Here is a 72,089-nt window from a genome sequence, read left to right as displayed (position 1 = left end):
TTTTAAACTTGAATGTCTAAGCATTCCTCACAGATGTGAGAAAACTTGAGCCTTAATCATTACAGCAAACTCATGCTGTCATTAGACAGAACACAGTCTTTAGCCAAAAATCTGGATGTTCAATGAATAAATTGGCTGGCATCTCCCAGTCAGTGCTGCAGCGAGCCCCAGTTAATACCTGGCAGTCTCACATCTGCACATAGTGTACGTCTCCCTGATGCATTGCTTGCTTATTACACTGGGAAACAGGAGTCACCATCCTCTCTTCCTGCTCCAGCTGTTGCTCCATGCTGGATCATTTCCTAACTTTCCACAATGAAAGTATCTATTGCGTCCAAATGAAAGCTCTTTGCACATATGCCTTTGCTTGAACAGTTGTTTGTGGATTAAAACAACAGACATGATAGGTCTTTGTGACCTGGCTTGTGCTGAAGCATAAGAGCAGAAGTGTGCTGGAGACAGAGGCATTGGGAGGAGGGTGCAAAATATGTGTGCCAGTTCTTCTTTGTTCATTCTCTCTGCCCAGGTGACACTTCTGGCTCCTATTCCTCCCTCTATTGTCCTCATTAACTTCTTATTCCCAGGGTAGAAACATTTGGCCCCTGTTTGACTTGTAATTGTTCGATTCCATATCACGTGCCTTTTGGAGGTTTGTTTGTTCACTCAATGCTTTAAAGAGGATTCCTCAAACAGAGGAAATTTATTTTTGCTTGAAATGTCTGGTCTAGCTTGTTGAAACATGAGTCTTAGCAAAAAGCAGGCTTTCTTGGCAGTGGGGGAAAGGACTGGCTTTATTCCTGATGGAGGTCATACCAGAATCTGTTGGAGGTTTCACTGTACATTCTTCCTGCCTGGTCTCTGCTATGCTGTACAAATGCTCACATCAAGCTGTTATGTAGGAAATATTTTGTTACATGGAACTGTTTAATTCCCTGGGTTGGTGTAAACAAGTATAACTTGTTGGTACTCAGTGAAGCTATGAATATTTATGCCTGCAGAATATTTTCTCCATTATTTTAGATCTCACTCCATTACTAATTCTAGTATTTGACTAGACTAATGTATGCATTTGACACTATATCAGAAGTCTAACCAATCCCTTTTCTCAGAGATACCTGCCAAAGTAAGGTGCTGTGTTGATACAATGACTCCCATGGCATGGCGTGTGAAGCTTTTGTTGTCACTCTGTCATTCTGGGGGTACAATCAGAATGATGTTTATCATGCACAGCACAGGCTTGCATTGCAGCAGCAAGCCATGGTGGATGATTAGGACTGGCCATAAAGAAATCAGCAAGCTGGTCTGTCTTGAATATCTTAGCCACTTACAAGATGATTGTGGAGGGGTTGAGAAGCAGTTCAGAGCTCCTGAGCACCCTTACACCTCTTGGGTGTTGTGGTTTATGAGATCCAAAAACTCTCACTGGGCTTAGTGTGAGGAAAGACTAATTCCCAAAAAAATCAACTCAGAAAGAATTCTTTGGGCCAGCATTCATTGGAAAATTCTCCTCACAAAGTCACAGCAAGTATTCCTTAGACAAAACATCTATTTGTATGCACAGATGCAGCTGTTGAGTGAGACTATCCGTCTTTAGGTCCATAAAAGTCAGATCCATTTTATATGAAAAAGGCTAATTTGAACAGATTGGGAAGAAGGAAGCTTCTTCCAAATGATCAATACTTCGTTATTTGTAATAACATTGACTAGGTTATCATTAGTCTTCAGATACTGCACACATGGGTGTATCAAAATAAGATTAATCACATCTGATTATATACAATTTAAGATCAGTTCCAATAAACTCAATTACAGTGTTTCACAGCTAATAACCTCTTTGAACTCAACGTACCCCTCTTAGGATGCATACTTGCCTGGTGCTGAGCACCTCTGGTGAAGTAGGGAACAGTCTCTGTTAAACCCTGATGTCTGAGAAAATCAGGCCTCCCATGAGTTAATTATGGGGGATTAACGACCTATATGAGAAATAACAGATGTGGCTAAACAATAAGTTTGCAAGCAGCAATATGACCAATCAATACAAAGCTGCGTTCAGCAGGCGATTATGCACCAAACATAGCAGGAAGCTTAAAACCAAAACCCCCAAACTCCTCATACTTAAATACATATTTGAAATTCTGGGTGTATGCAAAACATCCAGTCATGAAAACAACATGCTAGAACTGCTGAGATAACTTCTCCCTCTTCTTATTACACAAGGTGATTTTTAAAAGGTTTGCTGCTTTTCACAGTTTTGCTTCACACAAAGCAGGCTAAAATGCAGCACAGGTAGTAGAACTGCCCTGGCAAAGCATAAGTTTAGATCTATATGCTAGAGTGATTAATCTAAGCTAGAAAGGATGGGAAAAAATAAACACTATGATAAGTAGATATGATATCAGGAGCTGGCTGTGCTTGAAATTTCTTTTGATTATTGCTGCTAATGCTCGAGACAGACAGGAACTGCAAATAAATAAATACGTTCTGTTAATATTTGCTGAAATTTTTGAACACATTCCCTTTGGCTCCACTTGTATCCTACCTCTCTTTTGCTTTCTGAGAACGTATGTGTGTGATTGAGTTTGAGAACAAATGTTTGGAGAAAAAGTTCAAAGTTTCTAAAACTGGCACACATTAGTATTTGTGTCAGAGAGAAATGTGCACTTTAACCCCAACTCAGAAAAACCCTTCCCGCTCAGGATAGCAGGTAAAATCCCTGTCTCTGCCATAGCCAAGGGGTATCTGGATGGAGACAGGGCTTCTCCCAGGGCCCTGAAACTTTTGTGCATATTTGAAGTTTTAATCCTTCCCTAAAGTCTAGAAAAGTCAATGAAATCAGTCCTTTTGGGTTTTAATGGACTTTGGATGCAGCTCGCAGGCAGTAAACAGAAAGGGTTCGATGTGACTTTGTTTTGCTGCTGCAAACTCAAGGATTCTAAATTTGTCAAGTCAAACCCTGCAGAATTATGGCAAAATTATATATAAAATTATAAATTTAGGGTCCTTTTGTGTCTTTTTGTATCTTGAACCTATGTGGTTCATACTTTCAGGTGCCCTGCTGTGAGGGTTAAAGCCTTGCTTTATATTATGCAGGGAAACCGAAAATCTCAAGTGCTCACATGGCTCCTGGAGTGTGAGGCTTCCCAAAGTCACATCGGTTTTAACAAAATGTTGCTGATGTAGCAAGGTAACTGCTAACTGTACTTCCAATACCAAATCCTGCAGATCATGATCATTTGGCAAAAATCTCTCTTTTTTTTTGGTGTGTTTTCTAAAACACTTTAGTAAATCATGTTCAACACTCAAATCAAAACATTATACAAAAACTTGACTCCAGATGGATATTTTGCCAAGAAACAGAGTTTAGACATGAATTTGTGTCTATGCTTCAGGATATCCTCTACCCTGCAGCTGGGAGGTGTGATATGAAAGTGTCCATAGTGCTCCTACATGCAGACTGGTAAATCCTCTGAACTTTCTGCCACCTTAGCTTTGCTATTTACTTGGGCCAGCTAAAATATTTATTGACTCTGAGCTCAGCTCTTCTAGGTGCCAGCCCATAACGTTGTTGCAGGGTTGCTTTTGGAGTAGGATACTATAACACAGGACAAAACCTGGCTATTGGAGCAATATCACCCCTCTTTCTACAAGTTTAGCAGACATGCAGCCATAATTTGGGATTTCCTGTCTATTTTTACCCCCAAAACTCCTGAGCTGAAGGGTGTGACAGTACGTTGTCTAGAAACCTGACCTAGAGATCAAGGAAGTGTAGAGAACCCATTTCACCCACAGTCTGTATTGTTTCCTTGACGTGCTTTGAGCTTCAAGGATGTCCACATCACCTACAGACACTCAAGTTCAGGCTGTCTGCAGATTTAATCTGTTTCTGATAAGGCAATAACCATAGAAAAGATGGATGCCCTGTGTGATAAAAACTGGATTAGGTGCAGTGTATCCATGTGAGAAACTGGAGCATCTTCGGATCTGTGTTAAGTGCAGATCTGTGGGGACAGTGGAATCTTTGACTAGCTTGGAGTATATCCTTGGTGACTCAGGAGAACCAGCTAAAAAACCTTCCAGTCAAGTAGACACATCTTATGCTGCATTCAGAAGGTCGTGAAGTTCCTGATTAAGCTATCTGCTTGTTATGAACTAGACTCAGGCTTTAGGTATGTTGCAAGAGTCCAAAACTGCCATTATTGCTTGTGAGAATAAACTGTATTGCTTACAAGTATCTTTGGTTCTGTGACTATAAACCAAGGGATCAGCCATTAAGTTATTCACCTACTTGTTAAAAACATTAATGAAATGTTTTCCTCAGGAGCAAGAAAAACAAACAGCCAAAGCAAACAAACCAAAACCACCCCACAGTTTCAGTGAGTTTCAGAGCTCTCACGGCCTTTGATTTATGAGCTTTAACAGGTCCTGGAAAAATGTCAGAAGGAACATTGGGAGAAACTTGCTGAAGTTTTATTTCAGAGGATACAGTGGTTTTATGACACCAATGGGTTGCATTATTTGGAATCTGCAGCCTCAGAAATATGTAAAATATAGTGTACTTACATTGTGGAATTAAAATAATTTTCACAAACAAACCTAAGCAGATTGGAAATAACTCAAAAATCTGTTTATTTTACTAGAAGAATTTGAACTGAAACCGGGCACCATTTCAAAGTCAAAACACAATACAAAACTTATTTGGGTTTGCAGTGCTCCAAAGATGTAACCAGTTGTCATTTATTCACTGATCATTAAATCAGAGCAGATTGGTATTACTGGAGTGGCAAGATGAAATCAGCATTCCTCTCCTGTGGTCTATTTTCTGTTTATTGTTCTTATCTTCTGTACAAGTGGATAAGGGAAAAAAACAGAGGCAGAACATAAGCAATTACAAGGTCCAAATGCTCTTGCTTGCCAATGTTAAGATAGATCTATTCTGCATGGAAAGAGACACTGCTCGAGAGAAAACTACATTTTTTCTTCATATGAATCATCCTATCTAGTTCCAACAAAATTCTCATGGAAATTTCAGGGCTATCCAGCAGATCTTGCACTATTTGTTAAAGGGAAATGCTGTGGCTTCAGATTTGCCTTGGGTTTCTGTCTGTGCTGCTTAGCAGTACAACTCCATTGAATACAGTTAAATCCTGTGGCTCCCTCTTTCAGGCATGGAAACCAATCAAAACCATTGCATTTCTCCATGTAATGGCAGCCACTTCCCTCCTGGAAGACTACCAGGGACACTAGCTGCAGAAGCTAAAGAGCTGATAATAACAGTAATTTGCTCCACAAATCCTGCTCGCTTCAAACATGACTTCCCAGCTTCCAAGAATCTGCCTCTATCCTGAAGATCCTCCTAAGTATTTTTTTTTTTTTAATTAGCATATATATTGACTTTGATGGGATCAGGTCTGCCCCACGTGCAGCTTTGATACCAGCACAAGCATATCAGCTTATCAGTTTGATTTGCCTGTGCTGCTGTAAGCTCTACTGGGGAGCTGCGCTGGGGTGAAGGCACTCTGCACTGGTCACGCACTGTGCTGCTACTTCCTCCTGAGCCATCAGAAGCTGATCAAAAGCTGAAGCAAGGCTGAGTTGCTGCTATATGAGTTTTTTGCTGCTATGACTGCTGTTTTGCTAATATAGCTGCTGTAGTTACTGACTCATTGGTGATGTAACCGTGCTGATAGAGGACAGCAAGATGGATGCAGTTCCTTCTGGTCAACCAGGTCTTTGTCTGAATACGACTTGCCTCTTTTTTTTTCCCCCAGTAAGTTTTAGCAAGAAAAACAGAGTATTTCACTGGTAGCTTTTGCCCAAGCAGGGCTGGCTCTCCTGACACTGTTTTTCCAGGCAAGCGTTTTGATTCATTTTTATATAGTAGGCTAAAAAAAAAAGGGGGAAAAAAAGTTCCTGGAGATTTTCAGACTGATTTTAATTCCGTAATAGGATGGTATTAATAATGCTATTGAACTCTGATCTACATGGAGAGTAATACCAGTCACCAAGCAACTAACTTTAGAGAAAGGATGACAATTGGAAAACAAGGATATTAGTAAAGCCAAACAAAGCAAAAGCAGAAAAGATCAGGATGCCAGCAGTTCTGGTTATTCAAAGGGAAAAAAAATCACTTCAGACCAAATTCCAAAACAAACGACATTTCACTTAAAAAATTCAAAACAACGCATCAGCATTCTCCTAATTCCTGCCATTGAATGTCTGACTCTTAAAACAGCACATATTTAATGAGGAAATATTTGAGCTACATAAATGCAAGGCATCGAAGGATCTTTGTTTTCCTCTGAAATGCAAGGCCACTAACTTATCTCTTATTAACAAGTTCATCTTTTGTTTCCTCAAGGTGCTTTTGGTTTTGTTTTTTCGTCTGTGTGTGCTCTTGGCAAAATTGTTTGCAACAAAAAGAAAGCAGCTTCCCCTCCTGTTGTTTTGCTGCCTTTGCAAGCATTTGTTTTCATGGAGACAAAGCTGGGTTTCCTCTGTGGCAGTGTTGTGTTGCGTGAAATGTCCCAAAGTTCCTATGAATGGAGGCTTCTAAAGACAGGCTGTTCTGTTTTGAACTTGTTATGACAAAAATAGCAAAAAAAAAAAAAAAAAAGAGCCGGCTTGTCAAATTAGGAATTACATGAGGTCAGCAAATTTGGGAACAACCGCAACTGGAGGAGAGAGAGAGAGAGACCTAATTACAACTTGGAGGGAGGGAGAAAGGGTGGACCTTTCTGAAGCAAAACCCAGAGCTGCTTTTGATCTCTGAGCAGCGGGGCACTCAGGATGAGTCTCCCACTAATTTTGGTGGCAAATGATTGGGCTTTAATACGACTAAAAATAGCATTTGTGCTGGCCAACATTCCGGCTTGCCCTCTGCACACCATGCAACTGTTTCTGCCAAATGCATAAACTATTTGAATTGTGAGCTTTGTGCCCTCTTCTGACCTTCTCAGGCTTTTGTACAGTACCTGTGCTATGACAGCAAAAGCTAACTTCTGTGAAAGTCTGACTCTGAGAAATCTCTGGAAGGGGAATTCAGTCCATTTTGGAGAAGTCTGTCATCACAGCACAATAATTTAACCACCTGGACACTTGTCCAGCCTCGGATGTCATCAGGTTTATTTCAATTTGGTACAGGATAAGGACAAACTGTAAAATTCACATCCAGATCTAAGTCCAGAATTGGTTTGTATTTGTGCCAAAGTCTAGTATTATTTGCATCTATTACAACAGAAAGCCATAGAGAGTCTAGCATAGTCTAGGAGACTGTAGATAGAGCAGTAAGCCAAAACTCCTGTATTCTGATCTTAACACAGTGACTCAGTTTGCTTATCTTGGACAATGCAGATAATAATCATGCTGACCGGCAGCAGCACAGGCAGGCGTCAGCAGGCATCCAGCTCAGCCCTGGCAGAGGGAAGCTGCTGGGAGATGTTCTTCCTCCACCTGTCAACTTTGCAATGCTTGATGAATTGCTGGACTTTTTTTTTTTCCTCCCAAACTCCAAATTAGTTCCATGATTCAGTGCAAATTTTTACATCCCTAATCACAAAAGTTTACCTGCAGTTCTCATTTTGAAAGGAAGTTAAAATGGAGATTCTTATGCAGCCAAACAGCTTAAAAATAAATCAATAATTGTTGCGTTTTCTAAGAACCTTATGATTCCTAAGCCAGCTGGGGGTGTGAGGGCAAAGGATGTCCTGATTTCTGAACACTTGGGAATGGCGTTCCCATTGTTTAGACTAATAGAGATAGAGCACATTAAAACATAAGGCAGGAGGTTGTTTAGCCCTCTGCCCCAGCTCCCAGAGGCTACATCACAGAAGAGTGCTGTTCTGGCTTCTTTCCTTTGGTCATATACAGATGCAGAATCCAAATTACCATCTAGACATTAACCAACTATTTATTCAAACCAAATTCAACCAACTGATTGTTCTCAAGCTTTTCTCTTCACTATTCATTATTTGGAATGTACAATTGGTCCCTTAGGACCTGGTCACATGACGTGCCTCTTTTTCCTTTTTTTTTTGAGCCTGTTTGGATAATTAGAGTGTGAAAGTATGATAAATAGTAAATACCAAATTCACTTGGCAGCAGTCAGTTATAGACACAACCACCCTCTCTCCCCATCCCCTAATATCTCTGCTGATAAAAACTCATTCATGCCAGGGCTCACAACTGGCAAATTAAATGGGGCACAACACTGAATGTGAAAAGCAAATGTCCTTTGCAAATGTTTACAGATCCTACCTTGTCGAGTGCCTTAGTTCTGCTAGGCATGTGCAGTGCCCGAGAGTGTGAAGGTGACAGTTATCTCACTGCTGTTTGCAGTAGGACATAAGTCAACTATAATAAATGTGGCATCTTTGAAGTATTACATCTGGAAGTGGCTAGCATATTTTCACATACATTTCAACCTTGCAGTTAAAATATATTCCACCCGTTTGTTGTCTCTGACTAGCGAGTTAAAAGTCCAACATTTGGATTTGTTAATTTTTAACCTGACTGTGTTCTGATTTTTCATATGAAGATGTAAAATTAGCAAACCTTCCTCTCCCCCATTTCTACACTTGAACGAAAACACGCAGTTAAGCACCACTTCAACAATACAGTAATAATTAAACTAGATAACCTATCTGGATTTAATCCAGCCTGAACAAAGGCAGCAGCTCAAGTTGAAACTGAAAGCCAATATTTAATATATGAATGGGTAAAGACAGCATTTGGTGTAAGTTTAACAGAATCACAAAACTTTAACAACCGTGTGGGAATTGTTTGTAAATGTTAACCTTCTATTTATTGCAAACAAAAAGGGGGAAAATTCAAATAGCAGCTGAAGAAGCTTACAAGCTGAATTATGGGAATGTGCCTAATCTGGGAAGAAGGAAGTTCTGCCTCAGATACATATGTTTTATGCAACAGAGTTGTTTACTTTATTTGTAAACCCTTCAAAATGCTGTCCAAAGTTCATTCTTTGTTCAAGGTAAGAATGTAATTGCACTGCCTGAAATGCAATGTAAGTAATAAAGTTAGGATTCAGTAGAGAAAGGCAATTTGGAATTAAGAAAAAAACAGTTTAAACAGTCTAATGCCTCTTCTCCCACACCCCCCAACCCCCCTTTCTTAACGGCTCTCTCTCCTCCCCTTAAGAAATCTTTCAAGTAAGCCAAAAAGCAGGAGCGAGCCTGTTTAAAGGTCATGTGTATCTCTGCTCCGTTTCCCCTTGGTGCAATGTGCCTTTGATAATCCCAGGAGTATACGCTGTTGTTTTACATTTTCATCTCAGTTTCGTTCTTAGGGAAGACACAGCAATGCCCAAGCTTTATATACAACCTTTGATATTGTTAATTATGCTCTTGTTCAGACGTTCAAAAGCAAAGCTTATCAGTGGAAGTTCAGTGGAGATTTATTTGCAAGCACAGAGCATACTTCCAGAGAAATAAAATTAGGGAAATAAGAAGGAAGGCATATTGAATATAGGCACTCTTTCTGCAAAGATAAATGATTTAGTAATGAATAGATTCTTCGGGCCATAAAAAATCCATTTATTTTCTTTTGAATTTCAGCTAGAGGTCTTGCACTTTCCCACTCAGTTATAATCAGTTAAAATTAGAATACAGAGAATGAAACCAGTGTACAGGCAGAGGAGACAAGAAGCATAGTGTGTAAGAATAGAAGTTAAATTATCAGACCTTTCAAAAGAAGCAGCATTTCCACAGGAAGGTACTCATTTAGTACCATTCAGTGTGGAGTGAAGATGTGATCTAAAACACACACTGCTTTTACAAATTATCTGCCTTGTAACAACATGCTGCCAGATTTTAGTCAACTCATTAAAATGAAGAATCCACTTGACCTCTTCGGTAATTGTGAAAATGAACCAGAAATATGATTAGTCCAATAACTTCAAGGGTTGCTCCACATTAAGCTTGCCTTATCAAGGAATCTGATCTTGCAGCAGAGCGAACCTGCCGAGTGCTGGTTTCTGCTTCGCTCAGGTTTTCCTGTGGGAAACTTGCCTGGGAACAGACAGACTCCCCTCACTTTGTGCTGTGCTTCACCCCTCGTTTTCAGAAGCGATGGACACATCAGAGGAGTAGATGTGGGAGTTTGTCCAGCTTGTATCTGCGTGAGAGGGATTTTTGACCCCAGGACCAGTGGCTTGCTGACGACCACATAGCCATTTAAAGGCAGAATTCTGGAGGCAGATTTGCTGGGATAGTGTTGTGGCCCAAAAGTGAAATTCAGCTTGGGCAAGCAAAATGGCCTTGCTAGGGCTGACACAGTATCAACTCAGAGACTGGACTGAAAATATGTTAAGCAGTGATCAGCTATTGCTGTAGCACCATTTTCCTTTTCCCCTTTCAGTTCTGTGGCTCCCAGGGTCTGGTCAAACTTTTTATTTTCCCTTTTATTTTCTTTTTTCAATTGTGAACTGGAAGCAGCTCCAGTATTTCTGCCTTTGGACCCATGGAGACTTTTACTATTGATAAGGTCCCCCTGGCCAGAACTATCATTTGCATGACTAAAGGTATATTGAAACAGGGGAGAAAGATTGGAGAAATGTAAGGGGAACTGACTGTTTAATTTCTGTGTTACCTGTAACCTTCATATTTTGGCATTTATGTGGGTAAGTGTGTCAGGATTGGGCAAATGTGTTGAAATTAGTTGAACGGTTACAGAATAGTGAAATGAGAGCCTGTTCTGCAATGGCTCCATTCCCAACACTGCTGCTCTTTCTCCTTGAAAACAAAGAGATAAACCAGTTGCTCTCAGAACCAGTCAGACCTTCCTTGCTCCTATCTGCTCTAATTGCTGAACTTACCACATTATTTTAATTAGAAAATACGATTTTCCTTAAAACACCCTTCTGAGCACCAGAGTGACTGTGGTGTTTACAGCACTGAGATTTTCATGTAGCTGTGGCCAGGCACATGGCTGGGAGCACATGGGTGGATCTGCCGGTCCAGGCTTAGTCCTCCTTGTTCATCTTCACACTCAAAGTGAGTGTGAGCAAAGTCAAGTGAATGGATGCTCTGTGGTAAATACCAGATTCACAATTCCAGTGTTTTTTAACAAACATAATTCAGGCAACATAAACTGGGGTTTGATCTCTATTTTCTAACTTAATGCCTATGAAAGTTATGAACTGTTGTATGGTGCTTTGAAAACATACAGGGTTTAGCACTTTTGTCTGTGCAGATTAAAAGCTGGAGAGGTCTGTATCCCAACCAACTTCTCTGAAACACTGAAATGTCAGCATCTCATTTCTCTAATGATACTGATACAGTTTATACATTAGAATAGGAACAGGAATAGAAAGGAACAGAAATTAGCTTCAAAAGAGAGTGGACAAAAATGTTAGTCCCGATTTTATCTCGTTGTTTTCTCTTTCCTTATGCAGTTCATCAGAGCTGCATGCAAGCTTAATTCCCAAACAGACACTGCACTGGGCACACATCTGGAAGCCAAGTGCTGCAGGAGGCATCCTGCTTGTTTATTACAGCTGTGCTTGAAAAACACATTCAAACCAAGATCTCAGGGCTTGATTCATACTTATTATCTATAATTTGACTCATGGAATTTCTGTATATCTTGAAGCCCAGGAATTTTAATCTAACAGTTTACATGTTTAAAGGCAAGAGCTTTTGGTTACACACTGTAGCTAGCCAGTAGATGACTATAAATCCAAGCAAATTGCTAAAGACTGGAACTCCAGAAGGCAGGAGGAATGATGCAAACAGAAGGTCCTGTTCTGACTCAGTCATTTACCAACTTGTGTTACATTTTTATTGCAGGTCAAAAGTCGTCAGAGTATGCAAATGTAAAGAAAAAAAAGTTTCTTGTTTTGGAAAAATACACCATTTTAGTATTTACAATTACACACTAAGAGACTTCCACGCTCAGCCTCATTTATCTTGGATTTTTGCATAATTTGAACTAAAGTCATAATATATGTAGAGCTCATTTATTCAGATTATACAGGGTTAGTGTTTTCCCTCTCTTGAATGTGGTGTGCATGTTGGGATAAGTGCCAGATTCAAGGAGGGGGGAGGAGGAGCATAAAAAGAAGGGACTGGGAAAAGACTACAGATACTTGCTCCACTTTTTAAATGCCTTCTAAAACTTCATGAAAAATTAGATGTATAAGTTAAATCTTCTTCCCTCTCTAAGACAAGTATATTTTCTGCAGATCTCAATAAGTTCAACTGACATTTACTGTATTACTCATGCCATCTAAGGTGCACAGAAAATTGCTGTTCTCACCTTTGTAATTTAATAGATGGCAGCTTCTCTGCACCCTCGGACACCAAACCTTCCTTTTTCACTTGCCATTCTTCAAAATGACATATGTCAAAAGTATTAGCTTAAGATTTGACTTACCTTGGCTGTGGGCATGATGTTATATTTTACTGTAAGCATTACTCACTGGGCATCCTGTTGTAAATAATGTTGTGAAGAGATCTTATCATCCATCACAATCCAAGCAAAACATGTTTACAGTGTGGTTACCCAGTAAATGAAATGTTTTGTGTTCAGTTTTGCATTATACTAATGAACACTTAACGCGGTTGAAATTAAAGATATGAAACTCCTGCTAAACTAAATTCTCCAGTACTGCAGAACTGCTGTGCTAGACACAAGGATGTTGATTTCAAAGCAAGGCAGGCATGGGGCAGTCTTTAAGACTTAATTATCCCCTGATTGTAGCTTGTACTGAAGTTGTTCTGTCCCTCGTGCAAAATGTGATCTTCCCTCCCTTCCTGCAGGTTACTTGGAGGGGCTTTTGCACAAATATGCCCGTTGAGCAAACTGCAATTAAAGTCTGTGTTTGTAAAGAGTGGTCTGGCAGCTCACAGTAAGCTGGAAGCAGGTTCTTCACTCTCAAACGCAAACTGAGTGTCAAACATTTTTATGTCCTCAGAGACCTTAATGATCTATACTTAAAAGTGAATCTGCTGTATTCTCCACTGGTGTAAATCAACACTCATCCATTAAGTGCAGCATAATTTAATGCCAACATGATGATCTACTTTGAAACAGCACATCCCACCAGCACAAAAGAGAGGACTTGTGCTTCTCTGAGAACAACCTAAGTTGCATAAATTGAGTCATTTTCATGAGCCTAAATTTCCAAACTGTGCTTCTGTAAGCAGGGACAGATGCAGCCCAGATGTAAGTTGGACAACTGAATATAGTTCCTGCCTTCCTTGACCCATGTTGCCACAGCTGGATCAGGAGACACGTGCTCCTCACCAGCCTGACCTGAGCCACCTGTGTCTGTGGCTCCCAAAGGGGCTGCTCCACTCAGGGTGCACTGGATCCTGACTCAGTTGCAGCTCAGCCTGAAGAGAGCTTTGTCCCACCACACCACCACTGAACGGACCTTCAGGCTTCCCTGTAGGCCCCATGTCCCACCCCTTTCCTGGAGACCTGGCCCTATTCACAGCCTTGCTGCCATTCCCAGGTCTGTGCTGGTGACTGAATTCTCCTTGAAATACAAAGTGTAATTGTCACCATTGTGTTTTTATGCAGAAGGAGTTTCCAAGCTTTCAGCTTGCGATTCCTGTTCCGGGCTTGTGTGCTCATTTCCTTCTGCGCTTCCAGGTCATGAACCCAGCTGGGTCACAAGCTCATCTTTGGGAACTGCTGATTTAATGTGTCCACGTAACCCCATTGCCAAGCTCCAGCGAAGTGCTGTGATTAGGAGGATTTATTTTGGTTTTCTAATAATACATTTGTTATGGAGAGAAATGAAGTTGATCTACCATTCCTCAGGAAACAAAGATGCAGTGTTCCTTTTGTAATGAGATAGCCTGAAGGAATGAATAATAGGAGGGGGAAAAGAGGAAGAAAAAAAATAATAAATCAGACATCCACTTTTTAAGACATCAAACACTAAATTGTGCTGTACAGAAAATCTTTTAACAGCCCTTGCTAAGCCTGTTCCCTCTCCATGATGGACTGTGCTGCTGCCTCAAGGAAATCTGTAGCAAACTGCCACTAGAAAGTTGCTTTAGTGCTGCGGAAGGGCAAGTGCTGTATCTATGTGCTATGTTTTGAACCATTCTTCCTCATGGCTTGAAAAAGACCGTCACTGCTTCCACATGTAAAATATGAACTCCCAGTGATACTCTTCCCAAATGCTAATGCACAGCTGTGGAGTTTGGATATTCCAGAGCTGACTCATTCTGCAACACAGCAGATTCACAGAGATGAAGTGGAGGAGGGGCAGTGCAAAATAGCTCTTTCAGGAATTAAAAGAACTCCTAAACCCCAAAGTATTACTATTCCGTTACAGTATTTCTTTCATTGAAAAGTTTGGGTTTTAATGACCCCTAATTGATTTTTTTTTTTGGCTTTGCTTTGTTTCAACATAAAATCTGTGTCACTCCAGCACAGCCTGCCAGTCTTTTGTCTGATGTTACAAACAAATCCAGCCAAACATTAAGATTCATAAGGGGGATGGGGGGGAAGCACAGCTTCTTAAAGCCACATCAAGTATGTTAAAGACAAAACATTTAATTTAAATAGTAGAAACTAACACAAAACAGCTTTAAACCTAGTAAGCAGAGTTAGCTAAGCAGAAACACATGTTCTTTTGACATTTGTTTTCATGACAATTAGAAACAACTAGTTTTCAGCTAGCATTCTTGTTCATCCCTTTGAGGCTCTGGCTAATACATGAATTCAGAATTACTGCAGAACAGGTGCCGATTGGAACAGTAAAGGTAATTACATGCAACTTCATAGCATGTAAGGCAAATAAGCCAAGTCTGGCTCAGGCACGTCCATAACCAGATATTCAGTGAGTCAAGCAAATGAGGAACACAAGACGCTTTCATTTTTATGCTGCTTTGACCTCAGTGTATGTTTTGTTCTAGTGTGTTTTGCATGCTCTGATCATCCTGATCACATGCATGTGTCTCATTCGCCTGGGGAGCACACAGTTTCTCCCCCCCCCCCCCCCCCATTTGAAGACAAAGCTCTGTGATAGCTTGTAAAGACGAGAACAGGTTTTTAACTTGGTGTCCTTAGTTGTTTGGGTTTGGTTGTAGCAGTTTTAACGTCAGCCCAGAAACACTGAGAGGATTAACTTGTCAGTAGGCTCTTTCTACCTTTTTTTCATTTTCTCTTAGCCAAGAAGTGAATCCTCACATTATTGAAGTCAGTCAAAGGTCCACAACTGATTTCAACAGGGACAAGATTTCACATGTGGTAAGAGATACAGCTGAGGTTTCAGAAGGGCAGATGGGTCTGACATACTCTGCTGACTGCTGTTAGATGATGGGGAGAGGGGGGCAGTAAATAGATACATAATCTCAGGCTTCTTCAGTCTCAGGGATGACTGTGAAAGTCCAAAAGAACCAGTATTACCCCAAAGCTACTTAGCAACATGGTCTACCTTGAAATCTGCTGCTCCAGAAATAAAGAACCAAAATTTGGCCAGGGTTGGGCTTCTTTTCTTGCAAGTAAGGGTGGAGCTGGATTGAGGAGACCATGGGAGAGCAGCGAATGATTAGGCTTACTGTTTCTGGATGCCTAAAACAGGTTGGAATGACATGCAATAGAAATATCAACACATTCATGCTGCATTCCCTCCTGGGGTGGAGTGGCCTCATCACGCCTTCCTTTTTGGTCTGACACAGGTGCAATCCTACAGACTATCTTCCCTGTTTGCATCTCATTCCTTCCCATTGTCTTTGGCAACCATGTGCCTTATCAATGCTGGTACCAGTCCTAAACGGAGTGACAGAGACAAAAATTAGCAGGTTATGTCTCGGAGCATATGGAACAGGAGACATCACTTAGAACATTAGTAGGAATTCTATTAGCACCTCTGAATCCAATTTTCAGAAGAGCTATGAGAACTAGAAGCACACACAGCTGTTGCTATCAAGGGATTTGTCCTAGCAGGTGAGATTTTCAAGAAATCCAAGTGACCTATTACTGTTAGCCAAATAATAATGATTTTCTTTTTGCTCATTTAAACAAGTTTACCACACTACTGAAAGACAGGAGAGATCTTAAGAGTCTTGCTCATTAGTTAGGAAATGCAGAAACACCACACCCTGCACTTGATTTATTTCATACAATGGGTTTGTATGTGATGAAGAACACAGATGGTGTCATGTGACAAATCCTTTATGGATCCAGTCTGCATCAAATGGATATGTATGTTACCCTGGCTGTTAAGAAAGACCAAAAAAAGAGAAGCTTGGCTTATTACCCTGCAATCTTCAAAATACCATTCCAGCATCCATTTATCCTCTTGGCACAAAAGTATTCTGTATATGCAGAGCTGAGTTTTCTCCCACATAGAATAAAAATATTATAGGAGGATGCCACAGTCTTCCCAATGTTGCTGCCTATACAGCAGGGCTCCAGCTACTGCAGCAGGTGGCTGAGGACCACATCTCTCCTCCATTCTCACCAATGTCATTGCAAACCCAAGCAAACCAGGTTGGTTGTGCTGGTGCCAGCCGTGGCCATGCCTCCACTTTAGCAGTGTGCCTCTGCAGTGGTGTGCATAAATTTTAATGCTAGTACAGGTTTAATACAACTGTGTTAATGAATGTAATAACGTGGCTAAAACTTTACTAGAAGGACAGGACTGAACTACAGGGTGATGAACTCATTTAGCACAAGCATGGTTTTACATGCAGTGAAGGTTCTCCTGCTCAGTCTGTATCAGGACTTCAGTAATTGCTTATCCTCTGACCTGATCGACTCTCTTTGATTGTTAAAATGTTTCTGGTTTGTTTTATTTCTTTCCTTGCTCTCACTTTTTCACAATCACATGCATACATATGCATTACATATATGATATACTGAAACACAGCAGTTCCTTTTCTCTCTAGGAGGAAAAAGAACATGGTACTGCCCAGACAAGTTGTTCCTAGCTCAGGAAGGGTTTGCTGCCATACCTGGAGCTGTGCAGTGACAAGGCAGACAATTTCTCTGTACTACAGACTTGCTCTGAGGTGTGGCAGGAAGTGTAAGTAGTTCAGTGAGTATTTCCCTCCACAGCTACAGCAAGCCAGTATGCAGCATGCTCTGGGAACAACATGTTGTCATCACACTAAACACTCAGCTCATCCTGCTGCACTCTGCTCACTGGAGTACCAGCAAGTTTTTGCCACAGCAGGATGTTCACTTCATGACATAATCAACTTTACTTTAACGATATTTACCTCCAGCTGGATCTGGCCTGGTGTAATCTCACTAGGAAGGGCATTGGTTAGATGAGAAGAGAGGCTGATCCTTAAATCCAGTTCTCTGAACTTGCAAAACACCTGAGAATCAGCCGGAGTGAAGGCTGGTACACACAAACCTACTATTATCACGCTGCTAAGCTATGCCTTTTATCTCATGATCCCAAGTAGTTTATCAACAAGGAATGATGCTCTCACAGTACTGTAAATATAGTAAATAACTGAGATAGGGTAATGCAAAAGAATAGGAGGTTCATACCAACTCTGTGCTTTTTAGTGAATTCTATATTGTGTAATCACAGGGTGCAAAACCGCTACAGAAATGCCTCCTCTTTGCCAAAGCTTTATTTTGTGCATATGATTTTGAGTTATTTCTGAAGCCTATTAAACCAACTGTCTTAATCTCACTTATGTGGCAGAGTATTTGCTCTGTGTAGCCACAGTATTACTAACAATCCCTCTATAAACACATGTCAGCTGAAACAGGCACCACAAGAACTGAGAAGGGTGAGCCACATGTGCAGTATTATCCATATTCTTTTTCTTGGAGATAAACATTTTTCCTGGTCCTTCTCCGGAATGCCTTCTCCTGGATGCTCTCTCCTGTCCCACCCAGAGCCAGCAGCTGCAGCAGATCAGGCACTTTTCATCATATCCCCACCCCACGGGGAAGTGGAAATTTCTCTTCCCCTCCCCTTTTCTCTCTGTTCAGCCGGAGGTGATAATCCCCTCGGAATGCAGCATTTAGCACTTGTCAGGTATATGGTAATTGCTACATTCCCAGGGGATTAAATCCGTGGAATCTAATTACAGTGGACTGAAACCTCTCTATAAGAGAGGAGCCCTGCTGTATACCAAGAGTGAAAGTCTACGTCAGAATAACATGGTACTGACCAAAGGTGAGGCCTTGGCCTCGTTCCTAGCCAACATAAGCACTGTGATGCTTCTTCTGTCCATCCTTTTTGGAGACCAGTCTGTCAGAAAGGCATGGGGAAGCACTGAGCTCTAGCTGGAGGCCCCTAGTCAGAGTAGACTTGTATCACGGTCTGAAAGACCCTGTAGATCAAGTCTTCATCTTATGGCTATAGAAATGCCTGGCACATGAAGTAGAAGGTTCTTTTTGCCCAAGAGAGCTATATAGGGCCAAGCTGGTGCCAGGCAGGCAGGAGTGGGATGAGCTGATGAGGCAGAAACAGCCTTTCAACAGCAGGACAGAGTTCAAACAACTTAAACATCAGCAGAACCTCACCCGAAGCACAGTGTGCCAATGTCCTGCACCCTCAGGCACTAGGTTGTACCAAGTCACCACACAGCTTCCAGGTGGGAAGGCCTTCCAGGTGGCTCTAAGGGCTTCAAACTTCTTTGTTTCTCCTTTAGGTATACCTATCACAATCTTTTTTTATCTCCACTTGTTCTTATAACAACTCTGCATTGTGCTTGACTAGACCCATGCTTAATTATATGTCCTCCTATACGTGTTTACCTTTGCATTTGAAGTGGGCAGTAACTCTTAGGTTTGGCCTTCCTAGTGAGGTTTTTCATTCCTCAAACAATGTGGATGTGATCCAAACCCCACTAAAATCAACTGGAATTTTACAATTGACTCATAGGCCTTGATCAAACACGGCTGTTCTAAATCAGCTTGCAGTATGCATGCACAAACATACCCATACACACTCATCTAGGTATGTCTATACAAACTGGTATTCTAAAACAGCATCACTTACCACTAATATGTCTCCTAGAAGCATTTTAGTTCATTTCAATTTGAAGTCAGCAAAACATATTGTGGAGGAGGAGAAGAGAAGACATATATGCTGATCTATAGACGAGACCAGAAGAAAAAGGAGACAGGAAGAGGTTTGTTTATAAGAGGAAAGATCTCACTACATATACAAAAATGAAGTGTGTTATGTCAAGATACCAAAGAAGATTCTTGCTCTGTTTTATTTAGATCAAAAAAGAACAGATGCACTGCAAACTCATCTATAGAAGCTATTTTGTTGCAGTGGATAATTACATTCGGAGAGGGAAAAAAAATATATATAACATCTTGATACTTCAAATCAAAGGCCTCTGCAGTTGTGTGTCTGCTTGTTCTAAGGAAAGGGCCGCCTTTGATTACCAACCTAGTCTTCTGAAAACATGAGTTTCAAGGAGAAGAGTTTCTCCTCTGTTAAATCTACACCTGCCAACTCCATAACTGCCAAAATACAAGCGGAAAGATTTTAAAATGTCACTGCCTAGCTGCATTATTTGTACAACACTAACCAGTCTGTGCTGCCAAATAACACAATAAAATCACAGGATTTGCTCTCCAAAGCCTTAGGGTTTAAAAATACTGTCTCCATTTTATTTATTTGTGATTTTTCAGACTCTATATATGCTCTGTTCGTATTGTCAAGCTTTTGTTTTCATTCAGAAAGTTTAAAAGACATGAAGAAATAATTTTGTCCATGTACTTACAGTTCTCGTGGAAACCCAGGAGAACATTTCTGCATTCCAGAAAGGAATCTTTAAAACATCCCCAGTATTGTAAGGTTTAGTGACATTGCTAGAGTTGATACACGACTCAAAACATCCCAAATATTGTAAGGTTTAGTGACATTGCTAGAGTTGATACACTACTCAAAACATCACTTCTGTTGCCATTGAATTGTTATTGATACAATAAAGAGATGTTTCTGCAATGAAAATACAAAGTACAAAATCCTGTTAACATCTTATACAAGAAAGCACACACTGAGCTTGAGGAGACCTGCCTCCAGCACCAGCTCAGCCACTGGGCTTCTACATGACTCAATTTCAGCAGTTCTTTGCATTTCAGCTTCTCCAAATACAAAGTTGACCTGCGATGCTTATAAATGAAGCCTTCAAAATGTGCTCTGAAATACTTGGGTGGAGGTCATATACATGTGCAGACTGCTAATGTGTGTTATTAATGCTATGACTAAGAAGCATGTGTAATTAGAGTTTGGAGACATAACTGGATAGTATGTATATGACCTATTACAGACAACTCTCCAGCAGGGAAATTATTCCTAACTATACCTCTGATTTATTTTCTCATTTTGGGGTAAATTCTATCTGCTGCTTCACAGTTTGTTCAAAACTAAATAGGGAATACTAATTTCTCCTATCCTTTCTGGGAAAGCATTTAACTTGCAGTAATCATAATTAAACATTAGTAGCAATAAAATATTCATATGAGGAACAGATATTTATTTATTCACTTGTACATAAATCACACACACACAACAAATAAAGTTCTTGACTCTAGCATACCTAGCAGCTAAGCAGCACATATAATTTTACATCTATTTCCTCCACCTTTCTTTTTTGCAGTTTTGTTTCATCTTTCTTCTTTTGCCTATGTATATTTAGACTGACATTTTGATAGGCACTAATGTCCTTTAGTGGTTTCTTCTTTCATGTTTTCTGTTTCGTATTTTCCTGTGGTCACCCTCTATTATAGTGCACAATCAATTTTAGATAAGAGGATGCATGCAAACCAAAAACGCTCACACAAACACAGACAGAAAAGCAAGAGTGTGTTGCAACCTAACCTCCATTAGTCCACAACTGCCAAATTTCATTGCAGTCACCTAAAATCTTCTCTGCTATTGCACTAACATTTCTGTGTGTTATTTACAAGCTGTTGCATTTGACTCCAGTCAAGTGGCTGCACTTAGCTCAGTGAAAAATCCACTGCAGAGTTTTGAAATATGTTTAATTTAATCTCTGCTCAGAGTTTGACTGGGTGTAAAGAACAAGTAAGGGGTTGAAAAGCTGGCCTAGTACCTCCAAAGTGTAAAGTGGGGCTTTGAGGAGAAAACACAAACAGAGCAAGGACTCATTGTGGTGATGCCTGTCAGTTAATACAAAAATCCTGTGTCCTAGAGAGCTGACTGTAGGGTGAGTGTTAAAAGTGGCTGCCACAGGAGGAATGGGTGGCAGGTGAGAAATATGATCTGATGGGCTGAAGAACGACTCCCGAGCTGTGGCTGTTCTGTCCTGGAGCACTGAGCTTGCAGGAGGCATGTCACTGCTGCTCTAAACCTGTAGAAGAAGCAGAGAAGGCAAGAGATGGCCAGCACTGCCAGGAGGAAGCTGGGGGATGGTTGGTGATCTCAGTAGAGATTTTGAGGAAGGTAGCAACATGAAAATTCGAGTGTATTATCAGTATGTCCCTTCTTTGCTTACAGGCCATCTGCAACTCCAGCTTGGTCCTCCCCATGATGCCCAAGTTCATGCTGGCTGTGCTGCTCTCGGCCTGAGTGTGTTGGTTTCTGCCTTGCCAGCCACCTCTGCCCCTCGCAGCAGGGTCACGGTGCTTACTGCAACTCTTCTGGTTTATGTACCTGTTCTGATAGTTTGTGACATGTCTTGCTCTGCTTCCCAGGTAAGAGATCCACTGTTCTCAACTCCACATACACAAAGCCCTTTACTGTTGCCCTTCTGCTATGGTTGCTATACACTGACTTGGGAATATTCAAAATACAGTCATTCTGTTAACAATTCTCACTGAAACAGGCAGTAGAACCTGTTTGCAACACTGACACCATGTTTAACCTGTGTCTTTACTCCTGTAATCTCTGTAGGGGTCAAATCTGAGCACCCAGTAGGTTTTGGTATATTTCTGTCAATCTGCATATTTAATTCACCATGCAGAATTTATTGTCAGCAAAAGGAATACTTAGGAATTTTGTGAACAAACTTGCTTCCTTTTTTTGTCTTTTCTTCTTCTTCCAGTAGCTGCACAGCTGTATTTTGTTGGGTTTCTTTCAGTTGCAGGGAAAAAAAAGGGAAATTTGAGAAATGATCATATGACCTTTACAGAATTTTTTTTTTCCTAAGAATTCTATTTTCTTATTGGATTGTATGCTTCTTCATTCATTTACTCAATCTGAGTCATAACTTGTATGCAATAATAGCAGCAGAGCCTAAGAGTGAAAAACAACTGTATGTGGATCCAGCTCAGCTTGATTTTGATTGCCAGATGTCACTTACTGATGAAACTGGCCCATTAACTCAGTGGCTTCAGCTGAAGGAGTCTCTACATCTGAAAGCCATCAGTGGGGCTGACCAGTTAGGGCTGGTGAGGGGACCTGGGGAGATTCAATCCTTCTGCCTCCAGAGCTGTTGGTTTTGAGTTAAAGCTGAGCTTCTGCCTCTGAGTGGTCAGGGTATCTTAGGAGACATTTCCTCTTTGCTTTAATTTTAAAGGAAGAAGAACTTTATTTCCCAGAGTTGTCATGCTTTAATAAGTACTAGCTATTTATTTTTCCTTCCCAGAGGGACAGAGTTAACTCCAGCAGTAATCCAACATCTAATTACAAATAGCTGGAAAGTGTGCCCCAAAATCCTGGGCTTGATTGCTAGAGAAATGTACAGAAGTCCTACCTCAGATACACACATATCTTTCTTGATAAAACACTGTGAACAGGAAGTGTATTTCTGATTAATACTGGAATCATGTGCAGATGAAACTGCCCACTGTCTACACACAGAAAATGCATTTGCTAACTATGAAATTAGCAGATCCTTACTGCGCTCGGGGTTGCCATGAATTCAAAAGGCAAAATCCACAGCAAACCTTTGGTTTGCTCATTTACATTAAAGATATGCATATGCATGCTATAGGCAAGGTCTTCAGAAGCCAGGCAGTTGAGGGCAAATCTGCACTGCAGTGTGTAATTTATCTCAGGCAGGCTGCAGGAGAGCGGGCAGCCCCTGCTCAAACCTTGCAGCTGTGCACTGGCACACTCCTGCTTGCAGCTCTTACATTTTAATGTGACAGTGAGGAAGGCACATGGAAAAACGGGTGGAGAGGCCAGGAAGGCCTTGTGGTTCTGCCTGCGCAGCTGCACACGGGCAGATGAGCAGTTTGGGGGTGGCTGGGCTTTGTTTGTTTGTTTGGGGTTTTCTTTCTTGCAAGTAGAGGGCCATGGGGTGTGCAGACAGGACCAACTGAGAGGCAGGCTGAAAAACTCTCTCGGTGAAAGACTTCTTTAGAGACAGTAATGACAGCGACTGGATTTCTCTGTAGACAGAATTAGCAGGTGTTTAAAGGGAAAATCACATCTGAGGAGCAAAGAAACGTGCCTGTTATTACAGGTACTTAAAGAACTTTGCTCAGGGTGAGACTGCTGAATAACGGAGAGTTGTGCATAGTTATTTTTAGAAGCACCAAACTGATGTCACTGTGACACTGCTTTGCAGCTTTTCACGTTGCTTTCCTGAGATCACCACTTTCTTCATCTCATCAAGACATCAGAATCATGTAGAAAACGAGAACAAAGGATGAATTATATTCTGCTATTGCTAAATCATTCTACACTCTTGACATATTGCAGGACTTTTAAAAATGTTATTACTTGAAATATAAATATATATATATATTTAGTTTAAATTGAATGGGGGAGACTGGAGAAGAGGGGAAAGGGAAGAAATATTTTTGTCAAAACAACTGACTTTGTCCATGCCATGAAAAAGAGCATGGACACTGATTATAAAAAACCTTATTTTAGTAGATTAATTCACAGGCATATAACTACTGTCAGGCTAAGAAAAAAAATAATTAATAGAATTTGTCTTTTTTCCTAAAAAAAAATCCCCTAGACAGCTATTCTTCCATTATTTTCTAATCACTACATGTAAGTGCTTTGCTAGGAATACATTATCTCTGCTTCCAGACTGCAAACTTGTAGTTCTGATGATAAATCTGCTGAGACATTGGCTTAGTTACGAGCACAATGCATGGGTAGCTGGATGATATTTCACGTACTCTTTTATACCTAAATTCAGACAATATAAACCTTATGTTCCTAATATTGCCAGTCCTGAAAGTGTTCACAAATGTTAACATTATACTTGAAGTTCATGGAAGAAGAAAACCCTGAAGCTGCAAACAGGCCTATCCTAAATCAAAATAAAATGTGTATACTTCACTATGGGTATATATTGAGGTCTTGTTTTTGGAAACAATGCCTTGATGGAATTATAATTTAATCTCCTCTTATCATTAAGAGTATGTATTTTTAGCTTCTCCCTTCACTTCTGAATGCAGTGTACCTTTCCACCCACAATTATCAGTCTGGGCAGTGGGTATTCACAGCTGGAATTAGACTAGATGAGGCGTTCTCTGCGTTACAGCCTCTCAGAGCAGGTAGAACAGTTAATTAGTCCCCTAGTGTGAAGTTTGCAATCAGGTGTTGAAGCAGTTTCAGTTACAGTGTTGTGGTGAATCATTTCCTTCTGATGCTTGTGGTGATCAATCATGTGAGGCCCTCTTCTAGGTTCTTCACACTAGCTTTAAGACAAAAGACATTCACAAAGAAAAACAAAATATTATCCATCTGGGTACCCAGCATGTATCTCCCATCACTTTGATTATTCTCAACCTACAAGGTTACACAAACGTTTTACTTCTTAACATTTACATATTAGTCTGAAACAGACTAAGATCAGTGTCTAAGATACAAAAACTCTTTTGAAATACTGGGGTTTGATGGTGGTTTTGAATGTTTGGGTGTTTTTTCTTTGTAATTGCTGACCTTCTCTTTCAGCATTAAATGCCTAACCAATATAACACTCAGGAAAATATCCTACTTTTTTTTTCCCAGAATCAGCTTTAATGCACAGCACACAAGACTAAATACCTTTTTTTCTTTCTTTCTATTTTTTTTTTCCTGAAATAAATGGCAATACAGGCTGGTACTTGTATGACCAAGCATATTTCATTCTGCACACAGACAGCACACATGAAGAATTTTCACCTGAAGCTATTTTGATAGATTGATTTGGATTCAGGAATGCACCCCGATTGGAGCCTGTACTTAAGCATGTGGTTACCAACACACACAAGGTAATACTTAAAGTTGGTCACGCACTTAAATGTGGTCTTGAGGAGGGTAGCATCTGAGCATGTGCAAAAGTGATTTCTTGACTTGTGGCCTTTGTCATTGCAAGACAAAAATTAGCAGGGTGAACAGCAGCCACACACGGCCAATTCAACAGCCTCACCTCCTGTTCTTGGCTGTGTCTTAATAAATAAAACAATTGTGTGATGATGAAGACCTTTGGCTCTCAGAGGTTTCACTGGGAATTAAGGATCATTTGAGGTGGTGAAACTAACAATATTTGCATAAAAAATGCAGATGGGAAAAAGAAAGCATCAACTGGATAATAACATTCCAGCTCTGTTTTCAGTGTCTTCTGTATCTTTGTAACTGGCTGCTATGCTCAGGATGGGTTTTGTAACTGAACAGACATTTCCAAAGATACACTTCTCATTTTTACCTGATGGTCAAACTTACAGAAAATGAATTTTAACTTTTCCCCATTCTTTCCTCCATTTTCCATCTCTGTATCTTGGGGTCTGGGAATATTATTAGCTGTCAAGATTGCTTGCTTTCCATTGCTACTTATAATTATAAAACGGTTAAATGAATAAAGAATAAGGAACGTGACCTTGTCACCCTATCTCATGAGTGACTGTCAAGTGAGGTATCCCAATAGGTCAGATACTGAAGTCTTCACTTATGTTTTCACTTTAACATGCGCTAAAAGTGGAAATCCTGATCTCCCAAACACTTCTGTGCATTCACACTTTTAAGCATCAGAAAGAAAGGCTTATGCCTTGAATATATATGTTACAGGAGTGAGACCTAAGGAAACCAGAAGTCAACTCCACTGACTTCAATAGAGGTTTTGCCATGAAGGATTGCAGGATCAGATTCCTGGGTGATACAAAGGGATGTTTACAGACAGTGCTGGTGGGGGGCGGGGGGAAGCTGTTATTGAAGATATAATTAAGGTTGCAACAGTAGTTATTAATGATCACTTCCAATGAAAGCAGTAAACTATATGCCAAGTAAATCTGAAGGTCTTTGCTCTCTTCTCAGTCGAATTTCTAATAAGGATCCTTCCTGAAAGCAAGAGTAGGGCAGGTCTGGGGGATGGGTGCATCTGCATTTTTGTAAGAGATGGACGATATCACCAGGGGAGGGAGAGTACAGAATAGTGATTATGTGGAGACACTAGCACTTGAATGTTATTGCCCCCGCTACAGTATTTTGGATAGCTGGATCAATATAACATTGGCTGTCCTTGCAAAACACAACAGGTCAATAAATAAATTTGTCAGCATTTTTCTAGCTTGCCACGCTGGGAAATAATACAGGTTACTAAAGAATTGTCACCTTTGATTTATAATGCTAATTAAATGTTAGGTGGTTTGCTTTCTCTCAAATCATTTAGCAAATTAAAAGATACAGGGGAAGAAAATTCTATAAGTGAACCAGATAAACACAGCACATCTTCTGAATGCTGCCCAGCTTACGGAGACATCTGACCCCAGTTACCATGAGTGCTCTTAACACAGCCTGTTAGTGTCACTTACCCTTTGTCTGTGGACAAGGTATGATATTCAAAATAAATTTGCAATGAAGCAGTTTTAAATTGCATTGTAAAATTCTAGGAATTCATTCCATCTGAAGTCTTGGGGCAACAGATACCTTCCTTCGTGTTTTCCTGCTTTTGCAGCACTTAGTATTATTTATTGCTCTGCAAGACATTACATTAACAATACCTGAGTTTATTCCTTTCATTTGGATTCGTGTACAAACTGGCTTTGCTCATATTGGCAAGTGTTTCAGCTCAAGACACCACTCCTACAGCAGACTTTGGAAACATTGCATACTGTTTTGTCCTAGTGTGTTACAAATGAGTGGCTCCTGTAAATTAAAGGAGTGGTTTCAGTGCTATTTTTTCTTAGATCATGGACTTCTCCTAATCACCTTGGGCTCACAAATGATGAGAGAGTCTCAGATGAGAGTCTAATATTTCATCTAATTAGGATTCCTTTGTTTCCTTAAAAAAACCCAAACCCTTGGATTATGGTGATCTGCATCTCACTGCAATGGCCCAAGCTGTGCTCCCAGTGACACTCTGCAGCCTTTCCCAAGGAAAACAGAGCCTGGCTGGTACTTCCTGAATATTGCAGGATGAAAGGGGGTTTGGATAGATTCAATCCTAAGAAACCTATGCAATGAATGGGGGGAAACGAAGCTGACTCATTAATGGAAATTTCCCATATTTCCCCCTGGGATTTTACACTCGGGCTGACAAGTATTGTCTCCAAAGCCATGAGTCAATATATTCCTCACAGACAGCAAATCCCTAATCCACTCAGCCCTTCCTTGGCTATGAACAGCTAATCTGGGGCCTGATATATTTCTGTCTGGGATTTCCTGGACAGAAATACGTGCACATGTGCTGTGTAATGGCATGTAGAATAAACCTGCTGTATTCAGGATGGATCCAACTTACTGTACATGTGCAAATCAACCATACATTGTGTGCTCCATAAACCAAACACTGACAAGAAAAATGTTAAAACCCTACACACCCACCACACAGATCTCAGGAACTCAGGATGTGAGAAAATTCACCTGGCACTGAAGCTGTCCTTTTAACCAGAAATCCTAGATGAAGGGCAAATCCAACTCTTGATTTTTTCCTTTGACAAAGAAGAAAAGGATGGAGAAAAAAATCTCCACCTTGTTAGTGGGAGAAAAAAAACGATGTGTTTGCAAATAGCTAAGCACAGTGTAGCCCAAGCTCATCCCATTGTATTGCATCTTCCCATTCCACCCCTCCTTCAGCTAATTATTGACAGATCAACAGGTTTGCTTTGTTAGAAGATGTCTTATGGCTACTGTATGGTGTTCTTTAAAGGTTTTATTATTCCTCAAAGTTTTATACATTTGGTTCAGTGGCTATGTCTCATACTTGTAGCAGCTTGGAGAATGTGCTTCTACAAGCCTTGGTTTCTCCACCTATAAAATGGGCATGGTAATGTCTTCCACTATTTATAAATTACTTGCACCAGTACACATCAGTGGGTTTTTTTGTTCCTACAGTCATCTATGACTTTTAATTAAACTGTGGACAGTTTAAAATGAGACTTGTGCTACCTGTGCAGATTATACCTCTGTAACTCACTCCTACACAATGCATTTTTAAAAGCCCCACAATATTCACATTACTTTTGACCTATTCCTGTTTCTAAGACACAAGACATGAAAGCCTAGGACATTACCAGAGTGCACGACCCTCTCCGAGCTAGTGTCATAGATTTTTATATAGTCATAGTCTTCAGTAAGTCTTTTTCTTCACTTGAAAGATGATCAAGCAGGAAAAAAAGGCTATTCAGTATTTCTTACTGAGCCTAATTTAAAATACATTTATAACATTAAGCAGCAGGTGAGTATAGTGAGTCTGTTGATTTTATGTAACTGGCTGTTATTATTATATTAACTACAAGGCACACCGTTACTACAAATCCATTATCATTCACCATGTGGCTTCTTGTTCAAAGCAGTTAATGCAGTTACGAACCTCTAAAAAAGGATTAGTGACTTTCCTGCCCTAGAAAAGATTTCTCCTTCCCTTTATTTTACAAATTGTGATTTTATTTCCAAAGCTGAAACAAAGGAAAGGCTGTACTCTGGCAAGGAGATGCACTGCTTAAGGCTGACAGCTGGAGTACTGTATATAGGATGGCAGCTCTTGATTTGTCTGCATGTTGCTAGGGGTAGGGAAACTGAGAGTAGAGTAAAATGCCTATTGAGATATTCCTGTATCTCATGGTACATATGCACACTCGCTCTTCCCCTCTCCTATCTATATTCACTGCAACTCCTAAAAAAAAGTAAATTTAAAAAATCCTCTTGACAAACCCAGAAAGACACATCCTGCATTCCCTTTCTTCTCCCTGCCTTTGTGCACAGCTCTGAAAAGTACCAGAACCAGAGGCAGCACAGAAATTGAATCTACAAAAGTCAGAGCACAGCACTGGGCTGGAGGACCAGCACAGCAAAGCTGAGCTCCCGGGAGGCTGTGCGGAAGGAGAAAGGAGTAGACAGCAAGCTGGCACGGCCAGGGGTACTAGAAACTGTACAGCCTCATTAGTTCAGAGGCAGTTCTGTGTGGGGATCCATGCGGGATACAGATCTGCTTATGGTGGTGCAGGGAGAAAATGCAGAGGTTATGTATTCATAGTGAGCTCTGCTGATTTTTCTTCAGTGTCTGTGCAGGTAAAAGGAAATGTAAATTTGCCCAATTAGCTGTTTCCATGTACAATTATCTGGTTTACATACCTGAATTAAAATAATTACAAGCCTAAAGCAGCCATCCAGCTTCACATACATTCGCCATACTTCATCGAGTTCCTAATTTCTCTTGAACATCCACCTTTGATGATGCCGTCTAAAAGCGTTTTGGTCTCTAACCCAGCAGAATAGATCATGGAGCTTTTCTTACACTGTATAAAATTACTCCATTCACTATTACCTCTCAACATTTGCTAAAGGTATTTATTTAAACTTACATATGCAAAACCAGAGGACACAGAATTAGCAGTTTACACGGTTTTCTAAACATGTGCTGCATTAAAGGCATTCACCAGCAGCCTGATAAAGACACGAAACAAACTGGTCTGTGCTGTTCCTGCAGCTGAAGCAGGAAGTTTGCAGCAGGAAGCATTTTTTTACTCTCATGGTTTATAGTGTCACCAGAAGTCTTGATAAAACTATGGTTGCATCTGTTGGGTAAGGATTTTGTCAGCACCAAAAGCTGTTATTAGAAGACCTGGGAGAGAGGTCTGCTTCTTGAGAATGTTAATAGCTAGCTCCCATAGTATGCTTCTAACATGCCTCTTTTTTATTCCTGTGAGTATGCACGCATGTGCAACTTCCCATTATCCTACACAATCTGTACTGAATGTCCTGCTTTCCTAATCACAGAAACGAGCTGTTTTCTTCCAAACCCATAATAGAAACTTTGTTATTCTAAGATTATAACACTCTGTAACTTTGGAAGAAGACTCTCATATTTAAAAAGACCCCCGCAAAAATTGTCTCCTATTTAATCTGTGGTGACACCACTTCAAATGTATAACCTGCAAAGGGTTTACATTTAAATTCTGATGGTTTAGATCTTGCATTTGCTTCCACTGAACAAGTCACTTTCCTCTTTGTCTGAGGTCAGTAGTTTAGGCTTGCAACGTCCTCAGCTGCACGCGTTACTATGAGGCTGCACACTGTCATGTTTGAAAACAGGCTTTTTAACTGTGGAAAAATGCCCGGTTATGTTAAAGTCTTTTTTAAAGTCCTCTCAAAAAGTTCAGTATGAAGTAATGGCTGGTTTCTTTTGAGTGGAAAAAAAACCAAAACAACAACCCTCAAACAAACAAAAAAACCACCCCAAACAAAGCACCATACAGGAAATAATGTAAGAATGGCAAAAACGAAGCAAAATCTGCTGATTTCTTTTGAATAATGTCCTGACACAAGCAGGAAAGATATCACTCTGTCCCATGTACAATACTTCCATTGTAGCAAAATGTCAAATTTTCAATTTCCACACGTGAGTGGAAATCCTGCTTGCTGACAGGCAGAATGCAGGGGAGGCTGCTGCGTCCAGACAACAGCCTCCCCATCACTGCAGGATCAGGCCTCACGGAAGGGGAGCTTTTAAAATCAAAACTCCTCTTAAGCATGCTGAAATGCTGCGGTGCAGTCACAGCTGCTGGAGATGATTGTAGCTCCATTAAAGGCAATAGAGTGATATTGATATGCACCAGCTGAAGCCTTGCTCTGAGCAGCCCCTGCCCCAGCCCCCTCACTTAGCTGCACCCCAGCAGTGGACGCAGACTGCTAGGGAAGGCACACTAGGTAAGGAGGAGCTCAGCACTTTCTTATGTGTATGATAACTTGGCAGGTTTTTTTCTGGATCTCTAGAGCAGTCTATGCCTGAAATGGAATATTGGCAGTGTATTGCAAGACTTTTCTTGTGGGACTGTGGAAGTTTTGGTGTCAGTTAGCACAGTGTTGGGAGCTATGGAAGCCGTGCAAAAAGGCTGAACTTTGAGCTTAGTTTCAGAAGTTACTTGAAAGCTTCCTGGATCTGGGAAGTGGAGTTTCTCTGCTCCTCCTCCCCCTTTAAACCAGAATATAGATGGCAAGTGTTCCTCACCTGTCTATCAGGGCACCCACTGCCTTGGCCTCTGCAGTGCAAGAAGGTTATTTTTGCAAGAGGAGGGAAGCAGAAAAATTGTAAATCAAATAAACATAACAAATGTAAGGACAGGGATTAGGTTACTAGTCAGTTGTGAAACGGAGGAAAAAAGCTAATGTGTTTTGAAGTAAAACGATCTATTCTGATAGTGTTGGAACACTAAGTCCAAAAGGGGAAGCACTCTCACCCTGTCCGTAGGAACACGTGAGGCAACTCTCACTCAGATCAAGGCATACTTGTTCTCATTAACTAGCATTAGAAATCAGTGAGATCTGGCAACGTCCCATGCCTTTGTCAACTGTCATGCTAATACCTCATTTTAAACAAGCTCTTGTCTTTCCTTATAACCTTTCAAATGCACATTTTGGTCATACCAGCTCTATGGCATTCGCAGCGTTTTTCAGAGTTTTCCTCTTGCATTTCTGATAGAAGGAGGAAGTGTGGATGAAAGTACAATGGGAAGAAACGAATAATGATAACAAAGAACCGAGCTAAGGGAATTCTTTCTGTTGCCAGATTAGGAAAAAAGGAGGGAAAAAACCCCCAACCAAACAACAAAAACCCAACACTGTAACCCTCCAAGAACGGTAATACCACTTCAGGATTGATCAATATTAGCTTTCTATTTATAGAGCACCTTCCATTCCGAGGCTGTGCAGTGTTTATAAATTAATAAACATGTGTGCAAGAATCCCATCATCCATTATTAATGTATCAGTGCTTTCCATTTATGAGAGACAATTATTATATTTAACACCACAAAACTTTTGGAAAGAATCACAAAATTACTTGTGGTAGCCAATTCTCTCTGCCCTACAATTCAGGTCTTTAGCAGCTGTCATAGAAGCAATATAGCAGAGTATGAGGACACAGTCAAAGCAAGTACTGCAAAAGTATGTCTCGAAAAATGAACTGACCTTAATCCTAAGGTTTGCACCTGACAGTGTCTGGGGTAATTTAACATAAAAACCCTGACAAAATTAATACTTCCTTAACTTTGAATAAAGATACAAAGATGTTTTCAGTCTCCCTGCTATCTTAAGGCAGATAATTTTGTTTCCTTGCCCAGGGGTCACTTCTTGGGGATCTGCCTCCACATCACAATTACAAGGAGCAGTAACTGTCTCCCTTTCAGGCAGTTTTGGTCTCTGAATGCACTCAGAATATGCAAGATAAAATAATTACTCTAGAGATGCCTTCTTCAGTCTGGGAACATCTTATGAAAGTATGAGGCTACTTCCATTACCGTGGTGATATACTGTGTTGCACATATCACTGCTGTGCCTGAAATTTCAATTCAGCTTGCGTAAAATCAAAACAAAGAGGAGGCAAACTTCCTTAACGGAAGGCAAAATGGAGAATGGCCTCTTAAAGCAGAAGTGGAGAAAAAAGGTGACATTTGAATTACACCTATAGCACAGCACAAGTGGCAGAGTTGAAGTGCAGCTGTAAAACTCTTTGACAGACTTGTGAGCTCTCTAAGATCTTGGATTTTTGGTGTGGAACAACTTGGTTTATTTTGTAACAAGCATGAACAGAGCCCACTAAGGGAGTGAGAAAAGTTGTATTAACAAATACAGAATTCAAGCATGTCACCATATCAAAACAAGGTATTTAGGCTTCCATTTTAGAACCAGTTCAGCATACACCTACCTCTGCATAGCTGAGTTGTCAGCTCAGGCTTGGGCTTTTAATATTAGACTGGGTTTTTTATTTCCTTTAATTGAAGAATGGTGTCGTGTGCTAACTAGCATGAGTGAATAAGTTCTTGTTTTGCCATATCCAAGGAATGAAAAGAAGTAGTTTATGGACAGAGAGTGAGAAGACTGGAAGCTCAAACTAATCAAGGAAAGGAGAGGATTAACAGCCAGCTTCTAGATCCGACTGTTGATATTCAGAGTAAAGACCATGTGATACTGGGAAGAACAATTTGGAAAGTTACAACAAAAGTTTAGGGCCTCTGGTGCTGATAACTGAACCATTCTGGGCAGCGAGTATGACTTCATTATCTTTAGTTTGTTTATCTTCTCAAGCAGCCTTTTTTACATCATTTGTATTTCACTGATGTATTTGTCTTCGTTCACTGCACAGCACAAATACATGCGTGCTTGAAGTTTGTTTCTGTTTTCAGTCCTCAGGAAGTGTTTGCATGCCTGAAAGCTCCTCTGTCTCTTCCAACTCTATGTAATAAAAGATATTACTTCTCCATGCAAATCTTTATTCTCTTTCTATCACCACAGCGGCAACAATGCTGCTGCTATTGCTACATACCCTACCAAACAACTAATAGGTGTTTGAATAAGTAGCAGTAAGATCCCGGGGATCTTTCACCTCCTGAGTTACAAGAAAAGAGAACACACACATCATGGTGTGCCGTGCCGTCATTTCGAAAAGGATCCATTTGCAGAACAAAGTACAGGCACAAGACTGGAGGTTGAGCAAAATGAGCTTCAGGAAAGTGATATATTTTCTTTGAGAAAGCTACATGCTATTGAACAAGCTTCTGTTTACACGTCTTTTCCTATGCTACGTGTGTTGTGATAAGTAAAAAGAAAATACATGTCACGCTTCAAGTCTGTTAAAGTTCATACACAGCGAAAACAAAACAAAATCAAGGTCAAATAGAAAATCTTTAATAGCTGTACTGTCAACGTGCCACACAGGATTTGAAATCTATGAGTTTACACAGACAGGATGTATAAAACAGTGAAAGAAAAACCCTGGTGGTGTTTTTTTTCTTTCTCATTATAAAAATAAACTGTTCTACATTAAATGTGCTGCTTAGAAAGTAACTAAACCTTCGAATTTTAGCTGAGCATAAAAATACCTACGGCTGCATTTTTAAAGAATGCAGCACTTTGGTCTAGAATGCGGGGGGGGGGGTGGGGGGGTGAGGGGGAAAGAGAGCGGCTGTTGATGCGAGGGAGCCTGGTAACTGAATATGGGTTGAGGAGATAGTTACTAATGCAACAGCCAGGCACATTCTTGGGGGGGGAGGGCACGGGGAGCCTTCTGCATGGTAACTGCACAAAGTCGCTTCATGGATTATCTGATGTTGCAAGAACCTGATTGCTTGCAGCTTTCTCATCACTGTCTCATCTGCGTCTTCATTTAGTAAATCTAATCATGTGAGCATGTTAGTCAAATCTGAGACCGTGTCTAACTACCAGAGTGCCTCTGCAGCAGGCGTTTCCTGTAAACACACAACTGCCTGCGCTTCTGCAGAGGCAAAAAGAGGAGAATCATCTGACACGATGGGATTTTCTTGTACTCGTTGCTGAAATAATGCTGAAAGAAGTAATTTGTGCAAAGGGGAAATTCAGAAAACAAGCCACAGAACACTGATAAAGCCTACTTACAAGAGATTCTGTTTTCTAGCCTGGCTCGTCTGAACATTGCACAAACAATTTATGCACAATTCTACAAGCAAAGAAGCAAAATTCTCCTGGTTTCACAAACAGAAGTTGTTGTGCAGAAACGAACACTGCAGAATTTTATGTTCCAACTCGTGGTCCAGATGTTAAAAATAATCGTGAAAAAAAAGGACTTCTAAATTTTGTTCTCTAACTTTGAGCCATTCTGTTACACTCTGATCACAGTTTTAAGCTTATGTCTTTAAAAGCTAAAACACTGCATATTTACTTTATTTATCTGTTCATGCCAGCCAGTGGAGAGTTTCATGTAATGACTGCTAGAGCAGGGACTTTAAAAAAAAAAAAAAAAAAAAAAGAAAGAAAAATGCCAAATTTTGTGAGCCCTGTGAGAAGACTTGCCCAAGATCACACAGGAAGTCTGTGGCAGAGCTGGGACTGAGCCCAGCTCCTCTAAATCCCATTTGTGCCTTAACCACACAACGGGCCAGATTTAATAGCTGCCTAAATATGAATCTAAAATGAGAGAGTCCCTGTGCAAAAGAATGAAACTTGGCTGATCTCCTGCTGCCAGGTATAGGCTCGGTATTTTTCTGCTCAGGACAGTTGTCTGAGACAAACATCCACAGTAACCCTCGAAAGACTTTAAATTTAGGTAAAGGTTTCCTGTTGCCTGAGCAGCTCTGTTTTCATTCTCCCTGACAGCGAGGGTTTTCTTGAGTGCACCATGCAGAAGAGCAGGACTTGAGCCAGTTCACAAGACGTTTAGTATGAATTTTTATATAATGTAAATGTACATAATGCCATTTAAAAGAACTTATAAATATTATAACTACATGAATCTGGTGACTGAAACAAAACTTTCCAGCTTTCAGCAATCCCTCCCCCCCCCTCCCGCTTGTTGTTATGGAGGAGATTATCACAATTCTGGGCATGCTGCCTGGCTTCAAAATCTAGTTTGGGGCTAGGTTTTTAATATTGCAAGACTGTGCAGTAACATATAGTTTAAAACAGTAAACACAGGTCTGTCAGTCCTTCTTGCGAGTTTGTTGTAGAAGTTTTTACTTCATACATAATGGATAGGTTGCTGAGGCTTCTCCAGAAAGGCAGCAAATGTCCTCAATACAAGGCAAAACAGAGGGACAAGAAAATAAAAGATTTATTTTTACAAGTTGGCCCTTGCCTCATATCAAACATTTCCAGTGCCATAAGCATAAATCACAAAGGTCATTGTGGCTAATCTGTAAAAATAAATTGGATGTTTTCATTTCACTCATGTAATGTGATATTATATGATGCATTTTGGGGGGGGGGGGGGGGGGGGGGGAAGGGGAAGTGAATGTCTCTTACTTTCCTGAAACTTGCCTTTATGTTCTTATGTCTTCCACAGAGGTACCATATCTCAGTGAATAAAAACCATACAGCTTCCATGTTCTCTGTTAAATCACGTTTAGAGTCATGCAGAGTCCTGGCTCCAGGGAAAACACCCCTCGTGGTCAAGAAGGTCAGTATATTGCACCTGAAAAAGTACAATCTTTCAAAACAGGTAAAAAGTTAAAGGGAGGAGAGAAGTAATGGGTTTTGGTACGTCATGAGAGCACATATTGCAAAACCTCACTCTCTAAGTCTTTTAGGTGACACAGTAAAGAGCAAAAGCACAAGATTAATATTGTTTAAAGTTTGTGTGCCCTAAAGTTGCTTGTAACTTCTCAATGTAAGGACTTTTTAAATGCTAAAATCATAACACAATAAAAATACTATATTTTTTTAGCAGTCACGATTTTTTGAGATAGTCATGTGACTCGGGACATTGGGTGTAGGAAAACTAGTAACTACCACACCCATTTCCAGCAAAATTCGACTTTGTTCTTCTTGCCATGCTGCTACTTGTAGATAATCGATACTTCAACTCAGGCAGCGAGTCCCACTCCAGTGTATTGCCCTACTCCTGTGCTTAAACTTGGGAGTGTTGTGGGATCAGGTTTGGTCACATTGTGTGAATTAGCGTGCAGCAAGTTACAGAGAAATGTGAAGCTCTTGCAATACAATGGAATATTTTGCATGCATTTATAGGCACCTCACTTGGACACATCACACTGCGAAAAAAACACCACACTTAACAAAAACAACTGGAATTGATTGTTGTGCAACAAGTCCTGCACCAGGTTCCTCCTGTATGTGATAAATAGGTGCGTGATTCGTGTTAGGAGGAGACAAAAGGCGGGGGGATGTGCCTCCCTGGGGTGGACGATTGGCGCGGGGCTGGCGCCGTTTGCTTCTGTTTTAACAACTACATTTTATACTGTCTTTGGTACTGGTTGATTTGTGCCTGAGATCATTTATAACATGTATCAATTCGAAACGCTTAAGTGGGAGGACCATGATCTAACGCCTGCAAGCCTGTGAAGAGGCAGACGATGGCAAAAGGCTTGGTCTTGTTTCACACAGCTCATTCATGCAAGGGTAGTTCAACTTTCAGCAAACTAGTGGGGGTGTAGTGAGGGTGTACCTGAGGCCAGGTCTTAAACATATTTTAAAAGTCAAACTTTAATCAGTTTATACTTTTTTTTTCTCCCCTGTGAAAATTCTATTTCGAGTTAGTGTGAGGCAAGATTCGAATTTGCCAACGAAGATATCTCATTTTCCAGAATCACTCCGACAACATTGCCCTTTTCTGCAACATTTTTTATTATTCTTTATTTGCTGTGGCCTAAAAGTGGCCTACATTTCAGCCCGAGCAGTGTTGCTCATTTTAGACTGGGAGAACATTTGGAGAACGCTTTAAAAAACACACAAACACAACACACACACACACACACCCCCCCCCTCCACGTAATTCCAGCTGCAATTATTCTAGAAACGTCCTCCATTCAGGCAGGATGATTTTTATATTGAAGCAAATAAGCCCCTGGGTGTGATCTAAACGTACTGATGTAAACGAAACTGACTTTAACAGGTCTCCGTGTGTCTTTGGGGGAAAAACAAGAGGAGAGGCCGACCACGTGCAAGCTCACCTCTTTCTTACCCCATTCACTTGAAGAAGGTGCTAACCTCAGCGGCTAGCAGAGATTAAGCGCTTTGCTAACAGTATTAAAGATTGCATTTAACGCTCCTCAAGAGTTCCTCAGTTCCAAGTGGAATACTTTAAAAAATACATTTTAAGCCTTTGTCTGCTGCGCTTAATTCCGCTCCAGCGTCCGTACCTCTAGAGAAGTGAGGCTGCGGCAGGCCAACATCTGAGCGCTTACGGCTGCCAGAAGACATGCGAGGTACGTGGCTCTTCGGCCTTTCTGGCCAGTGCCTACACCAAATCGCCGTGCCTCTGCCTCGTTGCCGACCGTGAGGCAGCATGTTGGTGTGCAGAAGCGCTTAGACTCTGCAGCAGTCAGAGGGCATGGAGACTCCAATACGGATCAGAAAGCGAGGATGGTTTGAGCCGTTTTACCCGTGAACGACCCACCAAAGGAAACCGATGGGCAACACTTAGGAGGCGCATTGCTTTTATTTACATTTGCAAAGGGCACGCTATGGAAGCGGCCGGGCCCCGATGGCCCCTGCCGGGTGCGTGCTTTATGTCAGGGCCATACAGAGCTTTATAGCACTGCCCTCCGCTGCGTTTTGTTATGCAGGGAGATAACCATCGGCCCATCGCCCCAAATCGCGGCACACAAAGGCTACCGATCCAGGCCCATACACGGCTGCCGACTTCTTCGCTTCCCCTCACACCACGCCGGCACAAAGGGAACAAACAGCGTGGTCCTCGCCTCACGCCAGACAGGCCGCGGCCCACCAGCCCTGAGATACAACTGATCTGCAACGAACTCGCCATCCTCGCTCCGGGCCACGTTATTTAACGAGCGGACCAGGCCGGGCCGTAGCCTACCGCGGCAGGCGCGGGCGGAGCCTACGGCGGGCAGGGGCGGGGCCTGCTCGGCGCGGGGCGGGGCCGCGCGCGGGGGCTGCCTGAGCAACAGCTGCCGCGCGAGCGGTTTACAAACAGTGCCCCGAGCGCGAGCGCCAGCGCCGCTGAGTCCCGGCTCCGGCGGCACCGCGGGCGGCCGCCCCCGCTCCCCTCCTCCCTCTGCCCCCGCCTCAGGATGCCGGCCGGGGAGGCGGCTCAGGCACAGGTGAGGGAGGGTTTGGGGTCAACTTTCAGGGGGCTTCGCTCCCCCACCCCTTCTCCTCCCCGCTTACGGAAGGCACCTGAGGGAGGTGCAACCCTCAGCCCCATGGGGCGGTCTCTGCCGTTAGAGGCCGGTTGTGTGGCCGCGGGGGCGAAAGGGGGGAGGGGGGAGGCGCGCATCTGTGTTCTGGGATGTTTTAAGGGGATCCTTGGGGATACACCCCCACCTTGTGAGGTACAACACCGCTCAGAACAGAGCCGCCCATTCTCGAGTTGTCCCGGTGTCTGGGAGGCTGCGAGGCGCACTAACCTCCCCGGGAGAAAAGGAGGAGGGGCAGGTGTGTGTGTGTGGATTCGAGTCCTGGGCTGGGAAGAAAGGCCGGGGAGGGGGCCAGGTGTGTAACAGCCGGCCCACCTCTGGCCGCGTCACCCTCGGCCCCTCCCGCGGCGGAGCAACAGCAGGTAACGAGCCCCTCCCGCCGTCCCCTCCCCGGGGCCGGGCGGCCGCAGCGCCCGCGGGCGGGCAGGGGAGCGGGAGGCAGAGGCGGGCGCGGAGAGAGAAAGAGAAGCCCTTCCCTCGCTCCCTCCCACCCGAAAACTTCTCGCTGTCCCCTGTTTTCTTCTCTTGGCCGAGATCGCCTCCCCCTTCCCTGCACCCACCCCCATGGCCCCCCCTCGCGCAAGTAGGTGCCTCAAACTTTCATCGTATACCAGGGTGTTTGCTTTCAGACACTTGGGGCGTCGAGCCTGGGATCTAGGGGTGCTCTGCCGCCGGGTGGGAAGGTGGAGCGGGAAGAGACTATTTCTTTGTGAGTCAAAGATGTTCCTGGAAGAAGGGTTTGTAGTAAGTGGCTCATGGTGCGGAGGGGGGGGGGGGGGGGGGGGGGGGGATGTGTGTAGGGGGGATTGTTAATGAAAAGTTTATTGATCCGTTGTACCAATTTTTGCTTCGCTTACCTTTGTCTTCTAAAGACTAAGCCTTTCCTGGTAATGTCTTTGGCATCGTGGTTTTGATTTTTTTTTTAAGGGAATAGGAAGTTAGAAAATAAATAAATAAGCCCCAACTGACTTCTTAAGCAACAAAAGACGTTGCCAAGAGAGGACAATAAAATTCTAGAATATCTAGAGATTGGATTTCGTTCCTGTTCCGTAATACACATTGGACTTTATGTTTCTGGGTGTGTGTGTGGGGGTTGTTGTTTTGTTTGTCTCCCACACAGAAAACCTGCAGCCAGAGTAAGGTCTGTATGTACTCTAATGAGCCATCCCATAAAATATGCTATGTGACTCTCAGTAAGTATTTGAATTGAAGTGTAATAGTTTTGAAGTGGTGATGAACAAAAATCTTTATGCTGGGTTATTGATCTGCTGATGAAAGGCATTAGAATTTGAAAAGGGCTTAGTTTAGGGGGGTTGTGTGTTTAAAGGTTTTTTTAAAGGCAACTTTTTTTTTATTATTATTTTTGAAATGACCTTGAGAGCTTTAAAACTACATCAGTTTCTACCAGTGGGTTTGAGGGGGAGGCAATAGCAGAAGGATCTAGTGAAAATCGAAAATAGAAATGGGAACTGAAGTAGATGCAATGAAATATTTCCTTATAGAAGTATGTGAAAAGGGAAGTTTTTGTCAGATTGTGTGAAAAAGAAGAGTGGGAAATAACGCAGCTTAAGATACAAGGAGAAAGAAGGGAACATATCATTCTTCACATTTTATTAGGCCTTGAAATGCAGGAGTGATATGATCTGAAAGACACAGAAATAAAACGCCTAACTACAAGTTGAATAGCAGGCATTGACTTGCTGACCAATGCTTACATGCTTGCTAGTTGGTGGGGGCTGGTTTTGTGTCTGCAAAGGTATCAGAGCACAGTGCTATGACAATGGCTTACAAATGCTTTAACGCCATGTTTTATTGCTCTTAGGAGCTCTTATTAACTGTAGGTTTGGGAATACGACTAATACTTTAATTTGTGATGTCCACACTAAGGTTTAAGCATTTCCTTGGATAATATAAAAGGACAATTTCAAATAAGTGGGATAAACTGCATTCTTTGGCAAAGGGGGAGGGAAGAGGGAAAGGGTGGAGGAGGTATGGTGGTTTTGTTTTTTTTCTTCCCCTTTACTAGTTCTGTAATTGAGTCAATATTTTAAGATCTGTGGCAGGAATGTGGCTTTGTGATCACTGATCTGTATTTTTTTTAATAAGAAATACTGTAATTCTGTACAAAATGTTTTGAAGTTGTATTTCAAGGCTCCTTCTTGAGATCTGTGTGAGTTTTCAAGTTTTGCATTTTTAAGTTTTTAGGGTGGTTAATATGAAAAAATAATTAAGTTTAGAATCATGGTTATTACAGTGATTATTGATTGGCTTGGCCTACAGCCAAGCAACTCTTCTGCATGCATCAGAGTTCCTGATTTAAATTCTATAGATTCTTTTTCATATGTTAGCCTTTTTGAATCGTTAAACTGTATATACAGCTATTTAAGAACAGTAGATCAGTTTTTAGTTAAGGTTGTTCAATTATGTCTTCATCGCTTTGGAGTTGGTTGAATGACTTGACATGAGATTAAGCACAACAAAAGAAAAGGCAGGGGAACAACAGCTGCCTTCCAGTACCAGAGCACCAGTGTGCTGAGCAGTTAAGCATTTTACCTTTTAGTATTATGTGGTGTCAGGTTTAAACGTTAATATTTATTTTCATCTTTACAAGGTCCTTAAGCATTCTGATAAAACATCAAACACTCAAATCCTGGATATTCGTGTTTGGGGGTTGTTTGTCTCTTGCATTTTTAAGAAAATGATCTGATACTGAGGAGTGAATTGATCTCATTAACTTTTAAGACAAAAGTAGCAAACAGTCACCACTAGTTTGTACTTGTTTAGTTACTGTGTGGTAAGAACTTTAAGGTGTGTCCTTAATGGCAACTGACGATTCTTGCAGCGAAGCCTTGTTTATTTTAGGTAGATGTTTTATACAGAATTTCCAGTGGGACAAATTACTACACTGACTGCACTTATTCTTTCTGAAGACTGGCTGTAAGCATAAGAGAATGGTTTTGCCATGCTGCAATCAGTATGTATTTTTAAATTGAAGCCATTAAGTTTTGCTGTGTATTTTGAAGCTTTTGCTACTTCCTTTGTTTAAGCATTCTTAAACAGTGCATATCATATATGAATTTAAAACATGCACATGGCACTATCTGGGCTGAATTTCAATTTAAAATGAATACCTATGTCCTCGTTGATCAAAATAGGAAAAGCATTTCTTTAAATAAGTGGATGTTTTCTGGTTTTGCATGTGGTGAGAAGGCTATATTTGTATCTTGTAAACAAAGTTTCATATTAAGTAGTCTTCAGAGAATGGCTTCCGGGCTTTGGATTAGAGGATTTTTTCCCCCCCCTTTAAATGAATAATGTTCTTTTGATTTCTCATTGTTTTGGTAGGGATGGGATTTAGAATAGGGGCTAGAAAGAGGAAGGTAATAAACTTTAGCACCTTTTATCAGACAAAAGATTACTTATTTTGGTTTCCCCTTTCATTAGATCACACACAAAAATTCCTTTTTTGAGCACTTATTTCTAATCTTCAGATTCTATCTTCTTTTCCTTACTACCATATTTTCTTTTAGAACCATGTTGATTAATATTTTGTGAACAATGTGCTAAGTTATGGCTGACCAGAGAGGAATAATTTTTAAAAGGGAGCTGTGGGTTACAGTTAAACTTTCAAAACGGTGATTACAAGAAACTTAGCTACAAAAATCTGAGAGTTTGTAATTAAGAAGTTCATGGGAAATTTTAAGTAAATTTAAACTTCCCTTTGTTCTTTGGGACTTTTTGTTGTCCCATCTCTTTCTAACCTGAACCTTGGTTTGGAATTCATTGTCCTAGTAAAAGATTCCATACACTGTATATGTAAATACACTCCCTCTTTCCTGTGTTATGAAATGCTGTAACTACTGCTGGCATATGGAACGAACAGTTCCCCCCTTCCCTAAGGTAAAATGGGCTAAGCTTTCTTTTCTTTGCAAGAAGCTGAAAGAAGAGTTTGACCTTTGAACTCACCCTCACACTTCCACACTGCTTTCAGGATGATTAAATAACCAAGGATATTTGCCTGTGTCTTTTGCTTATTTATCTCACTTAAAATGTTCTAATACTTAACTGTTGAGGTATTGTCTTTAAATATAGCAAGACAGTACATTTCAGTTACAGCAGGGCTGCCATTTGCCAGCTCAGCCCTCTTATTTTTGAGGCTCTTGATTTAGAACATCAGCGTTCCAATCAGATAGTCTTTCCACATCTCATAACTACATTAATTTCAAAGTACTATTTACTTTTAATGGACTTTGGGTCATTTCTGATGACCCATGAACTGTGGTGGTTTTTTTTTTTTTTTTAATAGGTGACTTCAGTAACAAAAAAGTTTTTCATTCTGCTGCATTAATACGATCAGGAGATTCTGCTGACTACTGTATGCATGCTTTTAAAGAGATGTGACTCATACCACAAGAGATTTGCAACTGAATACAAAAGTAAGGAAAAGGATATGACCAAGCTAGGCAAGATTCTCAATATGTGTTGTATTTTAGGATTAAAAACTCAGGGACAATTTTCCAGCCTAACAGAAAGCCACTCTTAACATTATTTGCTTTTAGAAATCAACTTTCTTTTAAATTGAAATTTCCAAATAATCTTATTTTTGTTGCAGATGAAAAGTCATTTATGGCAAACCTGGGTATATGTCAGTGGGAAAAATGCATTAAAACTTCTACTGTTATAATCACATGACTGTGGTCAAAGCACAGTTTATTGCTTATCATAAATCTAGCTCTTTTGATTCTTCCTTATCCCCCCCCCCCCCCCCACCTCCAAGGGGGGGGCAGCAAGTTAAGTGGTATGATAAGAGCAGACTTTCAGTTTTAAAGTAAAACACTGAACTGCAAATAAAAAAATATAGGTTGACATAGTTATTTCAGAAGACAGTGAGTTCATAGCAGAAAATGGAATTGGTTATCAGACTGGCTTGAGAATTTCAAGAGAAAGTACAAAAGGAAATGTGGTTAGAATACATGCAGGAAAATCCATGTAGATCAGTGTGAATTAAAGATTTGAGCAGAAAGCCATCCAAGTGAATAATTGACTGGATAGTGATTTTCTATCTGCTAAAGATTTTATGTAACTAAAAGTATCAAAGTCTGAGTTTGTTTATGCGCAATGGGTACACTTGCATTACCTCTGACATAAACTACATAAGAGAAATTAAAGGCCCTTTTGTTGTGTTTACACTGTATCGTGATCACTGAGAACTGGTTAGGTGAAATCCTTGGGATTGTCTGCCTCACTTTTGGTAGGCAGATAGGAAAAAGCAAATTAGATGTACACCAAAGGCTATAATGTTGAGTATGTTGTAAAGGTTGTCCAGATAAGCCACAATTTCTGTTTAATGTTTGGTTCTAAAATTATAATCTTTTGCTAAATTTGCAAAATTTGTAGATAAAGCTGCCTGCTAAAGGTCAGTTTCTTGTGGTAGCTAACTGTGCTTCCTGGGACAGTCTGACACTCAAGCCCACTGTGTTGTATTCCATCACCTGCATCCATTTCCTTCCATCCACTAGTGTGAGAGAGTGTAGTGCTAGAGCAATTAGAAGAAAGGTTTAGTTTCTGTCAGTCTGTGTGGGTCTCTGGAAGATCTCCCACCTGCATGGAAAAAAGGAGGCAGCTATTTGAAGTGTCTATGGCTAGCACTCCTATTTTTAATATCTTCAGATGCTAGTCCAGGGGGTGGCTTAAGTAGAAGCATGTGTCTTTCCTTTGGACTGTGTACCTTTTTCCATCTTCCAAGACTGATTTTTGTAAATACATAATTGTAGATATGTTTGAAAGCAACCACTTTAAAGTGCTTTGCAGAGGAGAGGGATAACAGTTTGCTGCTTCTTCTTGAACATTACAAGGATTTGAACTGTGTTGGGCAAGAGAATTAGATTCAGAGTTGACATCAGGTAAGAGTGCTAGAGAAGATGAATGACCTCAACAAAGTGAACTCTTTAGAAGTGATGACTTCTGTCAAATTCAGGCATAGTAAAAGAGCCTCTTTTCCTGTTATTTCACCTATACTGCCCAAAGGGATGCAGCTTACTTATAATTGCTATGAAGGAACTCCTGGCTCTTGAGTAATGAGGAATTAAATCTAATTTGGTAAACTCTGAATTTACTTCTTTGTAGTTGTGGCTGCTGGAGAGACCTAACGTGCTTCTGCCAAGAAGTAAAATTTGCTTTTAAGATCTCTGAAAATACCTTATTTCAAATGAGAACCAAGACTAAACGTATAAGGCAGCCTATGTAAGGTGAGACTGACTCAACAATAAAAAAGTATCATTCAGTCCACCAAGAGTCTTTACCTGCTGCAGAGTGAACAATAAACTGTTTTGTAAGGTAAGGGGTCATTGCCAGTTTAAGTGCGTGTAACTTCTTGATTTAATGAAGTTGCATCATCTTATAGCAGTGGTGAAATGTGTCCCAGACTTATTTAAAATAGGATTACTCTTGTGTCTTTCAGCCTTCCTACAACAGGTATTGGCTACTTTGTATAGAGTATTGCTTTGTTTTGTGGTTCCTGCAAAATTCTGTCCTAATCGGGGTGGGGGGAGAGTAAGAAAATAAGGAGGGAAAAACCCCCAACGTAGCTATTAGAGCAGTCCTCCTGAACTTTAAAAGTCAATACTTATTTGTAGCACTTCCTCCTTTAATGCCAAGAATTAGTCTCTTTTATATTTGCTCTTGCTCAGTGGAGGAAAAACATGTGCAAAATGATGCAAGCTTATATGTTCTCTGCTTTAAAAGGAATAATTACATCTTTTGATAGAAGAGGCATTCAGTTCACTGAGGAGACACAATTCAGCTCATCCATCCTCTGCCAAAACACTGTTAGACATGTAGCCTTAAAGAAAAATGGACTCCACAGGAAAAGGTTTTTAGAGAAAGGATATCCTTTGTTTCTATTAGTATACATGTCTGAAATGGGGGGAGGGAGTTTTCCTAATATTGTTCATTATTAACTACTAGTTATTTTCCACTGGCGATTAAAATCATGTTTGTTAGGCTTCAGGAGGAAAGTGACTTGTGTATACACACAAATGAGTTTTCAGCACAATATCTAAAGTATTCATGGAGAAATGCCTGGATAACATTCTTGAATTATGGTATATGTGTGTCTCTATTTTTATGAGTTGTCCCAGCATCATTGCACTGAAGAGCTCCGTCGAGTAATTAGAACGGACTGTAACTGAAGAAACAGAGTAGCCTCTCTCTTGCAGAGGATAAAAAGATAAGCCATGAAAAAACCCTCTAAGAGTTTAAGTTTAGGGTAGCTTTGAAATCTTCAAGACTGAAGGATGAAGACTAACAAGGGGGCTTAGTTTGCAGATTTAGGGAGTGGAAATTCCAATTTGGGGTCATCTTTTATGTTCTCTTTTCAACCTGAACGTCTTCATTTTGATCTTTCCTGCAACTGAAACAAACAACTCTCTTCCTCCCCTTCCTCCCCCTAAATCTCCATTTCCTTTAAAAGTACTCATTCTAGTTCTTTATCAGACTGAGCAGTTAACACTTTATTTTAAAACACTTTGTTGTACTTAAACACTTGGTATTAAAGCCGATGTCTGGATGAGAAGCAATGTCAGGTGTACTGGCATGCTCCTCCATTAACAAAGAAATAGGCAGGGAAGTGGTGTTAAAATGATAGACTGTTAAAATATAGAAGGGAGTAGTTCTTCCCTGGAAAGCAATAGAACACACAATAATGAGGAATAAGTTATTGACTTCATGAAGTGTTCTGAAGAAAAGCTGACTCTTCTGCTGTTCTGTGAAATAATAGTTTATCTGTGCTGACTTTTATAGTTTTCCAGTGTTTAACTGAAGTCATGGGCAGATAGACAGTTGTACTCTTTCAGAAATAGTCACAGTCTCTGCAGAAAATAGTGTGACTTGACTAGATTTAAGGAGTGTCTTTCCCTCGATTTGGGGTAAGAAAGATTTTTTTTTTTTCCCATCTAATAAACAAAAATGTATTGTGTGAAGTGTGACATGTACCTGTTTCTTCTTAAATGGTGAAAGGAAGTTATGTGGTTGTCATAAACCCCCTAATACCGGTAGAGACAAAGTTGAAATGGATGTTTGGAAGTCTGTCTAATGTTTTGGAGCAATCGGTAAATTAGAACCTCATAGTAACACTGCTTCACTTTCTGACTAAATATAGGAGCCTGTGAAAGCTGCAGCACACCAGTGCAGCTCATACAATGAAGCCATTGTCACTGATGTGTTCTGAGAGCACTGCACACACAACCTGGGGCGATGTAGGTACTATCTCCAAAGCTTGGAGCACTTGAATAGCAGATACTTGGGGAATGGTATTTCTGCTTAATATTCTGTGTGTGTATTAGGTGTGGTGCAACTGACTGAACTTTAGGCAATGATATATATGTATATTAAAAAAGCAATACTAAATAAGCTAAATTCAACCTTGATGCCCAAGCTTTTTGAGAATTTGAACTTTGTATTTTATGCCTAATCTAATCTGCCTATGCTCAGTATTAGACTCGAATACAGATGTTCTCAGTCCAACCAAATAACATCCATAATGTAATTCTTATTTGTGGGCTCAACAGGAAAAAAGTGATATTAAATAGTTCATTTTATTCATGTCCATTAAATAGATTCTATTTCATTAGTGATGCCAAAAAGCTGCGACTTGTTCTGAGGTATAAATTTACCAAGAGAAAATAATGTTTCATGTGAAATGAATCTTGACATCTGTGACAGTTTGGGTGGTACCTGCCTCAAACTAGCACAATATCCTGAAATGTCTTGAAATGCGAGGAAAACTGAAGGCTTTTGTGTGTGTGTGTTTGATTGTGGATTTTTTGCGTTGTTGATTTTGTTTTGGTTTGGTATGTGTTTGTTTGTTTTCCCTTTGGTGGTGGTGTGTTTTGTTTTTTTTTTTTTTTTTGGTTGATTGCATTTTGCATGTGGGGTTTATTTTGTTTGCTTGGGGTTTTGTTTTGTTTGTTTGTTTTCAGGTGAATTTGAGAGTTGCACGAAAGTTTCTCAAGTCGAATAGCAAAACAAATAAGGTAGCTAATATGCATCAGGTGGCTCTGGTGGATTTCTGATTGAGGGTTTCTTGTTCTTTTGTGGAACTGGATTATGTGGACTTTGCAACCTTGTGGAACCTTAGCAGGATAATGAAAGAACCTGGTCATAAATAGTGATAGCTTTGCTACTACTGGCCTTCAGTTGAAGGATCTGCTTACAGTTTGTGGAGGTAGTTATACATCAGTACAGATAGCTAACTATATATGCTTAGTTGTAACTCTTGTAGTTTTTTCACTTCTGTTTTTAAGAAACAGTTGCAGAAACTGGGTTAACTTCTGTAATTGTTTCAGCTCGCTTTTTACAGTCGAACAATGGACCTGCCAGCAGAGAATTAGCAAGGTGTAGTTGTTTTTCCCTATTCTGGCTATGCAACTTTTACCCCTAGTGCTCTGTAGTGTTTAAAGTGGGAAACTCAATAGTTAGACTTTGCTATTCTCTGAAAGGCGTGTCCAGAGTTTTTATTACATATTCATGGCAATGTTGAAATGCAGGAAGTAGAAATGCAATAAAATTACTACTGATAGGTCACTTCCCAAAGAAATCTTTGAGACTGTAATATGAAGTTTTTGGTTGTGCAATTTAATAAAAATAAACTTAACTACAGGCACTTTTTTTTTTTTCTGTTTTAATAATCCATTTATATGCAGCAGCTTTTTGGTGTGGTTCTTAGGCTCTGTGGCAAGTGAAATGAAAACAAGATGTTCTCATCTGTCCAGTTCAATCTTTATTTATATATGTTTTGTGTTGCTTATAATTTTAATGGGTATCACTGCAGACCTGCTGAAATATTTGACTAAAGGCCATATAGGCAAATATGACTCAGTTGTAAACTAAATTTTGCCAAATGCTCAGACTTAGACTGTTGGAAGAATAAAGTCTAGATGGTCCCCTACAGTTGAGAGTTTGCACTTCTGGACTGTACTGTTCCAGGAAGTGTCCAGGTGTGCTGAGGAAGACTCTTCTGAGCTGCTCATTGAACTAAAGGGAGTTGCAGCACCCACTGAACATATCAGTCTTGGACTCTGGTGTGAGATGCATATTGCCACTTATAAATGGGTAGGGGAATCAGTGGTCAAGATTTTATGACTCGCTTTATTATGAGAAGGGATAGTAATTCTTTATTTTCAACCTAGAGTTAATTTGTAGCAATCTCAGTACTTTTCAGCTATTTCAGGGAAGGATTTCCTGTTTTGTTCTCTTCCTTTACTTAGTATCTCTGACTGATACTGGTGTCATGTCTGTTCTTTTGTCTTCTGAAATTGAAAGATAACAGAAGATGCCCCTGACACTGTACATTTTAGTAGAGTTTATATGCAGACCAGCAGCCCTAAGTAGTTGGTGCTCATCAAAACTGCAGATTGCCCTCTTTCCTAAGGAAGAAATAGTACTGAATAAGGCAAATCTTGGCAGTTTTGCTGCTGCCTACAGAGTTTGAATAATGAGAAAGTAATTAACCAATATTTTTGGTCCCCAAATCCAAGGCATAATATTATCTTCACTAGGAGGAAAGATTTTGTTAATAATGGATAAAATCCCAGTGTAGATATTTGGTTTGTAGTTTTAGCATGTGTTAGCTTGTCTAAACAGTGAGAGTGTAAAATCATGCATACTTGTAAAGTCATCTATCTAATCAAAGTGAAGTGTGTAATCACTTAGAAAAATAAGGTAGAAAAATGAGACCAGAGCTTTCTATTCCCCTTTCTGACTCCAGTAGCATTATCCTTTTTTATTCTCAGTTTAAATATAATTCCCTCCAGTTGCGTCTTCAGAAATGCTACCTGCAGTTTTTGTCAGTCTGTAGGTACTATCTCCTGTGTGTGACAGCATATCCAAGAACAATAGTTAGCAGAGCTGCAAATAGACATTTCAGATTCTGAAAACAGGAATATCTTGCTCTGCTTTGCAGTGCTGCTCTGCTTTGCAGAGCTGTGGCTAGTTCTTCAAAAGTGTTCATAGCCTCCTATTAGAGACAGTGAAAGCATTCAGTAGCTACTCCTGGCCAGTGGAGGTGTGTAAAGTACTTTGAAGATCCATGGAAGAAGTCTCCAAAGGGCTTGCTCAAGCTTATTGATTCCCAATAAAAGCTGAACCCAAGTTCCTGTTAATCTCCTCTCTGATCCATGCATTTAAGTTTAATACTCTGTATTTATATGTGCAATTTTGAGGATAGATTTAGGGGTTTTTTTTTGACAGCTGAGGTTGAACCAGAATGATTTTCAAAGAGCTTACCAGAGAAAATATTATTGATTGAGGTGGATTTTTCACACATCAGCGACTGGCTTAGAGCCTTACCTACATTTGATCTATGCCTGTCTCTTAAATTGTAATAAATCTTGAAGCACGTGGTTCTTATCAAGTGTTTGTATTATCCTAGGTTAGGTGTGAGTTGAACCATTTGTGGTGGTCTGTTCTCTTACAAGGATGTCTTGTACTCTCTTCTTATCCCAGAATGCTGTGGAGGGTAGAGGACTGAGCACGGATTTCTGTGGGTTTTCATCTGTTTTCTCTACAGTATCTTAATTCTTGTTGTGTACATGTAGTGCCACAAAGTAGGGGGTGTAATAAAGCATACTCAGCTTCTGCATTTGTAGATGCTAGCAAGGAAATAGTTGACCATGAATCTCAGCAATTTATTATGTGGGACTTTAGCCACTGGCATTTGGCTCTGATTTCACACCCCAAAAATGCCTCAGGATGATCACTACATCTCTGAATAAAAAGTGTTTACCTCTGGTTGTGAAAGGAAATTTGTTAAACTCTTAAGTGTGTTCAATTTTTAAGACTTGCCTCAATATTCATTATAGGTGTTCAGGAGTCTTTCAAAGCTGATGCTCATTTTTGGTTTGCAGAGAAATTATTTTCAGGCAGGTAGTCACCATACATGCTTGTCAGCTTTGCTGCGGCATGTTACCCTGTTGTGTAAAAAATACCTTTTAAAACTACAGTAGAAATAGAACAAGTTGAAACATGAAGTCAAACCTGCTAACCAGCACTCTTTGATATGTTTTTCCTTGTGTTTTACAAATGGGAAAGCTTTTTGTATACTTCATCTTCAAACTTTATTACAGCTTCTTCACCTGCCAATAGGGGGTGAGTGAAAGCCATAAATGGGGAAAGCAGAAAGGCAAAAAGCGAAGTCTGTAACAGAAGTAATTCAGAAGTGTTGCACTCTATACTGAACCTGCCTATTGCAAAATATTTTTGAGTCATTATGCAGAGAGGAAGTGTTAATCAAAACTGAAATGAGGAGAAAGGCTGTAGTTAGAAAAGAGACTTTGGCTACAGAAAATCTGGGTTCTGGGTTCTGTTGCTATCAGCTTCTCAGCCCTTGGTTTGTTCCCTCTTACACTTTCTATCCTATCCTCCTAGATCCCTCTATTTTTGTTTAACTTGGACTATGTGTGTTTGGCCCAGGCTTGAAAAACTTGGGTTTAAAAAAATCTAGAAGCTTCTTGGTATTAGATCTGATCATTGTCTAGACCTGGATTAGAGGGCTGGACAATGAAGACACTAAGCTCTAGAGATACAGAAAAGAATGGAAGACAAGTGACTGACAACAGTAATTTTATTCTGGTGGAGTTAGGGAAGTTTGGTTTGTTTGCTTTGTTTTTAACCCATTTTCACTAGGCTCTGGGATCTTATTGTCTGCATGATGGTGGAAAAAAGCACCACTGATTTTACTGACTGTGCAGAGTGGGTAAAATGTTTGAGGTGTTGGATCTATGACTCTTAGCAATGCATTGTCATATTTCCTTTCCCAAGTTGTTATTTTTTCCAGGTCTTGACTGTTCTGTGGTAGGTAAAGGTATCTGATATAGTTGAAGGCATTGTATCGAAACTTGTCTATAGTTGTTTTTTCAGTTGGTTAAAGGTCCTGTCCCATTAATCTCCCATGGCTCTTAGACATACTGGTTCCACCATCAGGTGACCTTAGTGGAGCATTACCTGGGACACTGAACTATGTAAGCAGCTCAAAGTTCTGATGGCTCATTTCTGCTGAAACAGTTTAAGATTTAATGGCTTGAGAATGCCATTTTCTGTCTGGCCAGCACTGCTAATTAGAAAGGACTAGAGAAGGTAAACTCAGATGTCTAAATGATCTGATCTTTACCTGCTCCAACTGCTTGTAATGAAAATCTCACTAGGCTGAACTATTACCCTTTCTTTGGCTAAAATGAAGCAAAGTTTTTCCTTTTTCCAAACTAAAGCAAGGTAGAGGTAGAAACTGAGATCAGTTTTAAAACCCTACTTAGCCCATACTGTCTTCTGCTTGTAAGAGCTGTAGAGCCTATTGTTTTTCGAGGCATATTAGTTCATGTAGGGTGGATCAATGACCAAATGTCTTTTATGGAATGATTTGCAAAACTTTGAAATTAAGTCAAATTTTGAATATGTTCTTTTCGTTGGTATTCAAGTATTTGAAAACATACATCATCTCAGAATGATCTCAATGTATATGGTCTTGTATATATTTGGTAGACTTTTCCCTTTGTCCAGAAATTTGTTCAATCAGAGTCTTGAACTCCATGATCCTGTAATTTGCCAGCCCAGAAGGTTGTGTTCACTAGTTGCTTCTAGTGGATAACTCTGATCGTACACTGGAGTTGTGTTCACCTGCATTATAACCCTTTTTAATCTTGTGGAATCTTCACTTTTCCCTTTCGAGTATAATGACTAAAGCCCATTTTTTGTTGCACACATTTTGGAATTAGAAGCATTTCCTTTTTAAATGTAACAGTGGGTTACTTGGATGATTTAAATGCTAACAATTGTTCTAGAAGTAGCATTGTTAGGTTATCTCAGAGTTTGAGATGATTTAATTTTACCAAGGGCAAAAATCATCACAGCTTGTAAGTTTGTGGACGATCATAAAGGCTTTGAGTGGTGATATTGTTGAATATCTCTTAATACAAAGGTTTGTACCAGTGCTTACTGTGTACCAGAACTATGAGTTAATTCAAAGCTGTCTGTAGTCTTGAAGAAAAAACTCATTTGATTACTAACAAGTAAAGTTGTGTCTCTAAACACTGTTTTTAGCTGTTTGAGGAAAAGTTACTTCGGCATCTTGCATTAGTTATGAATTCAGTGCTACAGGTATTGAAATATGGTTTCAGCAGCTTTAACTTGATAGGAGTAGATTTAGAATAGGTAGTAGACAAAGTATTACTATTGTATAGCAGTCTTTGTATAGACACCCAGCTAATAGAACACCACATTGTTCCAGCCCACACTATTTCGTTTAAGTAGAAAAGTGACGAGAGTGGCTTCTAGCCATCCCTCATTGACTGTTTGTTAAAAGTATGCCTTCTGTGTTCCAAAGCATTTGATAGTTCGCTAGCCTCAGTGTTTTCATTGTTTAGGAGATAATACTTTCCTTTTGAAAGTCTGACTGTTTTCTCTCTCCCCCAGGTGCTGGAGCTCTTTGTGGCACTGAACTTGTCCTTGAGTGTATTTTGCCCAATGCAACTCTTTGAAATGTTTGTACAAAACTACTAAGTGCAACTGTTTCTACAGACTGGAAAATCAGAAGAAATAGTTGAAAAAAACCTTCATTCTGTCACTAAGAGAACCGATGGATTCACTTGAAGTGATGTGTGAACACAGATGAGAAGAAAAATAAGAATTTTTGCTTGTGGAAAAAATATTTTTCCTGGCAGAGGTTTTTTAGCGTAGCAGACTTGTAAGCACATGTTGGAGAACTTTACAAGTGTCCTTATTGTAATCGGTAAGCATCCCCAAAGAACTGAATCCTTACATTAAAACACATAATAGGGAACAGAACATAGGAAACATGCCAACTCAGCCCCTCTTGGCATACATGGACGGACCGGATGGAATAGCCAGTACCGTTGGTGCGCAGATGGAGAATAGTGATGCCTCAATGACAATAAAAGGAACAAGCACAATTTCTTACAAAAGCTTGCAAGAGAAGTTTCTCATGCAAGCTGAGGGATGCATGCCTTTGGACTGCATGTTTTGTGATGAGACTTTTAAACATCCTGAAGAGCTTGGTAAGCATGTTTTAACTCAGCATAGACCCACTCTTTGTGAGCCAGCCGTCCTGCGTGTTGAAGCAGAGTATCTAAGTCACCTAGATAAACGCCAAGTAAGAACAACTTTACCTTCATCAAACAATGAAAAGGACAGTGAAGACCTTAGCTGTAAAGTTTGTGGACAGACATTTGATGAGGCTTTTGATGTTGAGGCACACATGAAAAAGCATAAAGATTCTTTTACATATTGGTGTAATGTGTGTGGAAGAAGATTTAAAGAGCCGTGGTTCCTCAAAAATCACATGAGAACACACACTGGAAAGCCTGGTTCCAGAAACAAGCATCAACAAGGTTCTGAAAGCCCCATAACAATAAATGAAGTGGTGCAGGAGCACGTAACTGAAAATGTAACGTCACCTTACAAAATTTGTATGGTTTGTGGTTTCCTATTTCTCAATAAAGAGACTCTAATTGAGCACAGCAAAGTGCACACCAAAGAATCAGTACCCAGTGGTGAAAGCCCCCAAGTGTCTGGTGAACCTAATGCAGAAGACACGTCTCCAAGAGAGGAATTTTTGCGATTCTTGAACTTAAAACCAAACTTGGGTTCAGAAAATGACAAATCACAAAAACCTGTGAAATGGATAGCTGAACTAGATCCTTTCAACACATATCAAGCCTGGCAGCTGGCTACCAAAGGTAAAGTTGCAGTTGGCCACGGCCAGACTAAAGAACCGGGTCAAGAAGGAAGTACAGACAATGATGATTCATCTTCTGATAAAGAAGAACTTGGTGAAATTTGGAATGCAAATAAAGGTAGCCAGTCTGAGACTACAGGGAAGTCAAAAGTAAATAAAAATAACAGTTATACAGGGAATGGTAACTTATCCCAAGACAAACTGAAACATCCCAGCAGTGAAGTGCCTTCTATGGAGACGGATTCTAAATTGTCCCAGAACAAAGAGAAACCCACACACTGTTCAGAGTGTGGTAAAGCCTTCAGAACATACCACCAGCTAGTCCTTCATTCCAGAGTACATAAGAGGGACAGACGGACTGATGGAGAGACTTCATCTGCTTCGAGGACGTACTGTGCCGATGTAGTAAGTTTGGATGAAAATGGATCAGCAGAGCGAATAGAAGGAGGCTCTGAAGATGGATCTGAAGATGGACTTCCAGAAACCCTTCATCTAGGTGAGTAGCATTTTGAGCACGTAAGTTTGAAATGCTGTTGCTATATTGTTCAGGAACGCTTCTGAGCCAAAGAAGGTCTTGTCTTAGTTATTTTTTTCAAAACTTAGACAGTGATGTGAAGGGGAAGAGAGGAAAATCAGACTGGAAAAAGGGTTCTGACACCATCATGTTTGAGACCTTTGTGTTGGACTGTCTTCCAGTTCTGATTTGGGTTATTGGAATCACTAGCATGCTTTTAATATTCAGCCTAGGAAGAGTCTCACTTTTCACCCTTGCATCTTGGAATAAAAGGCAAAAAAATGTTCAGTGTTTGATGACAACAGGTTCATTGTTAAGAACCTGAGAAGAACAATCCCAAACTTTTACTGTCAACCTACAGGTTCCACTTATCTTGAATGATGCATACCTGGAAAGCCTAAATGTCAAACTAAGCAATTAAAATTGGTCACATAAGGATGTGTGTGCAGGCTATTGATATGTAGGCATCGTATATGAAAGAGAGGCACATATTTAACCCCTTGAAGTGTTGCTAACAGTTCTCCTTGACAGAGTAGATGGGCTCAATCTGTTATGTTACTCAGTGTCTTAGAAAAACAAGTGATACTGAATGATTCCTTCATTGAAAAAGATTGCATGTCTGAGGACAAAAAGTCTTCTAGCTAATCTGGCACTCATGTGACATGCATTGAGTCTGCATTTAAAGAACCAGACACTTGCATAATCTCAAGAAAAGACGCAACGTACAGAATGTCCTGGCACACACAACTGACTTTTCCATTTCTGGTAATGTGCAGCTCTTTATTTTGCCTCCAGTAACAAAGGAATGGAATTATTACCTAATGTTAAGTTGCATGTTTTGTTTCTCAGTGTCTTATCCTAAACTAGAAAAGCTTTCTTTTTAATGTGCTGAGTCATGCTTATTGAGACATTATCTATTTGTTTAAAGCAGCTATGGCTTGTCTTAACCATAGTTATTAATTAGCATTTCCAGTATAGAAGCTTTTCAACACAGAAACTTCAGAGAACTGTTTTTAACTATGTATTATGTGTCTAATGGCTAAGTCAGGCTAGACGTTTCCTTGCTTTTCGTCTTATTGTAGTGTCCTACTGAGCCTTGATCTGCAAATTTTACTGAAGTTGTCTCGATGTTTCTTTTTAATTTTAAAAAAAAAAAAATTTTTCAATTCAACCTGCCACAGAAGGCAGTTTGATTCGAAATGGTGTGTTTTTGTAAACTTTCTCCCCTTTCTTGTTCAGCATTATGCTGTACTTGCTGCCCTCCAGTGGTAACTGCCTGCTTCTTACACTGGAGCAGAACTAGTTTTTAACTTGTGCATTGGTTCCTTGAATACATCTCACAGAACAGCAACCTCTGTAACTTTCCTCATCTCATATTTGTTAAAATTTAATCCTTAATTCTTAGAGCAAAAGAAGATTACTCGTTAATGTTCAGGATGTTGATATACAAGTATATCACTCCACTGATCATCACTGAAATAGTAATAATAAAGTCCACCTTTCTCCTTGCCTTCCTTCTTTATACCTCTCCATGTTTGTCCATGGTGCACAGAGCAGGCTTACAGTCTGAATCATCACACTTAGTAGTTCAAGCACTCCCTTTTAATAAAAGAACACAGTTTATAAACTGTGTGACCTTTTGAGATAGGCTGTTCTCCAGCAAGTTTCTGTAGGCCAATAGATAGTTTTGTTGATTTTTTTTTTTCTTTTTCCCCACCCCTCTTCTTCTCTGACCCCTAGTTTTGCATCTTGTTTGTTCTCTGAGGCTTCTTTGTTACAGTCTCTAACCACAATGTGACCTGACACAGATGGAAACCTTTTAGCTTTTTGGCTTTTTGATAGCTGTGTGTGTAGCAATACAGAGCAAAAGATGCTTGTAGACTGCAGGACTTGACAACACTTCATCATTCTATGCTTAAAAGACAGTTTTAAATGAGACTTCAAATTTGCATTTTCTTTTCATAATACAGCTATGTTTTCTCCTAAAGATAAAAATGAAGATTGTTTGGAAAGAGCAAAAGTTAAAAACCTTGGTGCCTCCAGAGAATGTAGCTATTGTGGGAAGTATTTTCGCTCCAATTATTACCTCAATATTCATCTCAGAACTCATACAGGTAAATGGTCATCACCTTTGTGGGAGGGGAAGTCTGCTGAATCCTGGTGCATGAAATTTTTGATTTTACTTGAGAAATACAGAAGTTGCCTTGAAATGAGTCAAATTCAGACCAAAGGTTTTCTCTAATGTTAAAAAAAATCCAATTGAAATTTCTTAGAATGATTCAAATACTTACATCACTGTAATTTTTTTTCAAGTACATTAAGTACTTGTTAAGATCTCAGTATATGTTAAAATTGCTTTCTGCTTTTAGCAGTCTAGCAGAAAGTTTGATTTTTTTTTTTGGTGTGGCTTTGCTTTTTTTTTTTTGTTAAAGCAAACAAATAAACAGCCAAAAAGTCTCAAACAAACAACAATAAAACTTAACAAACTAGTACATTTCCCATGTACCAAGTTTATCTGCCAGTTGCTGCTACCTGGGTTAAAAACTGTGTCTAGTTTTCTGTTCAACTTCTTGTTTTCCATAGCCAGGCAAACTCTTCCTACTTCTTTTAGTGTGTGTCCCTGTTTCTTTTGAAACAGTTCTATTTATAGATGCACTGTAACATTGGTGTTGTCAAGTAACATACTTGTGCTATGATCAAGGGCTGCAAATTATTGGAGGTGACCCACAGTTATGTTTCTTGCTTATCTCTACCAAACATATTGTCAGCTACCATCTTTATACACAGACAATGTGTGGAAAATATCTTCATTGTAGCCAGAAGATGTCACTGTAGTTAGTAAAAGCAGTAAGATGTAGTTGTTTAACTGGTTTAGATGAGCTTAAAAGTTATGAGTATGTGGAAGGGGAAGGAAAAACATTTTGCTGTCTACATTATTCCTTCATCTTTGATTGTATTCAAGAGTTGAAATGAAATTGTACCAAAATTAACTTACTGATAAAACTGTGTTTCAGGTGAAAAACCATACAAATGTGAATTTTGTGAGTACGCAGCTGCACAGAAAACTTCACTGAGGTATCATTTAGAGAGGCATCACAAGGACAAGCAAGCTGATAATGCAGCAGAAGCAAAAAGTGACAACAAAGTTTCATTACAGAGTCAGGAGACAGAGGTTTTGCTGACTGCCGATGGTGCTCAAGAAACCAAAAATTCAAAGAGGCTTTTTGATTGTGCCAAAGATGTCGGAGGCTGCACACCTGCCAAGCAGCGAAAGGAAGTTCTGTCTTTGACCAATGCAATGGGCAGCACAGTCCTTTTAAAAATTAAAAATAATCCTAAGGAATTGAACAAAGGTTCTGTTTGTAACAATTCAAATCAAGTACAGGAGACTGTGCCTGCTCCTTACCTGGAAAAGCTAAAGGCTGAGAAAGAAACCAAGGAAGCTCAGTCAAGTGTTCCTCATATAAGAGAGAGAGAGGCTTCTATGACATCAGAGACAGATGATGTCCAGTATATTTGTGCTTTAAAGGATGGAAAATATGTGAATGATCTACAAGAGCTGACTGAAAACTACAAACACAAACCTATGGCGGAGTCCCAGGAAAAGCCCTTGAACTTATCCATTGGGACCTCACAAGAATGTGCAGTGATTGCAACTAAAGGCCTGCTAGCACCCATCACCTGCCCATTTTGTGCTTACCGAACATTCTACCCAGAAGTTCTAATGATGCACCAGAGGCTGATGCACAAATACAACCCTGACACCATTAACAAAAATGGCTGCAGAAACAAGGCTTTAGCTAAGGCCAGACGCACTGGATGCCCTCCAGCTCTGCTTGGTAAAGATGTGCTTCCTCTGTCTTTTAATTCTAAGAAAAGTAAGACTTCCCCATCGACACAGCAAAAACCGTTGCAAACAGGGAAAGCTAAACAATGTCACCCTCCGCAGAACAAAGTCTCTCTCTTTTCAGTGACTGACTCGAGCAATACAGCCCCAAACAACCTCAAGTTTCATAAACAGCAAAGTAATATCGGAGCTCAGTCAAATAATTTTAGACAACATCAGCAAGAAATACACTCCACTTCCAGTGTCTCTCCAGTACTGGACAGAGTAAAAAGATCTGAATCCAAAGCAAAAGCTCCAAGTGTCTCAGTGTCTCAAACTGGCCTAGTAAGCAGCAGTATGAATGGGGCTCTCGACTCTCACATGAGTGAATCTGCCTGGTCCTGTCATCGAGGAAGAGACTATTTTTGTGGTAAATCTGTGAGCAATGTAAATCTTGACTATGGTGACCCGCCTTCCAAACGAATGAAACCTAATCTATTACCTATTGAGCATATTGACTCTCCAATGGCTAATTACAGAAGATACGAAACGAGCAGATTTCGTGTTGCAAACAGATATGCAAATCTGCTACCTCAGGAATGTGCTCGCACCAAACCTGCATCCTCTGTTTTGCCAACCAAACAAGGGCTTCTGAATTCAGATGATGCTGATTCTCCTAATGCATTGACTGTTCTCAAAACTTACGAGCCATACAGCTCTGGATCACTTTACAATTCTTCTGGATCTAGCAATGGCCAAGTAACCAGCTCTACAGTAGAAGGTACTGTATCCCCTTCTCGGTTAAATGTCTTGCACCATTACAAATGAGGGTGAATGAAACATTAAGTGTGTAGCCAGTTTGAAACAGAAAGCAAAGCTGTGCTTAGCATTTTGTCAAGTCAATGCTTGGATTTTGAACAAGCTGGCTTGGGGAATTAGATGTGGAAGATCTGAGTTTTAAAAAGGGATGTAAAGTTCCTCACGTTCTCTCCTACCCGCATGCCATGGCTCTCTGATAACAAACATCTATTGTTTGTTCATCAGAGCACTCCAGACATGCTAACTAATCCAGGATATATGGAACAAGCCTTTCTGCTTAATATACAAGATGTCTTGGACCATCTGGAATATGAATAAGACCCCTTATAATAAAAAAAAGCTGTCATAGACAATTGTTCCCTTCAGTTGCAGAAAAGGATATATTGTAAATCATAAAACTATGATTTAAATCTTATACCTCTGTTCTTCAATGGGTTTTTTATAATGTTCAGATTTTAGAGGGAACAGAACACTTCAAGACAACCTATTTCTGCTATTCTAATTATGGTGTCTCGTTGCACTAAGAAGTAGTAATGCTTTGCAGAAAACTTGTAGTGTAGCAGAGATCAGTGTTTTGTGATGTGTCTGGAAAATTTTGTTACTTTTATGAAATGCATGGTTTTGTGTTTTGTTTGTAGTCAATATTTTCACAACTCTTACCTAGAGGCCAAGATTAAAAAGTGCTAGGTGATATTTAGGCAGTTGTCTATTTGTAGAAGATGGTGTTTATGATTTTCAGCTGAGGTCAGGATAGACTCAGAAATTAATATAGGACTTTAAATTTTGAAATTAAGACCCTATTAAAAAAATTAATAGTGTGTATGTGCCACATAATCTTGAAGTTTCTGCTAAGTTGTTAAAATGAATAATACCCTTCTCTGCAAGCAGTAAGATTACTCTTCTGAAGTAGTCTGTGTTGGTAGCAGACAGGAGTGTGATATCATGGCTCAGAGTGAAACATAAAATAACAGTTCTGTTTAGCTGTGTGCTGAAAACTGCATTTGCTGACACTGTTCTGGTGCTTGTTCACTTGTTTTAAAGTTGTAGGCTTCATAAATATTCAGACTTGGTACTAGTAGGTTATGGAAGAATGAAGGAAAGTTACAGTTCTGTTTCCAGTCTGAGTAGGGAGTTGATAAAGGAAAAGCCAGCATCACAGCTGACTCACTAAAATGGCTGTGAAACGGAGTTAATTCCGAGTTGTGTGAAGAGTACTGTCTGTGTACCATGAATTGCTTTAAGGAATGCAAAATGGGCACCAAGTTATGCATAGAATGTGGAGGAGCAGGCAGAAGGACAAATATGGGTGTTCTTGATCCCTTGTGATCTGAGAAAATGAAATACAGGTATTTTTGAACACCAAGGTCATTCATGAAGTTGTGCAGTTTACTTTGCAAGATTTAATTCTTTTAATTAATGGTTAATAGCAGCTAAAACCTTAATGTGTGAGCTCAGCATTTGGTGGAGCATTATCTGTTGAGCAGATAGAACATTCAGGATTTCAAGGGAATGCTATTAATTTGATATAACCCCCTATTATTTTTCATACAAACTAGAAGGGCAAAGTTAGAGTTTTGCCTATTCAATCAGCTAGAAGAGTAATATGTACTTCGGGGACTAGATGGTGGACTGTATCTTGCTCTTTTCCAGCATTAGTGTGTATTTGAGATAGTGAAATTGTCTTGCCAGTAGTTTTGGTGAGGTTAACCTGTTGAATAGCAGTTGATGCAAATACTATTTTCGAACAATGGCTTCACTGGAATCCACCTTGTTCTTTTGAAAGCCCCACCTGTGGCAGATCTCTGTGGCAGGTTTTTCTTCCTCTTTGGTATAAAGTAGCATGTAGTGAAGATCCTCCTGCTGTTTCTTGTTATATAGAGCTCTCAAAACTATGGCTGCGACTAATTTGACAGAACTGTTGTAATGAAAGTGAAGAGTTCGTTGCTCATTGCACAGTGCTGTCTCAAGGCAACAAGAGCGACTTTTAATGGGTGTTACCTGGATTGGAAAAGCTTGTGAAACCAGACCCCTCTATGGGTTTTCTTAGCAACTTCAATAAAAGCCCTTCAGGTTTTTAAGGTTAATTTCCTAGTTTTGCAGACATTCTGTCTGGAAGTACCCAACCCAAACCTTGATAGCTGTTTGCCTGTCTGCTACCCCATACCCTCTCAAAGCTCTCAATATTAGAGGTTTAATGTGGGCGGGGACAGCGAAGATGAAAGTTTCAGCACATTCTTTGTTAAAATGCTGAAGTACAACTGTTTGCCTAAGATGTATTTGGTAAGGTATCCATGCAAAGTACTGCAGGTGTAGACCTGCAGGTTTCTGTAGGCTTTCCATTGAACTCTGGCAATATCATAAAACATGATGTCAAAGCTTCTTGTTTTTTTTAAGGGCCAGCATTTCTTGTGGCAACATTATTTAGGTCCTATGAGCATGTTGTGTCGCATGTTAAACGCTGGATCAAGTTGTCATGAGAATATGTTCCACTTGGCAAACTTGATTAAAGCATGATGCCTTCCGTTATTGCTTGTAAGCTCTGCCATTCTGTGTTGCCCTGAAGAGACAGAAACATTCTGAAACCACTCAGTTTGTGTTATTTTCAAATTAGTTGCCTTTGCAATGGCAACGCGCTATCAAGGATAACCTGTTGGCTGATTGATCTGGCAGAGGCTGCAAATTAAAGACAATTGCTCATGACACACTCCAATGGCTTTGTAGATTCTGTTGAAATATTAATTTAGCTTTGCCATTTTAATTTAATTAAAGCTTGCCAGGTTTTTTCAGTGCTGCATTTAAAGCTTTCGTGGAATACGGATGGCAGTTGGGCTTTTTGTATCTGGTGGAAGTAATGATTCTTGACTTTTTTCCCTGGATTTTATGAAGTGTATTTGACTGCTTGCTTAAGCTAATAAGACATAATATGGAATAGGCATTGATTTCAGGTGTATAAATCTGAATTAATGATCTCGGATAAACATGAAATTACCTGTATAGGAGATTTAAAATGGCTTAAAGGTCTGCAAGTAAGCATAGAGTGACACTCACTAAAGAGTCACAATTGCTGTCCAATCTGTGGTGATAATGATGTATATCTATGTATCCTCTCTAACACCAGTATTCAAAAATTCGATTTTCAGACAAGTATAGAAACTGGATACATAGGCATCATGCTGTAGAGTGTACTCTTGCACTTTAACCTGCCCTATGATGAGTTAAAGACATTTATTTATTGGAAATAAAATGAGAGATTAAATAACGGAGAGGTGACTGTCAAGTGTATACAGCTTAGAATGAACTTGTTAGATGAATACTTTTCATTTTCCTTGCATTTGTGTTGATACAGAATTTGATGCAATCTCTTACTACAACTAGAAATACTTATTGTCTGAGCCCTACTTACGAGGTGATTGTAGGTAGTATCTGTGGGATGTTGCTATGTATACCTGCCCACAATTGAATGTCTGACCAATTAGACTGCAAAGGGGTAATTTTTTTTTGTTTGTTTTTATTTTTCAGGAAAGAGATCAGTGTCATACCAACACTTAGCCAGCAGCGTGCTACAAAAGCAAAGCTATGAAAGTTTCATTGGTAATGCACACTTTCGACCAAGTGACAAGAAGACTTAATCATTTACTTCAAGAAATGGTAAACAACCCTTTGAACTAATTGTTGCTTAAATGTTGCATTATGTACTCAAAAGCATCAAAGGTTGCTGCATGGCATTATGAGAGGTTATGAAAGTCTCAACCAGAACAGCTGAAAATGCAAACTCCCCCTCTCATACAAAGTCAGGCAAATAGTGGTGTAGCAGCATTAGCTATCTGGAATAGTCTTAAAGGCCTGCATAGAAAGTACATAGGTGATTCTCCTAAAAGTAATGGAAGGGCTAGTGGTAGATAGTTACATTAATTAGTTACAATTCTAGTGCAAAGTGTTCAATAAAAGAGCTCTCCCCTTAAGCCAGTACTTAGGGGCGTAGGAACAATGTGAAGGAGAACCAGAATCAAGAACTGTTACCACAATTTATGAATCCCGTGAAAGGTTATATTGGTTTGTCCTTCCTCAAAATGTAGACATGACTTATCTTACAACAAAGCGGTGGATTATTTCATAGAGCAGTAAGGTTTTTCTGATAGCTCCTTGACAGTTTATCTTTGTGTACTGCAGAGGTTGTTCCAAATAGTTTTCCCTTTGTTTGACTTGAGGGGTGGGTGTAGCCTCTAAGGGAAATGGGTCAAGTGAAAAGAATTAGCCTGGTGTTCTGAATTCCCGAGCTTCATCTCTTCAGTTCTGTAGCCGTATCTCAGAACTTAACAACTCCATTGTTTGCAACATTCTTAGCTGCTAAGGAGACAAGTACTCTATAAGACTATAAATAAATATATCTGTGTGGTTTTTTTCAAGCCCAGAGCTACAGATAATTTTCCTTATTTGAACGTAAGGAGATGTGTATAGAATGCTGTAGCATTTGGACCAGCACACACCACTTTATAGAGAGATTTTACATGTCTGGAGAGCAGAGCTATCTGACATCTAGCTGACAGCTTTAAGATACTTCACTTTATTTCTTGATATTCTTCTAATCTTACTGCTTTTATTGTCTCCCTCCTAAGCATATTTTTATCTAGTTTTGCTTTTCTAAGTTAACTCTATCTCCTGCCTGTATTTCTACTTGGGGCTTGATTAACCTCAGAAGTAGAGTTGTCAGCAAGCTTTTATTTGGCAAATAGAAGACAGAGACTTTATATGGTAATATCAACTTCAAAGTATGCTTATGCAAGGGTGTGATAGAAAATCCCTTATTGTTTTAAAGATACTCATCACAACAAAAAGTGTGGTGCTTTTTTATAGTCATACAACTGAAAAATTATGATTTTTTTTTCCCTCCTTCTTCCCACCCTCTAGGTCTAAGGACATAAGTGCATGTTCTATGGAGTTATACCTGCAGTTCATCCCTTGAGGAAAATTGAATGGTGAAAGCTACTGAACTAAGCTGTGATTGTACTGTATATAAAAAAAACACTACAGTTTATGATACTGGTTCTGTTAACATTTTGTACCAAATAGCCATAAAAAATAGTCTAAACAATTGGGTTATGAAGGTGTGTGGAGAATGTATATCTTGACATTGACTTTTGAGTATTTTTCATTAGAATTAATTGACCAAATATTAGGTAGGAATTCTATTTTTACATACTTGAGCGCTGCTGAAGAGTTTCTCTTTGGAAGAATATATAATCATTGCACCTCAGGTAACCTGTAAATACTGAACTTGAAATCCTATTGGCTTAATGCTCCTTTTTCATAAAGGTGAAAGTTTCTCTTCTGTTTTTGTTCTGTTGAACTATGTTAGTTTTTTAAAGCAACTTCCACATAAACTGTCCAGTTTATAAATGTTGTGAACATCAACTCGACGGTGCTGACATTATGCTGATCTGCCTTCTCTGTGTTAGGACCATAATGTGTTGGAGGGATCTGTTTCCCTGGGGTTGTTTCCAGCACATTTTTAAACTCATGGATGAGGCAATACTTGACATTTGGATTTCAGTGTGGTGTTCCTGAAATACGGTTGGATTCTTCTCTTGGCATTGGTTGCTGTTCTTCAGAGAAGCCGCTTAAACATCTCTACCAATACTCACTCTTAAAGCAGAAAGTACCTGGGACTTGCATGAGAAATGATACTAATCTAAATGTTTCAAATGTTTAGTTTTGTACTAAACTCAATGCAGTTACATTTAGAGGAAAAGTACTTTGCACCTTTGTCCAAACTGTAAAGTCACAAAACAAGACAGACTTGCAATGGGATTATGGAATCTACAGACTTCAAAAGGGATGCGGCTATGGTGTAGCCTGCTTGACTGTGCTTGGAAGCTTCTTGATGTCGAGTTTCAGCATCTACTGGGTGTTTAAAGTAAATGAGAAATAACCTGCAAATGGGAGAATATCTCCTTTTATTTTTATTTTGTGAAGACAACAAGAGTTTTTTTCTAATGCACATGCAGTTTAATTTTTGTAAAGGGAAGATGGCCAGTTACCAGCCAGAAAAGCAGAATCGTTGTGTATTTTAACTTGTGTTCCTAACTGCTTCTCATCAAGCCTGTAGTTAACACTTCATTTCTTCTGTATCTGGCTTTGACTTCCATATATTTTAGTAAAACAAAAGATGAAAAATTTTGCACTGTTTGTTTTGCTCTCTTCCCTCATACAGCAAATGTAAAATAGCAAAACCTAGAAACTCTTGTTTTTTTCATTATGCAACTTGAGATGTTCCAGTTGTTGTCTTAGTTCCTGTATATGGGACCTATTTTTAATGTCTCTGTAAACTGGCGATGTAATGAAGTGCTGTGTATCAGGAAATTGTACACTATTTACCTTTTTTCCTGTTCATAAGCTGAGCCATATGTACATAATCTAGATTTTGGTTTTCCTAGTTTTGCACTTTTATAGCCTATTTTTTGAAGATGAATTCACTTGGAAAATGGTTAATCTATTTTTTTGCGTGATCTTTCAATGAGTCTTATAGAATGCATGCTGTAACTCATCTGTGTACCTTACGGGGTTCTGTGATTAAAGTGTACGGGGCTGGTTTTTAAGATGTTTCAGCAAACAGACCTAAGACTTGTTCGGTTTTTAATCTCCCTTCATACTGGTACAGTTTCCCTCAAGGGTGTTTGGGTGTTTTTTTTTCTTTTTTTGGTAGGGTTTTTGGGGTTGGAATGAAAAAATTGACATGAAGACTCTATTTCATGGCAGTGCAGCCCTGTACTTCAGAACACACTTTGCCCATCAGTATTAACTATTGGGATACTACTGGTTTTGTATGTTTCTTTGAAAATAACAGTGCATATACAGAGGTACAAATTGTCCTTTTTTTTTTTTTCTAAATGTATTTATTTCATTCCATTTTGGTTTATTTTAATTGTTGAAACCGGAAGTTGTCAAGCAGTAGGCACACATTACTCATTTAATTTATGATGTATTTCACTTTAGTTGAGTATATTATTACATGTGGATGTAAATATAGACTTGGTGTTTTGCAAAACTAGTTTCTGTGTCTTGCTTTTAAAGCTTAAAATTAGTTGCCTGGAATTTCCTAGTCACTGGACCGACCTGTTGCTGTACCTGCACTGCTGAGAAGACAAGACTGAGAACTTGCCAATAACCAAAAAAATTCTTGCCCTGTGCCATTGCTTACATAAAAATACTGAGTCACTACCCAGACAATCGATCTGTAAGGCTTAGGAGGAAAATTCTCTTAAAATAACAAAGAAATACTTTATTTACCTTCACAAAAAGAAATTGAGTTACTGTATGGATTTGTTTTGTGGTAATAAAGTTGTGATGGGTGAATGAAATATCCCCTCCCCATGAGCCATGAGAATTTGTATGGGATTAAACTGCTTTTGAAACCAAAAACCAAGCTTCCAGGTCTGATGTGTTCTCAGACTTCAACTTGAGGTATCAGACCTCACCACCACCTCTGACCATACCTCAAAACTCAATTATGAGCTTGGAAGAGGGCTGGGAGAAACTTGTCAAGGCCAACTCCTCAAGAGCAAGGAAGCTTTTCTGATGAGATTCACTGTATAAGTAAATTATATTTAAAGGCACTTAGACAGATAACCATGGCCTCATTGACACCACAGTTTAAGCTGTGCCTGTTGAGCCCTGTACCCTCACTGTGTTGCTGTGATAAGGTTTGTAGAAGTAGGTTAGACTTAGAGACAACAGATGTTTATTCCAGTGACTATCAAAGGCGAACATTGCCATACCAATTTTAGCTAAAAGTCACATTAAACAGCAAATCTCACTAACTGAGAAGGAGGTATTAAAGATACAGAACTAGTCCAAGAATATTTAACTGAAGATTGTAAAGTATTTTTGGCTTCAAATCTTGCATCTTCAAAAAGTATGATTTTAGAGGTTTTTCGGTTGCTTGGTTTGTTTTGGGGCATTGTTTGTTTATGTGCTTTGTTTTCTTTCTCTTTTTTCCCTACCAAGTTTCTTTTCTCTTGTAATTGTCTCATTTGTAACTACATTAAAACTGCTAAGACTTCCCTCTCTATATTCTTTTCAGATAAATATTATTCCCAGCCTGAGCTCACAGAGTGAGGCTCTTTTTGGAGAGGGAGGGTAAGGCCAAAAAGAAATGGAGCCAGTGAGTAAAGCCAGAGTCTCTTTTCACTGTTGATAAAGCTGCCCTAGCCGAGTCGTTGGTGAGATGTGCTCTTGACTCCATGGTCTGCTCTAGTTTCTACCACCCTCATGGCAGTGAAGCCTTGGGATAACTTGCTTGCATAATGACCTGCAGCATGTCAAATTTGCTGTCTCCAAGCAGAGCACTGAAGGACTTCAAGTACTGTGTAAAACACTGCAAAGCAACTAAAAGACTGTTCCTTTACAGCATCTGTAACTTCAGAGAAGCATCACAAATCCTTATTCCGGGGATCTGCCTTCTATGTTTCTAATAACTTGCTGGTTAAGATACATAGACTAATGTAGGGCTTGAAACTGAAGAAGCAAGGCTCATTTTCTCCTACAAGGAAGATCTAATATTAAATCACAAAGTAGTTTCTTCCTCCCCTTTGTGAAAAAGGGAAATATGCAAGCGCGTTACTGAGCAGATTTCTCTGTTCATTTGCACACACTTGAGAAAAGTGCATTTAATTAGGATTAGCAAGTCTCTAAATTGCAGATGGTTCTCAGGGGAAAAAATAGTTATGAGTGCGTTCATGACATTAAAATCAGTACATTTAATTCAATTTCATCTTAATATTAATTCATAACATCTGAAGTAGGACTTCCTACAGAACATACTCATATGACTGGGGAAAATGAGATCTAGCATTTCCAAACATGCTCCAGCATGATTGCCACGTGTAATTATGCAGATGGAGTAACTACATGCTAATTACAAGAGTGCCCATTTTGACATGTATTGTTATCTGTGACTGACAGGCACTATGAGTTTTGAGTTCATTAGTGGCAGATACTGAGTCCAGTACTGGGTCTTATGTGAAGTAATGCAAAACCAGTAGCTGATGGAGCAGAGCAGGCTGCTGGGTAGAGCATGGCATTGCTAAAACAAAAGGCTCTGGTCTAACACCTGATACTGCCCTCTGGTCCCTGTTCTGGCCACAGACAAGTAAGAAGCTTTCTTTAAAGAGTTAAATGTGAAGATGTGGTATTTACCCAGATCATCCCTTAATTTTGTACTGGCTCTGGTTGATCTGAGCTTGATCTGCTCAGGGCAGATACAGCAGCTTTGTATGACAGCAGAGCAACATCTTTAGCTCTGGACTGAGCTGGATCTTTCTCCAAGGTAAGGAAGCTTGGAACTGGGGTACCCTGAGTTTTGGTAGCACCACTCCCTCTTTTAGAGTTTGCTGCCTTTGTTTCCACTGAGGTTATCTCTAGCTCCAGACTGAGCTGGGCTCTGCAGCCTCCAGGAGGTCACTTCTTCCATTGCTTAACATTTCACAAAGGTCTCTCAGCTTCTGTAAGACCTCCAGGCCGTGTGTGGAGGACCCCTAAAAAAAGAGCCATCACCGCTCCAATTACTTGCTCTTCACCTCCTCCTAGTTGGCGAAGAGATGGCTCCCAGCAGCTTTGCGGTCAGACATGGGAAGGACAAGCTCAGCCCTGCGCGTCCTGGTGAGAGCTTGGAGCGGCTTTGGGCATTAGATGGCGATGTGAGCACAGAGATCAGCAAGCGCAGAGGCGCCAGGAGGAGCCAGACCTGCTCGCTCTGCAGAAGGTGCTGTGTGTCTTAGGGCCAAATTTTCCTTAGATTCCCAAATTAATTAGCAATTGCATTAAAGGCGATAAAAATCAAACAAACGCAGAACTGCCTCGGAACAGACAGCAGCAAGCTGCTGACCTATTTAAATGATGTGTACAGCAGAAATCATGGATAACTGGAAAACTTCATGGACAAGTGAGATGAACCAGAGGAAATCTGTAGATACAGAAATGTTATATCCAATTTTCCTCTTCTTGCCCTGCCAATACTTACTGAAATGTCTTGCTGCAGAGCAGATGCAGTGTGCAGTTTAGCTGCTGGCTACCATTATTTTTGACTACTCAGGATTTTATGATTAATTAAATGATGCATTTTATAACACGGTACACATCACTGCGAGACATTCCTCCATGTGACTCAGGTACAAAACTACTTACATGAGCAGATCTGGTCTAATAAATAATTCTGGAACACTTTGGTATTTAAAACTCATTTTACACATCTAAAAATGTTTTCATTAATCCTCTCTGAAAGTCATGACCTAATTGCTGATTTTTCATCTTGTTGAATAATTGCTTGCAAAGAACCTTTCTGTGATTTCACCCCCTCCATCTTTGGTGCAGGTTATTGGAAGGAGTGGTATGCAGTGAACCAGAGTAGCCTGTGTGAGCTGAAGAACCAGGATACTTCTTTGGCTTCTGGTAGTTCTGGCAAGTCAGGAACCAGTTTTCACTCAAAACAAAACAGAAGCACCCTTTTATCAAACTGAAAAAAGAGAGAAGAGTTTGCATTTTGTCATGAAATAAGTTATTTCAGTTTAGGGTGCTGCTGAATTTTTAATGCATATGTATGTTCTCAAAAATCTAATTAGACATTGCTAAATAAAGTGTTTCTGAGCAAACTGAATGAAAATGTACGTTCTGCAGTGAGCATAAATAGTTCAGGAAAAGGAAAGATCAGAACTGAGTGAAATTATAACTGATTCTGAAATACATTTTCACCAGAGCTGCATTTCTCCCTGTTCTTTCAACTGCCTCTAAATGAAACCTCCAGAACCTCCCCAGCCAGCAGCCCATGGGATTTCACGCATCTGCTGATGGGTTTCTGTTCTCCATTAAATGAGAAGTGGCCTTGTACTTCAGTTATCTTCATTGTCCAGGTAATGTCTTTTCCAGGCTCATATTTTTGGGTAAACTTTAGTGCACATACTTAATGGAGACACCTTCCCACAGCACTTGCCAGCATTAGCGTCGTGTGTTTGCTCTGTTCTACAAAGTCAGATCAGGATGAGCTTTGGCTCTTCTGTCTCTTTCTGATTTGCCTTCAGCACTGTGTTTGGGTTTGTATTGCTCATCTCTCCCTCTGCAACTGTTATTTGAGGTTAAAAGGTAATTGGACTCAACATTTCTATTCAAATGGGTCTTGTAAAAGTCTCTTTTAGCAGAACCCAAATCCGGACCTTTGACATTTTGATGGAATCCATTTTCAGGTTGAAAAATCTCTTTTTCAATAACAATTCTGGTTATTTTCCTGTTTGACTCCAAAAGCCTGGGCTGATCATCTTTAAAGCATTAGCACAATTGCTTGCAGATGGACTTTGATACCAAAAAAAAAAAAAAAGGAGAGTGATTTCCCCCTTCTTTAAGCTAGCATTATTGCTGTTTCCCTAAGCTCAGAGACTTCTCACTTTGTTATTTAACCCGAGTGTTTTCTGGGCTTAGTTTTGGTACCTCATTAGTTACTTCAGAAAAACAAGCAAACAAGTCTCAAGCACTTAGAACATTTTTCCTTTCCTGTCAGCTAAACGGGAATACTCCAATGTCCTGGTGCAGAACATGTTTTGGGTTTGTTTTATGTCCTGACTTTTTTGGGGTTATTTTTGCTTGGTAGTGATTTTTGGCACTGGAATTCTACAGCCCAGTCTCTGGACACCTTAACTGCGCTTGAACTGCACCATGCTGCTGACCTGCACACCCAAAATGTCAGATTTACTGAGTTTAGTTGTGAGGGCTTTAGAAATAAAGATCAGTGATAGTCTAGCAGCAAAAAGGACTTTTTGATGGGGAGCCAGCCCCAGTAGCTGAGGAGCTGTGGCTATATTTGCGTCATTACCAACAGAAGTTGAGTATTAATGTGAACCCAGCAGCAATTTTCTGTTAAAAAAGACTTTTGTATTTCAGGTCTGTTCTCTAGGATGTATGTATTTGATGTAATTTAGTGTTTCCTTTGCAGCTCTGGTCTGCTGGGTCACCACAGGCCAGAGTCTTTCCAGCATGTCAGAGGTGATGTTCATTGCCACATCTAGACAAAGTCTCCAGACAAATTGCAACCAGAAAAGCAGCATTTCATCTGCACAAGTACATCTTTCCTGTATTAAAAAAAGCTTGTAAATGCCTTTCCAGTGACAGTACCATTGCAAGAAATATTTTCAGCGTGTAGGCAGTCTTTGTTTCCCAAATATTCTTCTTCACATTGAGGTTTATCTGATCATCTCCACAAGAGTCTTCCTCCTCTCTCACAAGGCCCCTTCAGACCTGTGGTGTAC

The 72,089-nt window shown here is 40.0% G+C and overlaps 1 protein-coding gene across 5 annotated transcripts; it reads left to right on the top strand.

The window, feature by feature from the left end:
- Nucleotides 1-38,633: 38,633 nt before the first annotated feature.
- ZNF217 (zinc finger protein 217) lies at nucleotides 38,634-66,844 on the top strand. Of its 5 annotated transcripts, none has more exons than XM_064167528.1 (6): nucleotides 38,634-38,799; nucleotides 53,359-55,136; nucleotides 57,143-57,268; nucleotides 58,169-59,761; nucleotides 63,319-63,447; nucleotides 64,708-66,844. In XM_064167528.1, the coding sequence occupies exons 2-5, from the start codon at nucleotides 53,741-53,743 to the stop codon at nucleotides 63,426-63,428; spliced, it is 3,225 nt and encodes a 1,074-aa protein (XP_064023598.1). In that variant the 5' UTR covers nucleotides 38,634-38,799; nucleotides 53,359-53,740; the 3' UTR covers nucleotides 63,429-63,447; nucleotides 64,708-66,844. The 5 variants fall into 5 exon arrangements, with proteins under 5 accessions (XP_064023598.1, XP_064023594.1, XP_064023595.1 ...); XM_064167524.1 differs by having other exon boundaries at nucleotides 57,125-57,268; XM_064167525.1 differs by having other exon boundaries at nucleotides 38,634-39,133; nucleotides 57,125-57,268.
- The last annotated feature ends 5,245 nt before the right edge of the window (nucleotides 66,845-72,089 follow it).

The sequence above is a fragment of the Pogoniulus pusillus genome, chromosome 29 (genome assembly GCF_015220805.1).
Source record: "Pogoniulus pusillus isolate bPogPus1 chromosome 29, bPogPus1.pri, whole genome shotgun sequence".
Taxonomy (NCBI): Eukaryota; Metazoa; Chordata; class Aves; order Piciformes; family Lybiidae; genus Pogoniulus; species Pogoniulus pusillus.
This window is presented reverse-complemented; position numbering and strand designations above follow the sequence as displayed.

What these genes read in the sequence shown, in the direction of transcription:
- ZNF217 (XM_064167524.1), top strand. Translation starts at nt 53,741, where the DNA reads ATGCCAACTCAGCCCCTCTTGGCATACATGGACGGACCGGATGGAATA. An exon ending in TCCAGAAACCCTTCATCTAG is followed by an intron (nt 55,137 to 57,124) that starts GTGAGTAGCATT and finishes TTCATAATACAG; the next exon opens with CTATGTTTTCTCCTAAAGAT. An exon ending in AACCAGCTCTACAGTAGAAG is followed by an intron (nt 59,762 to 63,318) that starts GTACTGTATCCC and finishes TTTATTTTTCAG; the next exon opens with GAAAGAGATCAGTGTCATAC.